Source organism: Cryptomeria japonica, chromosome 11 (assembly GCF_030272615.1).
Source record: "Cryptomeria japonica chromosome 11, Sugi_1.0, whole genome shotgun sequence".
NCBI classification, from domain to species: Eukaryota; Viridiplantae; Streptophyta; class Pinopsida; order Cupressales; family Cupressaceae; genus Cryptomeria; species Cryptomeria japonica.
Window position 1 is genome coordinate 450,173,599 of NC_081415.1, and position 72,089 is coordinate 450,245,687.

A 72,089-nucleotide genomic window follows, 5' to 3' on the forward strand; every position below is an offset into this window, starting at 1 on the left:
GCGTATGTCACGGTGGCTCCTCTAATAGGTAGGCGAAGTATGCGGTACACATCCTCAAGTGTAACCGTCATCTCTCCTACTAGGAGGTGGAATGTACATGCGTCAGGATCCCATCGCCCCATAAGTGTCATCAACATCGCAGGATGGAATCGAATGGCCGGCATGAGGATCGCATACCATAAACCCACAATCGACAATGTATCCCTCTCTGCCTGAGTCAGTCGAGGAATCTGATCTCGCAGACTGCGAAGAATTTGCCCCGCAGTGTGCTCTCTCATGTATGGGAGACCCTGCGATACAAAAACATCAGTATAATCAGTACTCAATCATCAAAATCATCTATGCGAAAAACAAAAACTGTCAAACATCGAAAGCTAACCCTGAAACCCCTTGCCAAGCCCTGATTGGGACCATGGCGCCTTGAGAGGACCATGGTACCCTTTAGGGACCATGGCGCCCTGAGAGGACCATGGTGCCCTGATAGGACCATGGTGCCCCACAGGGACCATGGCACCCTGATAGGACCATGGCGCCCTGGGTGGGACCCAGGGTCAGAGTCTAGGGCCTGCATTCGATCACAGAAACTCAAAGTCAACAGAAATGCAGAAAGTCAAAGTCAAAGTTTAGTCAACTCACCTCATCCAGTGGCTCGTCACTGATCACGGCCTGTCGCATGATATCCATCCTCGTGGGACGCTCCGGTCATCGTGAAGGCATGATGATGGCTATGTGGGCTCCACTGCAATGAACACTCAGAAATCAACAAAGTGACAAATGCAAGTGTCACTTTCGAGGTATATATTTTCATTCTTTTACCTTTACTTTCAAAACCCTAATTTTCCTCTATCACTCATTTTATCATAACTTGGGTTTGGGAGATGCGATTTTCGAACCGTTTGTTGTGTCGGAATCATATTTTCATCCCCTTACTCCCTGGATGTTCCAAAATGAGCTCTTATGAAGCCTCTTCAGTGAACATCTCTCATACAATTTGTCGTAAGTCAACATGCTATCCTGTTTCACCTCCCTAATAAGCAAGCCGAAACAGGGGGGGCATATAGCTACTTGCAAATTTCATCACTTTCCTTAGTAAGCATTAGGTGATTTTGTGATCTAACGTGTGTTTTGTAGGGTGCGGTTCCTAACTGTGTACTGCAGATACCACTGGGGGCTTCGTTCGACAGACTTATGGATATATCCTTTTTCAAATAATGTTTACTTTCCTGTACTTTAGCTTGCATATGCACGTATTACTCATATGACAGCTAAAGTGGGGGCTAAATGTAGCATCATAAATTGTACACACTTGCTATGATGGTACAATTTCACACCTAGTTAAGCACCCACCTTGGCGCATCTTGCACTTTGCATCGCATTTTCCCTTTAGCACTTAATTAATCAAATTAATTAGGTCTAAGCTCCTATTTCATCATCTTCCACATCATAAAGTTGGGCCCTTTTCATTAAAGTGTGCCCCTTTCATTTTATTCCTCCAATACATCATTTAATCAAAAACCCTAATTAGGTCCTATTTTGAACTTGGGGGCTTGATTTCGAGGGTCAAAACATCTCGAAATCACCTGTAACTTCGGGATTCTCTCTAAAATCATCATATCCAACGATCCTGAAAATTTGGTGAAAAGTTGTCGGGACCATGGTGCCCGGAGTGCACACGGTCCCGGACATTTTTCCCGAAATTTTAGGAGCACAATCCAATCATAAAATAAAGATTAACCCAAGAAATTGGCAGGAGATTCAATCTCTAGGTCGGCCAAAAGTTGAAATTAAGACCTAGGGTTTCATATATAAGAGCTCTCTTTCTTCATTTGAAAGGATCCAAATTTTGGCTTAAGGGACCTTCTATGCAGCGAAAGAGCAAATCTTTGAAGACTTCAACAACATTCAACATCCATCCATCAAGTATTCATCAATTTCATTCATCCATTTAGGGCTTTGAAGACATTGAAGAGCAATAAGGGATCACTGACTGAAGATTGGCTTGTACCCCTCCCTTGGGGTTGGGTATGATTTCATGTTGTTTTCAAGTCTTTGCATAAGATTCATTACATCATTTGTATTCATGCTTTAGATCACTTTGCATCTTGATTTGGAGCATTTACATTATCATTTACAAGCAATTAGGGTTTACTTTCTAGGTTGCTCTAGTTTGCTTACTTGCATTTTAGGATCTTGCACACACACAAGGTCTGCACACACACTACTTTTACAATACAACTTGGCTATTCATGGAGGTGGAAATCACTAAAGCGGGGGTTTGACTAAGGCAAAACCCTATATAGCCGCCCAACATACCTTTTCAGATATAAGTGCACATTTTGGGATTTAGACGACGCCGCAAATTGCAGATCCGGTAGGAGCAGACAGAAACCGAGCTTCGCACCAAATTTCTGGGCAAAAGACCAGGATAGGGGCGTGGGGCACCCTGGTCCTGCCAGGACAAGGGCGCTGGGCGTCCTGGTCCCTGGGACAGTGGCGCTGGGCGCCCTGGCCCCTCTATCAGACAGCAGGTTCAGCATTTTCCAACAGTTCTTCAGGTTGCAAAACAGCAGTTTCAGGAGCAGAATCAGGATAGTGGCGCCCGCACCCCCGTCCCGAACATTTTCACTCAGATTTTAGCTCCGGGTATGCATCTGCATTCTTGTCTTGTCCTTGTGTTTACAGCTTTCCATTGTTCAATCTCAATTCTGCAATCTTGTTATTAGTTCATACTTGCACCTTGGGTTAGGAATTGAACTTGCATCATTTTATCTTTCAATTACAACAAAGGAATAGAAACCCTAATAGGTAGCCCATGGCTCTCTCTTCCACAAAAAGAAGTAGCCAATTGTGTGATACCTCTAGGCTCTTTCGTATTCCACGATGTGTGTCAAAAGGTAGGATTATGGCGTGTTAGCCTAGTCTCGCTTTTTCCCCTACACAGTAAGTTTGCAAAATGCTTCTTAATTTCGAATGATCAACCCTTATAATAGTTAAAACAGGAGATTAAATACCTCTCCAAGTTGGTTAACCTCCTGTATGGATAGGTACATGTCCAAGGGCACTTAATTTTGACATTTTGATGCCTAAATGACAACTTTTGGTGCCTAGAAAATGCAAGATTGACCTCCAAAACTAACCCTCACCTAAAAATACTTCTCATACCTTAAACCCAAGCATAAAACATGTCTAAAACCTTTTCAAAACAAAAACGACAAAAAAAACTCATTTTTCCATCATTTTGCCAGGCAACACCAAACTGGCAACTTTGAGCAAAAAGATGAAAACAAGAAACCAAAACCCCATAATGAGTTCAAAACTCATCAAAACAACCTAGAACAACTTCAAAAACATCCTAAACCACATTCCAACTTAAAACAACAAAAATCAAACGAGATGAAAATGAAGCTGAGAATGAAGCTAGGTGCTCCTGCACCAATTTCTCTCGTTATTCATATCCAAGTTTGTATGCATCTACATTATAGTCTAATTTTAACAAGAATTTTAGCCTCTCTTTGATAATAGCATTTTAATCATTTAGGGGCACCTTAACATAGCATTTTAATCATGAATCATGTTAGCATAGCTAATTAGTTTCATTATCATATCATCATCTTTATCATAGCATAATATCATATCTTAGTTAGCTCATAATAATCCATATAGGTCTAGAATGCATTGCAAATAGCTCATTATCATTCACTATCACTCATTCTTGGAGTTTTCATTCCAAAAGTCAGTTGCTCAATGATCTGAGAGCAACCATTGACTTGAGGAAGCTTGTGAGATAGAGAACAATGAGACACATATTGGGGAATTAACTTGTTTAAACTAGTTTAAGCTTAGTTAGTCTTTATACTCAAAAGTTTCATTGGTATGTTAGTTTCTAGTTTCAATTTTGATATACTGATTACACTAAGTCTCGCATACATTTTTGGTGTTAACACCAATGACCAAGACAACACTAATGATCAAGATAACACCAACAATGAAAACACTCCCAAACCTAGAATGTGCAATATCAGCTATCTACATCAGAAGGAGACCTATTTGATGAACCTATCAACAACATTCATCTCAACAAGTTTTACACCTGAGTTGTCCAATGCACAAAAAAGCAAAAAAAGAGAAAAATACAAACAAACAAAAAAAGTGCAATAAAAGAAAGTAGGGAAAACCTAGTAACGGGCGATATTTGTGATAGATCGTCTTTTCTATCTATCAATACATGTATCATACCCTTTGCATCCATTTCATCTAGGCCATTGCCCAGCAAAGCTCTTTAACATAGTTCATTCTTGGACACACTTAGCGTAGTCACTGTCCTTCATTGTTTACAACAGTTTATCTATATAAAATCTCACCATGGCTTGGTAATCAGTGTATATATCCATATCGACAATGTGTCCAAGGCTGGGGGCAAGAATCCTGACCTTACTAGGGGCAATTCACCTTTTTCGGTTTTAAAAACAAGCAACAACATCATGAACGCATACATATCTTGCAAACAAAGATCATGAAGCTCAATGATGAACATCATAACATTCAAATCCAAACACGAGACAACACGAAATAATTAAAAAACAATTTTCAAAATAATCAACCTCAACTTCCGGATCGGTACAGAATGAAACACGATGGATGATCTATTATGAATCATGGTTTGATTACTTTAGCATAAGATTTGACTGTTTGTATCTTGATTTTTTTATTATCAGATCTCCGAAGTGACTCAAGGTTGCTTTGAACTAGAGAAGCAAGGAAGGAGTCTAATATTTTCTTTGTTTGCTATCTGTGAGTCGATTATTAGTAAAATGCAATTTTGTCCCAAGACATGATTGGAAACATATCATTGAAGACATTTCGTATTTGTATATACTCAATGGTTAACTCTTGTTTGTTTTACGTAAACGGCACTCATGTCGTATTGGTTCAAGTATACATCGACGCTTGTGTCATTTTGCAATATCAAAATCCATTAAAGTTGTACTCAGATCATCATGGTTCAATTATGCCATTAATGCTTGTACTAACTTCCAACATTTCCAAAGCTCGGTGATGATAAAAAGAGCACAAACAATTGACCAATGGAATGACAACTTTACATGCTTACGCTTGAATGGTTAATATAGATGCATATCATTATCTTGGCATTTAGTTGCATATCATTTTAATCATTACACCAATTGCATATCATTATCATTAATTGCAAAAACACTGCATTTCATTACATACCATATAGATTGCATTTATCCTTCACAAAGCACTTATCCATTATCATTTTAGCCACATATGCATTCATTCACATAAATACACTTCCATCATCACATTAGTACACAAGTATCATGTATCCATAACATTAAGGGCATTTGCATCATAACATCATCATGCATCCATACATCACATCAAAGAATATAAGCATTCATTCATAGGAAAATACATCACATTGTGCATCATCATAAATACATCATAAACTCATCATATAAGGAAATATCACCTTCAAAATATATAGATCACATCATCATAAAATCACTTATCAAATAAAAAGCACACACCACACTAAACACCATCTGCATCCATAACCATAAAAATCCTATAGACATGCACATAAAACATCTAAAATCATCATCAGTATATACGTCAGATCATGCATCATCAAACATATATCAAAAAGACCATGTACGATCATCATCAAATCAGTCATAACATCATATGCATTCATGAACAAGATTCATCACATATAGACATTTGTAAGCATGTGAATAAAACTCATGACATCCATAAACATCATCATATAAAAGAACACATCATCATAAGCATCACATGTGGAACCAAGGAAAATCATTGTCTCATCTCATATAAATCTCAAATCAAGGTCAAGTATAAAAATGATATCATGTCTGTATATGAGATACATCAAAAAAATGATCTATAATGGTACAATCAGGCATGACTGCCTCCAGATGCATAAGGCCTCATATCATCTGTATCACCACAAGATGTCCCTACCCCAGAATCTCTGTCAGGTGGGTCTCGTTGTAATGGCCATGTCACACCCCTACTGTTGATCCTGGTGTGACTATGTCCTGATCTCGTAGAAGCCACAGCCACAAATCTTGGTGCTCTCTGCTCTCTAAGGACCAAATCCTCATATAATCGTCTGTAGTACTCAGCCGCTTTGGTCGAGTACTGGATATCTCTCAAAGTATCTCTAAGAGGGGCTCCTACTTCTGATCTATCTAAGTTATTGGTCAAGGCCTATGCTCGACCCTACCACTCAAGTGCAGTATCTCTCTCTGTCTGTAGCTGGGCGATATGTCTTTGTTGTGCTGCAATTTGGCTCTATTGTTGTGCCACCTATGCATGTAACTGTTGAACAAAGACCTGTAATGCCCTGATCTGTGCATCCTGGTGCTACATAGGCATCCGAATCTAACTAAGAGCTTGGGACAAGGTACTTGCTACCTCTATCCATGTAACTGGTGGAGGGAGGACCTTTGATCTCCTCCTCTGAACTACTCTCCCTTTCTCCTAGCTAACCCTCATAGTTGCACCACCACCACCAACACCATTGCCCTCCTTATCATCATCATCATCATCTATGTGTCTCTACCCTTCACGGCCCTATAGTCTATCCTCCTCCTCATCATCAAAGGCTGGCACTGGCTCAATTGGATCGGACAATCATGGCACTACGTGGGATATCTAGAAGTGTGAATACTCCATTGTCATACCAGCATCAATAACCTTAGTGGCATAATCCCAAGTCTGTACACCCAGGCTCAAATAATCTATAACCGTTACGTCAAAAGAGATGGTAGGACCTCACTCTGCAACATCCTACTGGTGACGAGCATATAAGAAGACTCCCTATGGCATACCATGTTGTCGGCCATACTGTCGGTATACCCGGTTGTGTAAGAACCTCTCAATGATGAAGGGCATCTGACCAATCAAATACCATGACGTAAAAGTATATGGCATCTCTCATGCATCCTCGAGCCAGGCCTCACAATCCAAATACGGCCTCCAGATGACTGTATCCAAATCATCTAATACTCTACACCAATACTCTAGTTTGCCCAACTTACGCTAGACAACAACACTTATGTATGAAAAAATATAAGGGTGGTTGATTGGTCTATCTCTATCTTCTAGTGGTCGTGTAACCAATATGTGCTCCCAAGCACATACCTGTAACAATGTAACCCCTGCTGATAAGCTCATGTACTCTAGGTACACCACCTGATGGAGCTCTCTGTACAGATGAACTAACATGCGTGACCCCTCAAAAAATCTCCTACCCTCCAGCACTAATCCCCATCCCACTGCCAGTCCCTTTGACCTACGGTCGGGGCATAAGACTCCTCCAATAAAACCTAGAATAACAGAAGGCAGTGATGCATAGCTATTTGCTATCTCCTGCCACGAGATCTCGTATCCACTAATCCACTCATCCTGGAATACTCATCACAAAGCCTCAGTACCACCCTCCTCAGTATGTTCATATGGAAGGTCACCAACAATAGTGATCCACAAGTTCCTATACACATCCTCTGGTGTCACTGTCATCTCCCCTGTTGTCAGATGGAATGTGTTGGTGTCGCTATGCCACCTCTCTGCCAAAGTTGTCAGTAGCTCTCGGTTAATCGTATACTGGGACATGTCCAATAGAGATGATAATCCATATCTCTTGATAATATCTCTATCTTTCTGTGACAGCTACGGGATCAATCTCCATGTCTTTGGGAATCACTCCCAAGATTGAAGGACACCTAATCTCACCTGCATTTTGAAACCATATCAAGTTAAATAAATCATTGATCAAATTGCATTGATCAAATTACATTTATCAAATCAAATCTATCAATCAAGATCATCTCCATCACAAAATAAAAACAATACCGTATCAAAATCAACAAGCACCATATCAAGATCCCATAGACTCATATCCAAAATCCACCGTCAGTCATCAATCAAATCAAACTTATCAAAACACATTAATTTGATCAATCAAGAACATATCAATCACAACAAGAATTTAATATCAGAATCCAACTATCAATCCTCAAGATCAGTATCATATTGAGAATCAATTAAGATTAAAGAGCACATGGGTAAGTGCACCAAGATGGTGAACAAAAAGGGGGGTATAAGTGGCCACTTTTTAAAAAAAAACAGGTAAACCTTAACTTCAAAGAGATATTTGAAGGTCATGCACTCAAAAATAGGAGTTGAGAAAAGAATAACAATTGTAGTACTCTAAATCTAGTTTCTAAACTATTAAAATTTACTATGCTAATGTTGTCCAAAAATAGAAAATTTATATGGTCAAAAAACTGAGAAGACGTGTGAGATTATGGTGGTAATTTTAGAGATACCCACTTGATCATTTGTAAACCTGATGACAATGAAGTCAAGAAATCATGTTAGAAGATGAGAAAACGTGTAAAGGGACGAAAATGGGGAGAAAATGGGCTTGCAAGCCTTGGGGTCGTTTTCCAACCCTCTTACCAAGCCAAAACCCACACGGGTTTTGAAAAACAAAAAGTACTATTCACAGTTCTACATAACCTGTACGGGTTATGTAGAACTAAAATCATTATTCATAGTTCTACATAACCCGTACGGGTTATGTATAACTAAAACCATTATTCACAGTTCTACATAACCCGTATGGGTTATGTAGAATTAAAACCATTATTTTGTGTTTCACAAAACCTGTACGGGTTATGAAGACATAATAATGTATGCTTGTAAACTTAGCATTTACGACGCATATGTATAGACATGCATATATGATATGTGTTTATGTATGTATATATGCATATCTATAGTTATATATACATTTATTTATATAGATATATGTATATATGTTTGTATACGTACGGGTTATGTAGAACTAAAATCATTATTCATAGTTCTACATAACACGTACGGATTATGTATAACTAAAACCATTATTCACATTTCTACATAACCCGTATGGGTTATGTAGAACTAAAACCATTATTTTGTGTTTCACAAAACCTGTACGAGTTATGAAGACATAATAATGTATGCTTGTAAACTTAGCATTTACTACGCATATGTATAGACATACATATATGATATGTGTTTATGTATGTATGTATGCATATATATATATATATATATATATATGTTTGTATACATGCATGTCTCTCTTCTTTTCCTCTCTCTCAGCTTCCTTCCCCCATCACCGTCTCTATCTATTATGAGCCCTAATTATCCTCCTTGAGTTCTATCTCGTCTCTCTCCCCCTCACACTTCTCTCTCTGCCAATTCTCTCACCATTTTCTCCTTCTCGTTCTCTCTCTACTTCATGTCTCTCACCCTCTCCTCCTCCTACTCTCTCTCTCTCTCTCTCTCTCATTATTATATCCTATTCTCACCCTCTCCCCCTTCTCTCTCTTTCTCTCCCCCTCCCTCTCCCTTTCCCTCTCGTTATCTTATCATATTCTCTCTCTCTCCCTCCCCCTCTCTTGACCCTACTCTCTCTCTCTCTCTCTCTCTCTCTCTCTCTCTCTCATTATTATATCCTATTCTCACCCTCTCCCCCTTCTCTCTCTTTCTCTCCCCCTCCCTCTCCCTTTCCCTCTCGTTATCTTATCATATTCTCTCTCTCTCCCTCCCCCTCTCTTGACCCTACTCTCTCTCTCTCTCTCTCTCTCTCTCTCTCTCTCTCTCTCTCTCATTATTATATCCTATTCTCACCCTCTCCCCCTTCTCTCTCTTTCTCTCCCCCTCCCTCTCCCTTTCCCTCTCGTTATCTTATCATATTCTCTCTCTCTCCCTCCCCCTCTCTTGACCCTACTCTCTCTCTCTCTCTCTCTCTCTCTCTCTCTCTCTCTCTCTCTCTCTCTCCATTCCCTTCTCTCTCCCTCCCCCTCTCCTTATCCTATTATATCCCTCTCTTCCTACCCCTACTCTCTCTCTCTCTCTCTCTTCCTCTCCCTCTCTTAATCCTATTCTCACTCTCTCTCCCTTCTCTTTCTTTCCCTCTCTCTCTCTCTCTCCCTCTATCTCTCTCCCCACTTCCTATTTGGTTCCTAGTTCTGCATAACCCATACGGGTTTCTAAAAAATATAATGTTCCTCAAAACCCGTATGGGTTTTGAGGAACTTTTTATTTTTTTAATTGTTTTTGGCTAGGCATGTTTATGAAGTTCCAAAACACGCACAGGTTATGAAAAATTTTGATTTTTTTTGCATGTGCCCACTTTTCTGTCCACCATCTTGGTGCACTTACCCACATATCAATCCAATCCAATCCGATCAATCTCTAGAACAATCATATCAGGAATCATATCAAAGAACCAAATTGTGACCCATATCAGACCCATATCAAGCAATCAAGAACCCTATCGTGACCCATATCAAGCAATCAAGATCAAAGACCCATATCATGACCCATATCAAACCCATATCAATCAATCAAGATCAAAGACCCATATCATACCCCATAACAAGAAATTCAATCAATCAGACCCATATCAACATCAATGGCATCTACACAAATCATATCCAAGTTCATCAAATCAAAAATCACCTCAGCAAAGCATAAATTTTTCATCTTACAGCTCTATGCATTGAAACACACCTCAAAAGCGCTACACTGCCCCATAACCACTAATCTTTCAATCAAATGTGCTAAACACCACGGTCGACGCGCTAAACCCGAACTATGTGCTAAAATTTTAATTCAAAGTGCTAAACTAAAACCCTAGTTTTCTACGCGCTAAATATCATTTCGTATGTGCTAAAAGTTCACACCTACACACTAGAACATGAAAATCCGCACTCAAAACATGAAAAACGTGACAAAAAATTAACAAAAGTGTGTACAAAAATGTGTGGATTTCAATCACTTACCAGTGGTCCATATGTGGTAGGTTGTTGGTACCGCCTGACGTGCTCGAATCGATGATTGTGGTATAGAATCGGCATCTTCTTGTCAGAGCTCAAAATCACCAATCGCAAGAAGACAAGTGTACAAATGAATCTTCTTTTTCACTTTTTACCTTTTCAAGGGGGTAAAAGGGAGGGTAAATAAGTGGGAATGTATTTTCCCTTTTTTTTTAATGTTTATTCACCTAACCAATACCAAAAAAATTTTGGGAGATGAATCAATTTGTGAATATCCCACAATTTCACATCGTCAACATAATCAAAATTTTGAAAAAATTAAAAATTGTCGAAAAATTCTCAAACATCGAAAAATCCCTGATTCATCTCTCGAGGCGACATCATTACATCAAATTAGCATCCGGGGTAAAATTAATTTTTTATATATATAAATCAAGTGATTTTTCTTTGAACTAACATGTGCACACACATCACTTCAAAGCGGCAAAATGTAGACGTATAAATCTGACCATCTAATTAAATAAATTTAATCCATTTAAATCAATTCCTTTATTAATTAAATCATATTTAATTAATTCCCCCCATATTCCTCTATTTGATTAAATAAATTATTCAATTTATTTAATTTAATTCATCTAACCACGTTCTAGCCTTTAATTAAATAAATCACCTTTATTTAATTAAATCTCCCTTTTTCCCTTTAATTTAGTTTACCTTTAATTAAAAAGACCTCTCCAATTAAAATAAATCAAATTTATTTAAATATCTTTCCAATGCAAGTTGCAACCAATAATTGAAATAAATCAATTTTATTTTAATTAAATCCAAAAATATCCTCCCACTTGCATTCTCCTAACAAAATCCACTTGCATGCCTAAACCCCTTCTAGATTCTTCTAATCACTTCCTATTAGCCTAATCCCCCCCTTAAGCATTTGCACATTCCTTAAGAAAACGGTCAGTTCTCAAAAACCCTCAAAGTCTTCATAAACCATTAAAGGTTGTATCTCCAACAAGTTAACCTCCAAAGTCTTCAATAACCATTATTGGTTAACTCAACCCCAACCCTTGGTTAGAGACTTTCTCTCTAACTTAACCCTTATCTAACCCATAGGTCTCTTCAAGCATTCATTGCTTTGACCATGGTTGTCTCTTTAACCCTTGTACAAGAGTTTATCCTTTGGGTAAAAGCATTATCCAATAACTCAACCCTAACCTTACCCCTTAGGGTAACCACCATGTCTTCTTGGGCATTTAATACCTCTTCTCTCTCCTCTCAAGCCTCCTCATGGTGACACTTGCCAACATGGGATTGGGTTGAAAGTCTCACATGGATTGAAGATCATTCAATCCTAACCCTTGTTAAGATTACTCAATCTTAACCATCCAATTGCCCATTTCTTCTATAAATAGTCCTCATTTCTCTCATTATTCAGATCCAAGTTTTCATGCATTTACATTATAGTCTAATTTTAAAAAGCATTTTAGCCTCTCTTTGATGATAACATTTTAATCATTTAGGAGCACTTTAACATAGTATTTTAATCATGAATCATGTTAGCATATCTAATTAGTTCCATTATCATATCATCATCTTTATCATAGCATAATATCATATCTTAGTTAACTCATAATAATCCATATAGGTCTAGAATGCATTGCAAATAGATCATTATCATTCACTATCACTTATTCTTGGAGTTTTCATTCCAAAAGTTAGTTGCTCAATGATCTAGGAACAACCATTGACTTGAAGAATCTTGTGAGGTAGAGAACAATGAGACACATCTTGGGGAATTAACTTGTTTAAAATAGTTTAAGCCTAGTTAGTCTTTATACTCAAAAGTTTTGTTGGTATTGTGAGTTTCTAGTTTCAATTTTGATATATTGATTATACTAATTCTCGCATACATTTTCATTTCATACGAATTTGAGAAACATGCCATGAAATTCACCCAACCACTATGGTGGTGCCCATCTCAAACATAGGTTCGAGTATTGCTTAATTAAACTTGAAAAGAATTCTTTCCAACCCATTGGCTTATGTATAATTTAAGCAGTGCTTGATAAAAGTTATTAATCTTCTACAAGTCCAAGTCACTCGAACATAAGGCTTTCATGCCAATGTTGTATCATGGCTAGTATTAATCATTTTAAAATAACTTTGAGTTGCACGTATATGTATATATATTTATATACATATATACAATATGTATATGTGTGTATCTCTCAATGTCTTGAGTACGTACATATACTTACATGTATATATATGTATGCATATACTATATATTTAAACATATATATACATATGCATGAATTGAGTTTTTCTGTTTATAAAAATAAATAATTAACACTAGGGAGTTTCACTACTATACGAGCATAAAGAGTAAGGACTAGGATCTCAAAAAGGTTTGGTCACAAGAAAAGAATACCAACTCCAATACTAGGACGATAAAACCCTAATCATCTATACTGACCAAAATAGGATTACCTAGCACGTATTGGTTAACAGTAACAAGATTAATGCGACTCAACTTACAGATAGGATTACAGATGGCATTGAGTCCTTTCGTTATCTCCCGACCTGATGATACTTCCCCTCCCTTCTCAGAGGACGACAATATCCTGCACACACACTTGGACAAATTCACGTAGTTAGTCTGAAATCCTGACATATCTCTATCATTGCATTTATTGATAACAAAAGAAAACATCTCATATTTCATCATGATTAATACTAAATCATCAACATATGTTTTGTAAAACATCATTCCACAATATTGAACAACAAATATTGATGCATAAAATAACATCCAAATATCTAGAGCACAAGTGGGATGTCACACATCAATCAAGTATCATTTTCTAAGAGAGAAAGTTGTTGATCAAGAAGTCAAATTGGAGTATGTTGCTACAAAGGATCAAATTGTAGACATATTTATGAAACCCCTTCCTAAAGAGACATTTGAGTTTCTCATGGAGAAGCTAGGAATGGTAGCCCCTTCTTCCCATCTCTAAGTGTATAGATGAAGCATCAATCTAGGGGGAGTTTGTCAAAGTCCTATTTTATATCCTTGGAAGTAAGAATTTAAGACTGTCCTTTATCATTTATGTCGAAGGGGGAGAGAGATACAAAAAGGGGGATATATATTGAAATAAAGAGATACCTAGAAAGGGGAGAGATATTTCCTTGAGGATGGATACAGGAGATGCGTCAAAGGGGGAGAACAGTACCGAGGAATAAATTAAGCCAAATTTTTCATGTTGTTGTTTAGAATATATTTCTTTAAGTTGTGTTGTCATCAATAGCAAAGGGGGAGATTGTTAGCAATTGTTGTTGCCATTGATGTCAAGTCTACAAGGCAAGGAAGTTGTTGGCAAACATCATTATGATGTTCATAATAAGGGGAGAATGCTTGCAAAACCATTTCAATGTTGCAAAAGTTGCCATGCAGAGTTGTAAATATTGTCATGATATATTCCTATTGTTGCAAAGGATTGTTCCTATATCACATGCAGGATAATGGTATATAGGTATTGGACATGTCATCACAAAAAAATTGTCTTGGTTGGATTATTTGGAGATGATAATTTTGGCCTTGGAATCAATTTTTTTATCTGTCTGGTCTAACTCGGATTTTCATATTGCCATATTTCTAAAAAAGTCTCAATTTTAGATGTGAACACTTTCCTTTTATCTACTCAATGACTTGGTATCACCCATAGTTGGTCTTTTAAGTTACCAATTAATCCTTCATGGTCATTTTGTTCACTGAGCCCCTCTACCTAACAGTTATCAGCCCAACCAGAAGAACAAAGACTTTAATATTTCCTATGATAGGACTTAATGTTTTTATCAAACCAGATAAACAATTGAGATTGGATTTGGGAGGTCAAATGGATTTTATGTGTTCGTAAGACTTGTGTGGAGACCATCTCCTTTAGTTGCAAAATCATGGAATGAAGACATGTCAACTCAATGTCAGTGATCGGATGGCTCCTACACGTCTACAACATTCTTTTGGGACCATCTCTTGTTATGAAACTGCACAATCATGCCATATATCTATGGTAGGCCCAGATGGGAAGTATATTTGGTTTGTTTACAATCTTGCATCATGTGTGTCCATTCTACCACAAATAAGAGAAATTGATAGTTGACATTCAAACTTGTCAAACAACTAAATTCTTAATTTGAATTTGAATTTCTTGGAGCCAACTATGAAGCAGTAGGTCTATCTTCTACAGCCCGACATTGAAGATTGGTTGTTATGGTTCAAACGTATCTAAGTTTACTTTTGAAGTAAATCTAAATGCAAATCCATGTATATATAGAAGATCACTTTCTCTAGCAAATAGGATGAGTGTTGTAAATGTAGCATCAGAAATTGTAACTCCTTACAATTTTACACTACTTTTTGTGCCCTTTTCTTAATGAGTTTCCTCATAGCTCTCTTCCAAGTCTATTTCTAGCTTTTGTACTGCAAAACTAAAATCATGTGTTTATATGGGTAATCTGGACCTCTATCCTGGGGGATTGAATGCACTTGATTCATGTTTGATCTACCTTGTTTTGGGTGGACAAAGGCATTTATATGCCCTTGTCCTAGACAAGGACATTTGGGCATCCTTGTCCCTCAAATTTGAGACCAATTTTGAATGTCAATGTTTGATTCCCGCTAATTGGTTCCCGATCCCGATACTTCAATATGATTGTTAAAGGTCAATCTAATTTACAAAATGTCATGAGAACCCTATATAAGAGCATTTTTCTTCATTCATTTTCATCCACAATCCTCCATCCTCAAGCATTCCAATCACAAGCGTATTATAGCATATCAAAAAGACATCATTTCATTCCACCATATTTTTCAAGTATTCTTCATATCCAAGCATTATAGAGCAATAGGTTACAACAATCCTCATGCATGTTTTTAGGATTGATTTGTTTGTGTCTTGTCATGTCTTGTTGACACTTGTGATCACATTCAAAGAGCATTGCATCATCAACCATCACTAACAATAGAAAACTTGAGGTATAACATGCAAACTTTCCTTTCAATTTATCAATTTCATTCAAAAGTTAATTCCAACTCAGGGTTTGACCTAGGCAAACCCCTATCAAACAACACATTTTCTCTTCTTTGTATGTGTAGATGACAAAATCTGGGGACAACAAAGATAGATTCGAGAAAAGCAGACAAAGATGCACAAAACTAGCTTTTGCAAAGTGCATGTATAGTCATTACAAATATTTAGTATGGGCTCTCCCAATGATAGAGCCTCATTCAATCATTAGTATCATAACCAAAATCAAATGCTCTAATCAATAGTATCATAACCAAAATCAAAGGCTCCAATCACCAATACTTGTCCCTTATCATCCTTCAAACCACACCTCCCCCACCAAACCAAGATTGTCATTTGCTATCTACTTAGGACCACACTATTTGTCCCTTATCATCCTTGGAAACCACCCCTCCCCACCAAACCCAGATTGCCTTTTTCTATGGACTCAAAATATTTGCTTTGTTTACTAGAAGTTTTTTATATAATTAAAGGGTTTTTTTTTAATTCAAAATTGTTATTTACTAAAAAAATTAATATAATAAAGGGTTATTTTATTTAATTCAAAATAGTTCTATTTTGTGCACGTATGTAACTTTTAATTTTTACTAACAATTAATTATACCATCTGTTGGTGTAAATAATTATTCATGTTGGATATCATTACACTATACTTAAGTTTACTTAGGTACATGCATTTCATAGTAGTTTGGGTATGAGACACTTGGGTGTTTGTGCCACATTGGGATGGTGTGTGTAGGAGAATTTCCACCTTTTATGGTGTTGATCTTGTTACTACTCTATCATATCCACTTATTGTGGAGTGATAATTCCACCTTCGGTGGGTGATCCACCTCATGTGGAATATTTTATTATTTCTCCTACCTACCACACCTATTTCATACCTACCCTTGTTTCTTATTGAGTCACATGTCATGTTTGTGTGCTCACATATCCCTAGCCTTGCCTATATAAGAAAACTCATCTACATTGTTTGTACGGACAACAGACAAATATTGAACATCTTGTAATGATCCAGTTGATCATATTTTGCATCTTGATAGAATACAGTTTATTCCTATCATCTATTTTGTTCTCTCTTATTTGTGTTTTCCATTGCCTCTAGATCTTGGCAAAATCTCACATCATCATTCATTATAAAATATAAAATAAAATAAATTGTTGCTACTAATGTTTTTGCCTTGCACTAAACGCCTATTAGTTCTACTCAGGAAGCACGCCAACAGATATATAAATGAATTTCCCTATGGTTTGTAGTTTTTAGATTAAAAAACTAGTATATTAGACAATTTTTTTCATTTTCTGATTCGTCCATCATATTTTTGTTGGTGGTATTTGTAACTGGGAATTTAGGAAAAGGCATCAAAGCATACAAATAGGCAACCACAAACCTAAAAGATAATGAAAATAACTCCTAATACACACAATAAAGGTATGAAGACAAGATACTCAAAAATAAATGCAAACCATAAGACATCAAAGCATCTCCTCCATGTCTCTTCATTGGCTTTCTTTCTCCTCCAAATTAGGCTTGTGTGGATCTCACCTACAAGTGCAAAAGCATGAAGCAAGATTGATTTTGACAGCACGAGGATACTTGAAAATATGGTTTTATATCCAATGATGAGAGAGACCAATTTATAGACAAATTGAAGAAATCATGAAATTAGCATGGAAGACTCAAAAGAGGTAATTTGATTTGAAATTGGAAAATTGAATTGAAAAGAGAAGGCTTATGACACCTTCTATGTCATGACTATGACAAATTTTCCATGCAAGGTGTGAGGACAAGTTGCTATGTCAAGAGTTATGACAAGTTTCTATTTTAACACTTATGACAAATTGAGAGAATCATGCTTCCAACTTATGACAAAGGAAGCACAAAAATAGGAGCAACTAGAAGAAGATAATTAGGTGGAAATTGAATTTAGCAAATTAGAAAATGAGGTGGAAATTGAATTTAGCAAATTAGAAAATGAGGTGGAAATTAGGAATTAGATGACATTAATTAATAATTCTCATTTATTAATTAATTCATAAAAGACTAATTAGCCAATTAAATGAAGTATTAATTGTGACACAAGACATAGGGTAAATGAATAATTTCATTTATCCTAAGAAAAATATTAGTAAAGGATTAATAATTAAAGAATTATTAAACCCTAAGAGAGAGACATAAATCAAGATGATGTCGTGAAATAATTAACATGATTAGGATTTAATGATTGAATTGATTGATTGATATAATGATTGACAAATTAACTAAAATTTATTGAAATCAATGCTCAAGATTGATCTTAATGATTGAAATGACAAGGACAATTGATGAAGATAAATGATTGATGGAAAATCGATTGATGATTGATAAATGAAAATTGATTGATAATGGTTGGTGACATGACATTGAGAATTGATTGAAATTGATTAGGATTAAAAATGATGATTATATGAAATTGATAGCTAACCATGATCATGAAATGACAATTGACATTGACATCAATAAGACCCAAATTGAAACGATTAAATAGGATCGAATAGGAAGAGAAAGTAGAAGAATGACATGATGTTGACAAATGATAAAGACCAAATGTGCAACATAGAGGAAGTGTTAGTAAAATACAAAAAACCTTAAAATAAGGTCGCGCGGACATGTTAAAGTATGACATCACAAGCGTTGACCTTTTTTAGACGCTTACAGTATTTATATTTTTCGATTAAAAATTATAGAAAAAAGCCTTGCAATGAATGAAAAATGAGCAAGAAAAAATTTAATAATTTTTCTAATGTTTTGTTGTGGTTATGTGATTGTTCACGTGTGTATGTGTGACTGATGTTAAGAATTTTCTATTTGTGCATTTGTTTTAACCATTTTGTTACCCTTTTTCGTCCGCCGTTTTGGAGCAATTATCTTTTTTCTCCCTGTCCCGACACCCGACAACAAGGTTTCTGCGAATAAAGGCTAAGTATGGGCTTAGGTGTATAAGAAGCCTATAATAGTAAAGTAAAAAAACTAAATTAGACATATTTTTTTCAGTTGATTTATAATTATATAAGAATAAAAATAATGTATTTTAATAATGATTTATTTATTTAAAATTATTATTTTTATTATTATAAGAATTTATTTAAGAAATATATATGTTTTATTTTAAAAATTAATTTATTTATTCACATAATTTATTATATTATATTCATCTCATCTATAAGTAATTAATTTTGAATTTAAAAAATGTATAGACATGTAAAATAGTAGTTAGAAAAATTATAAAATATGAAGTAATAAAAAATTTATCACTACTTTATATCTTGATATATTTAATTTTTTAATTTTTTAATTAGATTAGGCAAATATATTTAAAATTGAAAAATTTCTACCCCTACTCTATATATCTTTATATTTTATTTTATTTTGTAAATTAAAAAAATCACTATTAAAATATATTTTTTATTTTTTTTAATGATTTTTTTTAGTTATTTTAATGTCGATGGGCCCTTGGTCTACTGGTGAAGTTGAATGGCTCCAAATGAACCCACCAGGGATCAAGTCTTGTTGAGTGCAAGGCTCCAACATCATAAGGGAAGAGGTCGGGATCGTGCCCCCGACGAATTTGGCGGAATGCTCGTGCCCCCGTATCGGGCTGGACCTCCATCAAAAAAAAAAAAATTATTTTAATGTTAAATTTTTATACAAGTTTTATTGTTAATATATTTTTTACTTCAAAAATTATTTTATTTTGCTCACATAATTTATTATATTATACTTATCTCATCTATAAATAATTAATTTTGAATTATATAATACATATAGATATATAAAATAGTGGTTAGACACTTTGTAATTAAATTTTTTTTTATAAAGTGTCTAACCACTATTTTATATATCTATATGTATTTTATAATTCAAAATTAATTAGTTATAGATGAGATAAGTATGATAAATTATGTTTGAAAAATTATAAAATAAATATTTTAATGAAATCAGCCCAACTCAAATTTTATATTCTACTATTACAGTTCTTATATGCTTAGGCCCACACTTAGCCTATATTCAAAACTCGTTGTGCAAAAATGGGAAAAAACATAATCACCCCAAACGGTGGCTAGGAAAATGTAACAAACAAATGCACAAAGGAAAAGGGAAGGGTGTTAGTGAGACGACCACCTAAGTCGGTGCTTAGAGTCTATCAATTAAGCCTAGCCCTTTTGGGATAGTTAGCCCCCTCCAAATTGCTTTTCACCATTAAAGAAGAAACCATGGAGGATGTCGAACATGAAGAAGATGATGAAAAGCATCAATGGAAGTATGTGTATTCTATTGAATTGATTTCTCAGCAAAAGAAGGTGCATGAAAGTTACTACAAGTCTTTGCAATCCATGTCCCCTTCTTTGTAGCCAATAACAACTTACACAAAGAGCTTCTTCAACTCCTTCGCTTCAGAGACCTCCAAGTGTTCCATGTCACCTACAAGCAACAGCTCATTTAGCCAATCTTCATTGCCACCACTTCGGTATCATTGGTAGGTACTATAATGATAGTGTTCTTGGTCAGTTGTTTCTTCATTCCCATTAGTAATCATAGGGTGGTTGTTTATTACAAGAGGATAAATGGTCACTATTATGATTTTTTTGGGTGAGGCCACCCATCCCCATCATGATAAACCAAGGGCTGAACTTTAAAACAATATGTGGTCACTCCTATTCCCTCTAGATTTCCTTACCCTATAGAATAATACGTTGCAGGTCATTGTCCTCTACTTCGTGGCTCTCCTCTTCTTGTTCCACTTCACCCTCTATTTTTTAGCATAGGTCTAAACCCCCATCTCTATCTCTATCTCTATCACTGTCTCTATCATAGCGACACAATTTTTAGATCTCCAATCTAATCTATGAGGGGGACAATTTTCCTTCGTACAAGGACAAGCTTTCATTGCAGAACATGACTCCCTTTGCAACCTTACTTTCATCCTCGTCATTGTTGGTACAACCTTGGGACACATCACCATTAACACCGCCTCTTTCTCCATTGAGAGATCCTCTAGTGGCCTAATCTCTTATGCTTCACAACAACCTTTCAATTCTCAAAAATTTCTCCTACAAAATCATTTTGTCACCCCCTTCCAAGAGAATTTATCCCTAAATAAAATAATATTTTTGTTTGCGGTGCCCTATACTTTTCCTCCCCTTTTTCAATGTAACAATGTTTTTCTATCACTGTAAATTAGAAGGGAGTAAATGCATGCAGAGAGAATGTGATTTGAAACAAGAATTCCATAACCTTTGAATCTATTTGCATTTATTTAATGTGCAAAGAAAAAACAATCTTTTTGCTTGCCCTGCCCTGCACTTTTCCTCCCCTTTTCAATGTAACAATGCCTTTTTGTTGCTCTAAATTGGAAAGGGTCAAACACACATAGGGAGATTATGATTTGAAACTAGAATTACATAGCCTTTGAATTTGTTTGCAATTTTTAAATTTGCAAAGAACTATCTGAAAAGCTGACAAAATGTTTCATGTTCATGCTCGAGTAGTGGAACTACATCTTCCGATTTCAACTATGTAAAATTCCTTCTGTAAGTTTAATTTTATATGGCAAGATGATCACTTCAACTTTTCATGTGAACTATCAATTTTCTTCAAAGGACCATTTTGTATTTTGCTTATCATCTACACATAGAGATAACACTGCATTGATCCACCATTATTATTATTTTATCTGACAACAAACAAACTTATAATTATCCAAATATTGATAAGTAATTAATTTCAAATTCAGATAAAACATATGTAGTGTTCTCTATAGGATCATTTTGTTTTTTAATTATAGTTAGGGTTTTAAAATTTATACTAGTTTATCGCATTTAGATTGGTTTCTACTTTTTGTTTTGCAAGTATTTTTATAGGATGAGACAAAGGTCTAGAGTTAAAAATATGAGAGAATCTAGTCAAAGGGATTGAGATTTTTTTGAAGGGACTCATATTTTTCGAAATATGTACACTACTGCATCTAGGTATCTCTTTAGTTCCACTCTTTCATCAAACAAATATTTGAAGGATATAATGGTTTTGTTAAAATTTTGAAGGATCTTGCTATTTTCCAAATAGCTTGCAATTTCCCATATCTACTTTTAGTACAACTTATCTACTTTTAGTAGAGCTACATAAGTTGTATTGCTTATTCTCCTTTAGACTAAACAGTTTCCCATATCTACTTTTAGTAGAGCTACATAAGTTGTATTGCTTATTCTCCTTTAGACTAAACAGTTTCCCATATCTACTTTAAGTAGAGCTACATAAGTTGTATTGCCTATTCTCCTTTAGACTAAACATTGCATATCTTTGAGATAGTGATTATTGACAATTATTTAGCATGATTTTGCAAAATCTTATAGCTTTCTTATAATCCTAAGGATCTATTATATTGTCAAAAAAAAACAAATAAAAGTCCTCTAACCATTCATCTCAATTGCAATTTCCTCACTACAAATCAATATTTTTTGTTAATCTCTACTATTTTCTGCTATTTTTTTGCAATTGGCAGGAACTCCAGCTGTATCACAGCTCGTTTATTTTATTTTACTTGTAAAGAATTTTAAAAATATATATATTATTTAGGCTATTTATTTATTATATATTTTATTTATAAGAGTTAATTTAAAATTTTGGTATCTTTATATTATTAAAAATTGACTTTAAAGTTTCATTATTACACTCATCATCTTGCAGGGACTCCAGCTGTATCACAGCTCTTGTTTATTTTACTTTACTTGTAAAGAATTTTAAAAAAATAAAAATTATTTAGGCTATTTTATTAGTTGTTTTAAAATTTTGTTATCTTTATATTATTAAAAATCGACTTTTAAGTTTCATTATTACACTCATCGCTTGCAGCCGCTGTAAGTTACACCTCTTGCCATAATTTTTGGACTCATGCCATGATTAATCTAGGTTATCTTATGCTCTGACAAAAGTTCTTGTTAATAACTTTTTTTTTAATTTAGTTATTATTTATTTTATTTTACTTCTAAAGAATTTTTAATTTAAATATATATCATTTAGTCTATTTTATTTATAAGAGTTGTTTTAAAATTTTGGTATCTTTATATTATTAAAAAATGACTTTAAGTTTCATTATTACACTCATCGCCTTGCAGGCGCTGTTAGTTACACCTCTTGCCATAATTTTTGGACTTGTGCCATGATTTTAATCTAGGTTATTTTATGCTCTCGTGTATGCAATGCATTTGATTTGCTTAGTTTAGGCTTTGGAATTGTGTAGTTAATGTTGAATTTATAATCTAAGATTTCTTCGAATTGCTAATTTTATTATAAAGGTGTTTGATTCCTTCCTCGAACCTTTTCCCACAATCGCTGATTTTATCTGGTTTAGTAAAAGAGTTGATTCTGGGCTCACTGGGTGTAACACCTATGTTTTATCTTTCCCATCTTTTATGGGAAGATTTTTCAATTATTTCATTAGTTCAGCGTTTCTAACTATGCATTTCTTATAAAAGAAAATTGTCTTCTAGAGCTTCTGTTATATGTTGATTAGTTTGATCGCCAATCCAATTTCTTGCAAAAATTCAATCAAAAGCCTTTAATTTCACGTCTGAAAGATCAACGTAGCAATTTTTTAGCAGACGTTGCATTGCAAATGGCTGTCCTGCCCTTGCTCTGCTCCAATGAGATTTTCAGCTTAGCTGTCTCTCCCTCACGACCACACAAACTTCAGAGGCTAGAATGCTAATTTTTAATCCAGAACTTGGGTGCTGTCATCTCTCAGAAGTCCCGAAAATTGCCTGCAATTTCCTTGGATGTGAGAATTGGTTTGACTGTATTAAATACAATGATGTGGATAAATTGTTAAGTGAGGGAGTTGCTTTTGGTGAAAGACCAATTTAATCTCGAGCTCAGATCATTCCTCTACTCTGGTGTAAACCAATAAAGCAGACTAGCATAGGGATGATAGAATATGGATATATTGCGTAGGTAAGAATTGTCCTTCATTTCTGAAACCACTTCTCTATATTCTCATCCAAACTACCCTGGCGCGTTCATCCTGCCTCATTTGGGTGATCAATCAAAAATGCATGCCGTCTTATGGGCAGAGGATATCGATTGTAGCACCAAGAATCTCCTCTTCAAGACAATGGCATAATTACAGTTGTTGCATGGTTCATCTTTACTGACATATCTGCAAGCTTAAGCTGGTGCAAAGACATTAAACGAGTAATAAATGGTAGGAACCTATAGAGATCACAAAATGTTCGTTTGGGTACAGGAGTTGATCTTTCTTTTTTCATTGAAACCACGAGGTGCCCTTTACACAAAATGGCATCCAATTGCCAAGTTACAACAACAAAAACAAATAGATCTCAAAAGATTAAAAAGCTTCATTAAATCAAATCAATTTTTTAAAAGATCAAACAAAAACGTAGCGAAAATGGAACATAAGGGGAGGAAATTTGCTCCAAGAAAGAATATTTCTTGTGTCCAAATATAGAATATGCCAATGTCTCATTGAGCTAATCAATCCAAAAACCAATGCAAGGTCTTGAAAGTCAATTACTAATACAAGGGAGCATCTACGCAACCCTTTTTCGGAGCATCTACTGCAAGGAACGTTCACAAATATTTCCTTACCGTACTCTGTCACACACAGCCCGCTGCATGTTCCCTACATAATTCTTTTGAAATGCAATACTCATTTTTCATTCCAACACAATTCTCTAACAGATTCTATGACACAGTTTTCAAAAGAATCCACAACCAAAAGGAATACTCCATGCATTTTCAAGACCATCAAAAATCCACAGAAAAACAATTCAGACAGTGAGGGGTAACTGACTCAGACGCCACAGAGAAGTGTCCACCCTTTAACCAACGCATTCACAAAAAGTGATGCTCATCAGAGTGGCAGAGATTTCCTCCAAGAGACTCAACTGGTTTTTGAGAGAGTTGTCATACGTTTTGTTCTGAATGCTTAACATCAAAAAAGAATTAATTTGTATAGCTAGAATATCGTCCGTTTTGTTTTGAATTTTTAACATCAAAAAAGAATTAATTGGTATAGCTAGAATATCCTCCTAAATCCACAAATCCTCTACAACTATTATCATTCAGAGAACTTGACAGAAACCAGAAATGCATATGATCTTTTGTCGGACCAACACGAATTTTTACCATCCAGCAGTATATATTGCCTGCGACTCTAAAGTTTATCTAAACATGTACCAGGACTGAGTGAAAAATTCACCACCAAGAAATCTAGTAGACTTAGGAAAGACACCACATTTACCAAGATTGACTGAATTTCGCCTACCAACCTTGATTGTTTTTCATAACAGTCTAATTAAGATGGAGAACAAAAAAAGAACAATGGCAAAGCCCTTGACTGCTTAAAATGTTTAGCACATGAATTCCATGTATATATGAATCTAACATCAAGACAAAACAACTGCTATTGCAAAGCATCCTAGCCAATAACTCCAGATAACCAGAACTAAACCATAGATCTGGCATGCTATCTTTTCCTGCCTACTTAATATGAAAATTAAGTTGCATAAACAACTCTGTTCGACTTTCAGTCCAGCAGAATATTATTTCTCACAGAATTTGCTAGCTACATCATCTTCAATATAGCTCGCCTTCCTTGTGTGTGTGAATAACACAGTCTGAGGTAGGATATGACACACAAGTTAATAAATAACCAGATTCCATTTGTCCATCATCAAGGAATGATTGATCAGACTGATCTACGGATCCCTTTTCAATTTTTCCTGCACATGTAGAACATGCACCAGCACGACAAGAGTATGGAAGTTCCAGACCAGCTGCTTCAGCAGAGTCCAAAATGTAGACATCATCAGGTGCATCAAACTCTGCTTCATTACCATCAGGCATGATCAGCTTCACCTTGTACCTTGCAGCGAACGGACTCAGGCCTGTCTTCAAACCAAAGGCCTTAGGAATAGCTGTGGATGTTTTCAAACCAGCAAAATTCTTCTGGGGTAAGTCAATCCTTGTTCTGGGAGCAGCTCCAGCACAAGTCACATTAAAAAGGGCTGCCTTAGAAAGAGTTAAGGATGCCATGTCTCACCAGCTGAAAAGTGACAATATCATAACACAAGTTTAATATCAATGTAAAACACACTCAACTGGAGGAGACATTAGAAATCAGTTGTTACAGATAGCTGTATTTCTTGTTGCTTCACTCTCATTGTTTGATATTTGACAAATAATGTGAAAATGACAAACATAGCACATCATAGATTTGAAAAACTACAGATCAATCAAGCAAATAGAAAATCCAACCAGATCAAATCCCAAATGAACTTACAAAGCTCAGAAAGCAGGTGGACACAGCCCAGAACATCATGGATTGGTAAAACTACAGATCAATCAAGCAAATATAAAATTCAAACTGACCAAATCCAGATGAATTTACAAGGTTCAGAAAGTAGATGAACACTGCACAGCCCACCATGGATTTGAAAAACTACAGATCAATCAAGCAAATAGAAAATCAACCAAACCAAATCCCAAATGAACTTAACAAAGATCAGAAAGCATGTGAACTATATGAAACGAACATATTTTGTAATTCAAATGCCTTCTCTTACATACAGGTTATCAGTCAACAACTGAAACAGTACAGTACTTGGAAAATATCAATTCTGAAAAGAAGCAAGAGTCAGGGCAACCACCACTTCCAAGGCAGGAAAGGCATTGCAATAATGCCATAATGCAAAGTAGAAGAACATATAATTAGCAACAACAAATAACATTGAGAATGTTCAAAGCAGATGCAACTCCAGTCATATGATTTTGTGTCATTTACTATTTCAATGTTTTCTCACAAAGACAGACCTTGACAAGCATGACCAAACACATCATAAATCTGAAACGATGTATATTAAATAATTCTTATCTACAGGACAAAAATATGAGCGAGCTCAATTCTTATCCAGCATATGTATACCCTAACAGTTTAAATTGTCCTGACTAGAAAAAATATTGAACTAAAGTATTCTTTAAGATGGATGCACCATCAAAGGAAATCACTACCTTTTCTCCTGCACGTAAACATTCAAGCCTGACAAAATCTGCTCTCAAGGAACTACAGAGGCAAATTGGCCAGTCACATATATTGAATAAGTCAGAAATTTGATTGTAATGGAAAAAGAAACAATGTTAGTTTAACAAACAATGTACTAATACAATAATTACTTAAAATAAGCTTATTGTATATTTCTTAAAAGAATTATATATATATTTATTTGACTTCTTTTGATTACTCTGCATATTGTGTGGCTATTTTGCTTATTTAGCTATAATTTTATTTGTTCTTTTAATTTTTAATTTTTATACAGAATAACCAACCATATCAAATCCAGGTCAAAAAATACAACCATACTGGCCTATCTGAACTCCTTACCGATACTGTACTTAGGTTTACAACCAATATTTCAACATTGAATTGCCAGAAACTAGATCAACACATCTTCATGTATGACCCAAAGAAGCACAGTAAAGACAGTAGAACACTTCCTCCTCTTTAGAGGCTTGCAACATTTAACAACCACGGTTGATATTGATTTCACTCAACTATATTAGCTATTTCATACATCAATATGTATTTCCTAAGTTACCGATTCGGGTACGGGTACGGGTACAGGTACGGATTCGCGGATTCGGCAAAAAAAAAAATTCTTGGGTACGGGTACAGGTATGTCCGTACATATATATATATATATGTGTGTGTGTTATGTTTTGATGCATTCCATGCATTATAAGGGGCGAAATTAGGATTTAGATGTTAAAAAATATTTTAAAAGGGTGTTTTTTTTATTGTTTTTTGTGTTTTTATGACCCGTGGGCCCTGTTTTGGGGAACCCACAGGCCTTGGTTCTCCCGGGTCCACCCTGGTTCTCCCTGGGTTCCACCTGGGCAGGACCCAGGTGGAACCCAGGGAGAACCCGGAGAGAACCAAGACCGAGGCAAGAACCAGGACCCGGACCCAGCCCATTTTGCCAAGAACAGGTATTTTAGTGTATTTCTATCTATATTAATAACAATTATAAGTTGAAATTAAACATCTAAATACATCGCAAAAGAAAAAATGTATCTTTGAGCAACAGAATACAGGTAAGATGCAACATCTTAAAAAGAAACAGAAGATAATTTAGCTTCTACACAAATCCTTACCATCTCATAAATCGAATCCACGAAGACTAAGGCAAGCTGTGGATTCACAAGCAAACATAGAAGACAAAAGACAGAAGGAGAAAGACTGTGTTTGGAAGCATTAAACAAATTTGGTGAAGGTTCTCAGTGGACCTTGGAGGCTCTTCTTCTCTCAAGGGATGAAGGCCGCTTTCAGCACATTGTTGAACTCTGTTTGTTCCTTTTAGGATTTTCATCAAAAGCTAGAAAATGGTGCCTTTCAGGGCCTTTATGAAATTGTAATGAGTTGATTTTTTTTGTTCTTAAATCTAAGTTGCTGATTTGTCAGCACATAGGTCCAGATCCAGGGCCAATTTGAATCTCGACCAGGTACTAATGCAATCCAATTGCAGGCCCCTCCAAGGTCCTGTCAAACAGGCCAGGACATGGCTGAGACAAACCTGGGCAAAAGTCAAGCAAATCAACACAATCCCACGGATCAAAAATTGATTTTTTTTCTTTTTTTGACTTTATGTTTTTGACTCAAAAACAAAAAAGGTGAGCCCTAACAATAAAAGTGTAATCTAAGATTCTAAACCATTTAAAACATCAAAACAAACTCATTTTACCTCATTTAGAATGCAAAAGTCAAAACCATTCATTCTTGCTGAAATTTCATCTTGCTTGTCATTCCGCAAATATAGCTTTAGATTAATCATTAATGTTCCAAAGCAGTTGGATTGTTATTCCTAAGCATGTGCAAGAGCCCATTTGTTGTCAAGGAAATTGTAGAGGAAAATTTTTGGGAACAAAGGTAAATAATTTTGGTTTTTCTTCATTTTATGTTTTACAAACAAACTCTCTCATTTTGTTTTCATTCTTCTATGTTTAAAATATTAAACATAGTTGGAAAAAATATATGTGGATTTTCATTTTTTGAATTGTGTTGTTTCCAAAACTTGTTGCCATAGGAATTTCAAAGGAAGCCAAATCTAGCTTCATCTGTCAACCCTGCTTCAAAACAGACCCAAATTCACCACTACGAAAAAATGTTTGCCGGTCCTGGTTCGGATTCGGACTCGGTTCGAGATTCGAGTCGAGTTCACAGGTTTGTTCAACAAATATTTGGGGGTGGGTTCAGGTTCACTTTGGGTTTGTATGTACAAAAACATATAAAAATAAAAAATAAAAAAATATATACATATATGCAGCAGCAAATAAGTTCATAATACACCACTATCAACTATGCTAATAGTAAAGTATTAGTAACATAGCAAAATACATCACCATATATATTAATGTTTTAGCCCAAATAACACAGCAAAATGCCAAAATACACCACCATATCAATGTTTCAGTTCAAAAATAATAATGTCAACATTAACAATCAGCCATCACTGATCAAATATCATCAAAAGTCATCAAACATATCATCATCCTCATGCTGTGGCAAATTCACAAATGCACAAACGAGATATGTTGCACCTTTTTGGCCTTTTTAGTTGTCTATTTTAGGATTGGAGGGTTGAGATGACCAAAATAGACCAAAAAAGAACTTTAAAAAAATCAAAAAAATGTCTTAAATCCGTCAAATTCTTCCTGGGTTCTGCCGCTGAGGTCAAAATTCGCTGCAAATTCTTCCAAATTCTCCCCGGGTCCTTCACAGCGAACCCACAGGCAAACTGCAGGACCCTGGCCGTATTTGGGCCAGACTGCATCTGGACCAGTATTTGAGCCGGACTGGATTAGGACCCTGTGTTGCCAGGTAAGAATCTGGCAACTCGGATGATATAGCAGGTTCTAGCTGATAAGAGATATGTTTGGGTTCTTTGTGGGTGTGATATGAGGTATACAAATCTAAACAGCTGAATAAAAATTCATTTCTGAGGCATTCTACGAATGAGCATCAAAGCTTCCCATGCAAGAATGGTGCACACCCATGACCACATCTCAAGTGACAATATATTAGAGAGCAAGAGCAAGTAGATCAAGTAATAGCCCATAGAATAGACCACAAAGCATCTCAAGAAATCAAGCCCCCTCCTTCCCCATCTATTGCTTAAGTTGTGATAAGAGAACCACACATTGCAAGAATGGTGCACCTATGACCACATCTCAAGTGACAATATATTAGAGAAGAGCAAGTAGATCAAGTAATAGCCCATAGAATAGACCACAAAGCATCTCAAGAAATCAAGCCCCCTCCTTCCCCATCTATTGCTTAAGTTGTGATAAGAGAACCACACATTGTTTGCCACACCTCAAGAAGAGCCCACTTCACATAAGAAAGAAACAATTGGAGATGTCATTTAAAAATGATTCCCAAGAGATTATTGATCAACACATTGCAAGATAAATCTTTACAAATAATTTATTTCAATACTATTCACTCACCATATTGGCAAGCAATGGTGAGGCAAATTAATGAGGCTTCAAACAGGTACAAGGGCTTAGAATGTGAGAAAATACATAGAGCAACTTACCGGCAAATTACACGTAACTCGTAGAAGATTAATTGAAACCTATTATGGATTCATGGAAAGAGATATGGGTGTCCGTTTCTTAGATATGGAAGAATGCTAAAAATCGGTCCTTGGTCAATTTGATTGCAATGTCCCCTCAACAAACAATATTTTTTTAAACTACTGATTGTGAAGGACAGATAAAAGATCCAAAATTTATTATTGATATCCCCATAGGGACCATTGAGCAAGTGGGGCCTAATAACATTGTCCAAATAATAATGGATGACACAAAAAATTGTGTAATGGCTAAAATTTGGTTGAATCACATTATTCATTAGCATTTTCAACATGTCATGTTGTCTAGTTTCTCAACTTTATGCTACAAAATATTGGAAACAAAATGGTTTGGATCAAACAGATGTATGTCAAGGCCAAAAAGATCCAAATGTTCATCACCAACTACCACATGTCTCGGGGCTCATTAAAACCACTCTTGAAATTGGAGCTGCTATAAGTAAGTGAAACAATATATAATAAAATCATTTCACTTCAATTTAAAATAATTGAAAATAAGTTAAACTTAAGTATGTTATTTCTTTGTTTTAATTTTTATTTTCAAATAGGTTTTACATCCTGATTCACTTCCAACACAATTGTCTTGAGACAACTAATGAAAGTTTGAGAGGCACTTTCTAGCATGGTCATCAACCAACTTTGATTTGTACGGAGCCAATCAAACACTAACAAGGAAGCAAATATTAGGCAAATATTAAAGCAAATTTTGAGTATGGTCCGTTTTAAATTTTACTCAATCTGATCGTGTAGAATATCTTCTTAGTTTCACTAAGCCTATTTTGAGTATGATCCATTATATTGACATGGATATACTATGTTTGAGAGAATTTTATGATAGCATTGACTCGATTGAAAAAATAAACACCGTTATAAATAAGAAAGAACAAGATCTTAAAAAAACCAGCAAAAGATACGAGCAAGTTTTTTGTTAGACCCTCATTAATCTTGATTTGGAGGATGCAGTCACGAAATAAGTTTGTTGATTTTGTACACTCCAATAGTTAACATTTCCACTCTTTGTGACAAGTTTAAGAAGGATGCTCGTAATTGGCGGTAAGTCCATGGCCAAGAATTCCAACACCTACAACCTTTTGCAACTTAAGTTTTATTGCAAATTTTTAACTTATAGTTTTTATCTAAAAGGCAAACATTTTCAAGTTTCATTTATAATTTTACAAGTCTTAAAACCCTCTAACTTTTCCTCAATAGGTTATCAATTCGTAGTCACTTGATTGGAGCACATACTGCATCCACTCATTGGATGCACAAATAATTGTAATAAAAAATGGTGAGAATGTAAGGTACATGCATTCCAATTTGCACTATCTTTCGCAATGACAAAATATCAATGTTACCCCGAGTTTCCGGGACGGGGACGGCAAGGGACGACGGGACGCGTTTCCGGGATGGCAAATTTTTTTGCCAAATTTGGGGACGGCAGGGGACGGCAAAGGGGACGGCTATATAAAATATAGGAAAAATTTAAAATATATAGGAAAATTTCAAAATTCTAAATGTTTATATGAAAACATGGATAAAGCATGCATACATACATTATATTCATATGAAAACATTTTAGAATGTAAATTCTGAACAGACAAAATTGTTAATACTCAATAGACAATATGCAATTATGCATTCATAAATCAGAATTTCAATTCATTCACATTGTCAATATGCATATCATAATAGATATTAAAGAAATAACATACAAAATGTCAAAACAAAGAGGTTAAATTTTCCCTACTTCTATCGATGCAGTTTCCCCCCATATTTTTCAACAGGGGTTTGGGCAGCGCCCCTTCGCGATACAGGGCGGGGTCGAGGGGCAGCGCCTCGCGAGGCCAAAAAAAACTTATTCTTTAATAAAGGCGTTATGTGTTATTTTTCTATTGACTCGCCGAGTTTGGCGAGTTTTGGGCAATTTTCTAATCTCTGTGTCAAAATGCCCAAAGGCTACACTGCTGCCATATAGTTTCATTGTCAAAATTATGAATTAAATTAATAAATTTAAAATTTAATTAATGTTATCTTTTAATTTTTTTATTTTTAATAACAATTTGAATTAATAAGGGGCCTATATTAGAAAATTACAAAAAAAAATTGAAAATACAACTTTTTTTATTTTTTTAATATTTTTTAATGGCCTTAGATATGGGGGACTTCTAGCCGTCCCCGGGATGGATTGGGGACGTCCCAGCCGTCCCCGAGACGTACGGATGTCCCCCAGAGCTAGGGCAGGCGTCCCCCCATTTCGGGGACATCCCCTCAAAATACAGGGCAATTTGGGGACGGGGGGAAACGTCCCCTGGCCGTCCCCAAGTCCCCGAAACGTCCCCGGGACGGGGACGGGGGTTTTCAGGTCGGGGACGCATCCCCGGGTAACTCTGCAAAATATGCTTCCACTTCCCAGCATTCTTCATTTGTAGCAGAGTCAAATAGCCAACAACATACATTTAGCAGAGTGCTATTCGCACTCATTGCGTTTCTTCTAATCTACCAATATCATCTAATGTCAATGATGATGATGATGTTATTTTTTAGGATCCATATGACATCGAGTGCTAATTTTATTATTTTAGTGTTAAGCAATCAATATCTATCATGACATTCGAGCTTGACAAATTGACATTGAAGTAGTATTTTTTTTATGGTGGTTCTGTTTATCATATGATGTTATCTGATAGTCTAAACTTAATTTCTGTTCTTAAGTTGGCATTATGTATAAATTTGTGGTTTTTATATGATTTTTCATATGGACAAACCAAACCTCCCCCCAACTCTCCACCTCCAAAAAAGAAAAAAAAAAGTTTCCATATCTACATACCGACCCCCACACCCAAACCAGAAACATAGTCTTCGATTAGTGGGATTTTTCATATTCTTTGGAAAGCTGATTCTTTCATTTCCCAAATATACGCACTTCAGTACTTTTTGGATTGAGAGATGGCCACGATAGATTCCCTCACTTAAGATTTTATTTTATATACGAGCACATCTATTTTTGCTTAGCCTGCATTGCACTTGTGAAATAATTCAATTCTAAAATATTAAATCTATGTTTAGCTGATATATGTAGCTTAAAACATGGTTCCCAAGAAACTTGGGTTCAGAATAGATCAGTCTGGAATCTTCTGCGACTTTTTATTTAAAACTAAAATAACCATACCCATTCTAAGGCACTCCCATGCAGTAATCCAAGAAGGCATCCCAGCCCCCATATCCTTAATCCCCTGTGCCCTGATGACTGCTAAAATCTTAATAATATTTAAACGGTGAAAAACTTCCAAACTCGTTTAATGGGAATTGCAAGGTGCTGGACTTTACTATCAGGAACATCAGGCACCTTACTGCAGTATATACCATGGCCGATCGTATTATTCAAAGAACGCATAACAACCGGTCAACATCTACTGTTCCAGAAAAACCCATTAAATAGGTTTCATATTCTGTGTTATTTAATTCCATTTCTTTTCACTACCATGTCTACAACTGCACAATCACTGCCAGTACTGGTACTTTGAAAAGAAACCCATAAAAACTAGACTCCATTCTCATAAATTAACAAGGAAACTTCACTTTCACATGCATGTATAACAGAAATAACATTAATATTTTGAACGGAGAGACGCCATGGAAAAGCCTCAGTAACAAGGAAACTTCATCATACCAACATACTACAGATTACAAACTCATTAGAAGCTTGATCCAATCCGCTCTCTGTACAGACAATATAGAATATAAAATAACCAATCTGAGATATTAAAAAAAGAAAAAGAAAACGAATACCCCACAACATCAAAGAAAAAATAATCTGCTAAACTAAAACCCATAAAAGCTCAATCGCCCTAGGTTGCATAAAAAAGAACCCTCAAATCCTCCACACGCACGCAGATAAAATGGGTGCCAATTTACATAAACAGCAACGCATGATACATCTATGGAACACAAATTCAAGGGCTAAAAACCATATTAAATCATTCAGTTAAGGAAATAAAGGCGAACATAAGGTTTCAACAAATGGAATACGCATTACCTGGTATAGTTATAGGAATTATACGAAAGAAGAGTGCGATCTAAGAGCCTGCTAGGTACCAAGGGCCGAATCTGTCACCACCCAGATGGCCTAAACGTACACCTAATACATATAATGTTCTGAGCTTAGACAAAACTGTGGGCTGTCCCGTGTGTTTTTCTTTTAAATAGGCACGCAGTCCCACTAGCTTTCAACAAGCATTTTATATTTCTTTCACGTTTGGTGCATTGAAAGATGCCTTTTTCTTGTCCCTTATTAGAGGGGATTCGTAGAACAGGTAAGGCCAGGAGACCATATTCTACTTTTTGTTGTTTATCAACACTATTGCAAGCAAGGACTTGAATCCTAACCTTGATTTTTGGAAACAATCCCTCCAATTCGGCATCTCTATTTTTAATGTTTTTGGACCAACATGCCACTTTTCATGAATTTAAAAGCTAGTGGCTTAACCTCCCATAAAGAGTCAAAAGTTCTTTCATGTGTTCTAGGAGTCAAATGTCTTGTGTATGATTCTAAGTGGTACTAATTTGACTCAATATGATGCATGTATAAATGGTTTGATGTGTTTAAAGGGTCAAATGTCTTGGGTATGATTTAAAGTGGTATTAATTTGATATCATATGATGTAAAGATGTAATTGGTTTAATTATATATTAATTAGTTTGTCATTATCAAAAAAAAAAAATTAGTTACACTTTTAATGAATTATTAATTTTTCTAATAAGCATAAAAAATGTGTAGTTCAATTTTAAATGTTGCAAGTTTGATCTTATTTATTATAGATCTTAATTCTAATGTATTGATCAAAACTAGTAAAGTAAATAGTTCTAAAATTTGTTTGTCATAATCTCTAATGTTTGATGGGCTTGTGTTGTTTACAAACACATTAGTGGAATCTATTGAATCATTAGGGTCAAGTTTGTTGAATAAAGAGTGAACGAAATAATAAAAATATTAACAATTAAGTGTGTCAATCCTATTAAGCATGTGGCTAAAACATAAAGATTAACGAAATAATGGAGAAACAAAGATAAGCATGCAAATCATATGAACAATAGATATGTATGGATAACCTTTTCAAAACTCCATTAGAAAATAGATTCAATCTTGTATTAATCTCTGAAAAATAAAGTACTTAGATAATACATGCAAAAAGATATTTACTGCAAAAATAATACAACCCCTTAATGCAAAAATAATACAATCCATGAAGGGATTGTATTATCATCTAGTAGTGTAAAAGTACATGCAAAAAGAACCTTTCAAACCTCCATCTATGCATCTATTATATTAAATATCTAAAACAAAAATCCACCGAGTGGTATTAGTCAAAACTATGAGCCATAGCAATAATCTACTACTCTCGTAGGCATGGTCAAGTAACTCAAAATCGTAGGTAAGTCTTCGTACATCTCTTAGACATTGTGTATGCACATAAATTGTCTAATTTTTCAAATCTAGATACTCCATGAGAATATTTAATACTTTTACAAAGCATCCAAATTGGGAGATTTTTTACAACTTTTAATTTTTGAAATTTTCATTGTAACCTTCATATCAAATGTCGTCTTACATAATATCTCAAGTATCCCAAAGAATAAATAATAAATAAATAATTTTTGCACCTTCACGTGGACATCCCATTTTGCATACTCTATGACTTTTGGAAATCATACCTTATTTAGTGTCTACGTAATTCAATACAAAAAATAAATGTGAGAATTTGGATGGTGAATGACACATCTAGTCTTAACATTCTCCCACTTGACATTTTCATTGCAAATACATAATAGAAAACTAAAATGAATAAATCAGGGGCTAGAATAGGCGAGGCTTGTAGCTTCTCTATATTGATAGAACTTGTATGTGTTTGCTAGTTTAGTGAGAGAATGTACATTATCCAAAGTGACAACCTTGTGTATCATGAATTTGTCACTCTCAATCATCTAATAGACAATGATATTAAACAACAATATGATTCATTCGAGTATGGTACACCATGTTCTTTGTCAAACAAACAACACTTTGACTATGTAAGTTCATTAGTGTATGTTTTGATCCTCTGTACCAAAGTTTATAGGGAGACCTTTTATTTCCATTGAGGTATTATGATGTGTGCATTGGATATTTATGCTTTAATTTAATGTGTTTATCACTTTATGTGATGTTTTGGTTTTTCATTAATGTGTGTTATTGATGTAGGAGCATCGGAGTAGTTCATACCAGTTGAGCAGTTAACTATGAAATTGCTTAGAGATTGTGGCATTTCTTCATGTTTGAGAGTTTAACGTTGTGGATTTGGATTTATCACTTTGAGTTCGTGGTATTTATCATGTTCGAGATTCATAGCATTTGGATTTGATTCTGGTAAGATAGCGATTCCAGTATTGGCCCGGTTGATGTGTTCTTACCGGTTAGTCTTGCAGTGTGTTGAGCGAAGTTGAATCGGGTTGCGGTTGATTTCTGTGACTTGCGGATCATTGAGTTGTGTTTCTTGTGCCTTGTCTGATGTTCCCAAAGAATAGCATGTTATTTTATGCTTTTTGTGATGGTCTTAGTGATTTGAGCTGACATGTTACCGTTAGCACGTTTCATTATGAACCGGTTGGTCTTTGGGCCGACTTGATCAGGTTGTTATTATTTGTGGATGGTATAAATAGAAGTTTTGTGAATCATTTGAGAAGACAGAAGACAAAAGTTCAAGACCGAGCGAAGATGTAGAACCAGTGAGATTTTGGTGCGGTAGGATTGAATCCGGAAGGGCTAAGGTTCAGATTAGGGTTGAACCGGCAAACTGTTACCAAAGGCCGATTTGATGTGTAGATGATCTGCGGATCTTATATTTGTGTTGTAAGCATTTTTTGTATCATGGACTGCGATCCAACATGTGGCATATGTAATTCTTCAAATTATATAAGATTTGTTCATACTATTTACCAGTTATGTATTTTGTGTTGTTACCAGATGCTCTTTCTGCTTTATCTGTGTTCTTGTTACCAGTTAAAAGTATATCTTGCATGGTGTTTGTGTTAGGCTGCAAGGATGGGATGTCCTTCATTGGATCTCCCTACCTTGACTGCATCAAATGGTATCAGAGTTGGTTTGTGAGCCTGTTGATCGAGGAATGTTGAACACAATATGCCACTGAGAGGGGGGGCGGTGAATCGGTGGTTTCCAAAACTCTTACTCTTTTAATCCTAAGAGTGAGTATCGGTTAGCAATGCAAACACTAAGTGAACCTACTGGTAAGAGAAGGAAAGATATCATAAAGAAAGCACACACAAATGCACATCACATGACACTGGTATATACGAGGAAAACCTAAGATGGAAAAAAACCTCAGTGAGAAGTGTTGTTGGAGTCTACTGCTCCAATCCAACCTCGCAATGAAAACCTCGATTACAACTTTTAGGGCACCAACCCAAGGAGTACCACTCCTTTAGGGCAGCAACCCAAGGAGCACCAATCCTTGCATCGAGCTCCAACTTAGTGATCTATCGTGAACATAATCAGTTACAAAAGTGATAATCTGATTACAAGTGAATCTTGTAACCACTACATATACTTTACTCTGTCGGTTTCTCACCTCTTTTTCCTTACCGGTTGGCTCCTACTCTTCCTTCTATCTCTCTCTATCTCTCTGATCTCCTTCACCTGTTGTTGTTAATACACCGGTTTTACCTCTGCCTATTGGATGAGCAGCCAGACCATCTACCTATTGTCAGTTACTCTGCTCACCGGTATAACCTTTCTCTACACTCTACCTGTCGGATCCTTTCTCCCATACACACATACAGTTGCTTCACTCTACTGTTTCCTTCTTGTTGGCTTGAACACCACTGATTCCCACATCTGCAAATCACTTTGCAGTTTACCGATTACACCGATCTTGTCGGTTAAGTTACTGCTAAAACCCCTCACCGCTTTCACCTTCCTTGATGGCTCTTTACTTTAGATTCTTTGTTCCTTGACTCTTCACAGTCTTATCTCTTCTCTACTTTTCTCAGGGTCACTCTTCTCCTCCAACCAGCATCATACAACTTCAATCTTTGATCGGCATAAAAATCAGAGCTTTCCCGCCAAAATGTGAGTTTGAACTTTAGTGTGCTAGTGTTTGCTCACCGACCAATTTGGCGTACCAGATCCAATCAAATCTCTTCTTTGATATTGTGGACCTGCAACAAGTCATCCATCACTACCAATCTTGTGGCTTCCAATGCATATTGCTATGTTTAGCAAATACGACAGATTGATCACTGACCCGCTTCGATCCCTCACATTGAATGATCTCACAGTTATCTTTTCCAGGTTGATAAGTCAATCAAATCTCCTGCTTTGATCAACTCACCAGGGGGCATCCTTTGATTTGCCTTGAGTCGTACACTTCTGCAATTCCCTATGAATGTCGTAGTCAACATATAAATATCGACCAACACCAACAACCTCACTGACATGACACTTCACCATCCTCTACATGCTTGCCACTTCAACTCCACGTGGCATCTCTGTCGGTATCCACCTCAGCTTAGACTTTTGTGTCGGTTCAGAAAGGATCACCGACCAAACACTTAACCGGTGCACACCTACCAGTCATCTAACCCTACCGATACACCTCACCTTACCAATTAACCATCTTGCCATGCAGTCTCCTGCACAACCGGTACATCACATTTACCAGTCATCACCTTGTTGACCAACAATAGATATCCATAGTGAGTCATCATGTACCTTACCACCTGATTATGAGCACTCCATTATGCCTCTTGACTCTTTGTTGCATACTGGTAACCACCTGTTTACCGGTTGACATGTTCCTGCCTTCATACTGGTAATATTCATGATGTATTTATGCCATCAACCCCCAGCAGCTATGCATATATGGTAGGACCCTTTCACCATCTGCATCCCAATCACTCCATGTGTGCAACAACAGAGCCTTTGTTGAACACAAGATGCCATTGAGGAGGGGGGGGGGTGGTGGGGGGGGGGGAGTGGAATTAGTGATTTCCAAATGTAACCCCTTTCTACCCTATGTGTGTATATTGGTTAACTGATCTAACATAAAGCAGATATACCGGTTAGATGGGAGTATAACACAAATGCATCCAAACATAAAAGGGACATCTCATAACACTAGATGTACAAGGAAAACCCAAGATGGGAAAAACCTCGGTGAGAACTGCTGCTGGCGACTACTGGTCCAATCCAACCTCACAATGAAAACCTCAGTTACAATTTTTAGGGCACCAACCCAAGGAGTACCAACCCTTGATTTCAGGGAACCACCCAAGGAGCACCAACCCCTGCACCGAGCTCCAACTCAGTGATCTATAATGAATATAATCAATTACAAAAGTAATAGTTGTGATGCTAAAAATGTAGTATATAAGAAAGCATACACATATAATGAGACAATAAAAACAAAATGGAAAGCTTAATTGAAAACTAGATTAAAAATACAAACCATAAGCCTTCCTTGAAATATCCCATTTTCCTCTATTCTTGAGGACCTTGAAGGTGTTGGATTGATTGGCTCTCAACGGAGCAATGACCTCCAAAGTGGCAACTCAAGAGTTGAGTAGCTACTTGATCATGATTGATTATGCAAATGATATAAAATGTAATGCTATGATTAATCCAAAATGCTAATTACTAGATGATTGAAATGAAAATTGCCTATAGTAATGATTCTAAAGCTATGAATGCAAGGAATCCTTATTGCTCCAAAATGGGGGATATTTATAGGAATTCCAAGGCCAAAGCTAAGGTGGCAGGAATCGACAGTCCAGATCTGATCTAAAGATATCAAGGGCCAAGATTGAAGAAGTTGGAGAAGAGGTTGGAGGAAGGGGCACTTGTCATCTTTGTGGTGACAAGTGTCCAGGGGAGGAGACGTGGCAAAAGTGCCATGTGTCTCAAGGGGAAAATATCCACACCATAGGAGGTTAGGATAAGGAGGTTAGAATGTGCAAGATAGGATAGGGTTAGTTAAACCTAGGGTTAGGTGGTTAGAAGCTAAGAGCCATGTGCTCATTTGAATTTAGAAATTCAAATAATTGGAAAATGATAATTAATCTCAACAAACTTGAGTTTGTTAATCTTAATTAGGGATTAGAAGAATTGATTTATATGGGGGGACATTAATTAATTTAGAATTAATTAATCAAAGGGGGATATGAAATGAACTATATAAATAAATCATGTAGATTTATTTACTACTAGATGAATAGAGAAATTAATCAAATTGCTTGTGAATTCAATTAATTGGGAAGGGGAATTAATCAAATAACTGTGTAATTAATTAACTATCTTCAGATCATTTTTAGGTGTATACAATAACCTTGTTACAAAAGATCTTTGTAACTCTTATCCAAATCTCTCCCCCGGTTCCCTGCTCTCCAATTCTTTGTCGGTTCTATACTCACCTTATTTGTTGCAACATTATCTCCTGATGCAACTTAATCTCTGTTGCACCTTAACCAATTCAACCTCTTCTTCGTCTCTATGGGTTTTGCTCTATGCACACTACCAGTTCTCAGTTTGTTGGTTAATTCAGTTGCAGGCTTAACTTTGCACTGATCTTTGGATTGTCAGATCTCCTCAGCTACTTGCACTACATTGCACTGCAACTCCTTCTCTTCCCTTTTTGCAGGTTCTAGCACTACTAGTTTTCACCACTGCAACTCACTTTGCAGTTTACCGGTTTCTCTGTCCTTGCCGGTTTTGCCTCTGCCAAAACCTCTCACTGGTTGCACCTTCAACACTCAGTCTCTATGATCTTCAATGAAGTCTCTGACTGGTTGGCTCACTGTTGTTTGTTCACTCTCTATCCTTTTTCATTTGGTCTGCAACTTCATCAATCATCTTCAGTCATGAGTCGACATACTTATATTTGAGTTTTCTTGCCATGACTGATATTTAAACTTCTGGCTCGCTAGGGTTTCTTCATCAACCCCGAGGTCGATCAAATCCAATTAGATCTTTGTCCATATATCGACCACCTGCAACAGATCAATCAAACTTTGTGAATCCTCCTACGTTCAGAACACATTTTCCCTATTTGGAAAACACGACACCTTCTTCAATCTACACATGTCAAACACCTATGAAGCAATCACACAGATAGATTCACCTACCCTGATCAACACCTGGAACTCTGCCTCAATCATGAAGTCATCAAATTAGATCTTTGTCCTCTAATCGGCCTCGAGCTGCACTCTTCTTCTCTCAACCCATGAAAGATGCTATCGACATTAATGTTGACTAGTCATCACCTACCTCACCGACAACACTTCACCGACATGTGCATGCATGCCACTTCAACTCCACGTGGCCCCTTTGTCGACATCCACCTTTGCTAGGTCTTTTGTGTTGGTCCAGACCAGATCACCGACCAACCACACAATCGGGTTCATCTACCGGTTCACAAACCTTGTTGGTTATACCCCAATCGGTTTGTCTTCACCCTTTCACTTTGCCTCTCTTCTGGTGGAACACCTAGATCGGTCAGCACGCTTGCCAAACTACCTCATGCACATCTTCAATAGATGGGAGCCTTTCACTTCTGCACATTGTCAGCATTACCGATGGACATCCTTACCAATAGCCACCTTGATGACACTATGTTATCAATCTTCAACAAACTCCATCTGTCTGCAACTACTCAACCTTGCCTTCATCATCATTTGACTGGTTCTCCTATCAACCGGTTTGTCAAAGTTACAAACATATCCTTCCTTCTTTGTACCGACAACTCAACAAGTCTACCCGGTTGATCTGATGCATATCTCTGATCTCATGCACCTAAGGCAACTTAGTGTTTCACAGATAGATCCAGTGTGAGTCTTCAATCACCTATCTTTAATTCTTTTATCTTATTTCAAAGAGATATGTTGCATTCCAAGCATATTGGGAGATAAGCTTAGTATTACCACTTATCAATGGGAGAGGATCCTTGTCATCTCATTCTGCTTTTGGCATTGCACTTACATGCCTTAGCTGACATTGATCATATACATCTTCAATCAAATACACATGATCTGATTGGACACACTCACTATCAGACTTCTCTTAATCTGGTGGGAGTCCTGCAGATTGACATCCAACAACATACCGGTGGCTTGCACATACTTCACCTCTAGTGTTGATGTGATTTTTGTAACATTTTGTCTCTTCATCACAATAAACATCCCAACATCTTTCTCTCTTACAAACATCTTGCTCTCTTACAAATGTCATCATTTTGCCTCTTCATCAATTTCGATGCCATGTTTACATACCAGATTCATACATTACCTATTTTCATCATTATGCCTTCTTCAACTATCAACATGTCACTTCACCAGTGATCACTTCATGCATACCAGTTGACGTCAATGACTACATATCAACTATTCTCCCATACCATTTGTCCTGCTATACCGATACCAATCTATACCAATTGACATCAATGATAACACGATGCCAACAATCTCCCCCTTTGGCATTGATGTCAACACATGTAGTATCTGGCATACTACAAATTCTCCTTCTTCCCATTTGTGTGTTCCATGGATTCTCACACATGTAGTATGTGGCATACTATATAATCTCTCTCCCCCTTTGACAACAATGGCAAAGGGCATTGGGAGGGTTTTATCTTCTCCTTTTTCTCTACCAGATGCTTCTCCTCCTTTGACCATCATACATTTCATCCTCTCAATTCACAACACTTGAGATAGAGGGATCAACCACCAACTGACACCAATTGCTCAGCAACCAAGTGTATATGCAAACTAGAAACACATGCATATACAAGTCTGAAACCAATTGAAGGCACATGTGTCAATGAATACAACATACATGTCAGTCAGACTGCATCCTCTCCCCTTGATATGCAGAAGTCATTCTAACCCCAAATTGTCGATACCAAGTGTTGAAGCTAACACTGATACCAAGTGGATCTTTTCTAATACCAAATGCATGTTCTACTGTGTAGGTAACTTTCCCTCTTTGCAAGCAACATTCTCGGTGGTCCAGTTGTGATTTCAGTTGGATAGACATTGAAATATCTCACAATCCCGGACACTTCCAAAGACACAATCACACTAGTTCATCCATAGACCTTGCACTCCCCCTGTGTCTAGCAAGTCTAATACAAGTCATAAATTGTGGCTGTCAATTCCCCCTGAGTCATACATCTCAGGTCTTCATTTTTCTGTTAGGTTCTAAACCGGAGCCAAATTGCCCCTTATTCTAGTTGAGTTGTGCATATGTGATCAATTTGATGATCTATCAGCTTCACAATTTCCACCACAACATATGACATGATCCTAGGTGTACACAATGCCATACAATATCACTATCATGCCATATATCAAACCAGTTAGCCCAAAACAATGCATGTATACATGATCAACTACCAAGCCAAAATATATCATTCAGGACATTTCCAGTACCACCTGAGACATAATCACCTCAATCCATTCTACCAAAGTTATTGCAATGATCTTAGACCTCATTGTCTTACATAACCTACACTACCAGTTAGTATTCATACCGATACCATACTACTCATACCAGTTTCCTGTACCGGTCCATAATTTCTACCGGAGCACCTTCCTCTAACTCCTATCTTCTTGTGTCAATTAGCAAGCATGGGGGTGAATGATCTGATCAATATGTTACTCCTCATGTGGTCTTGCATCTCCTTTAAGCCTTAGGAGATATCTCCTATGCATTGAATGCACAATGTCGGTCGATGGTCCTACTCTCTTCTTTCTTCCTTTATACCTGCATGGTCTCATTCTTCTTCCTAATTTTAATCTTGGGAGCAGGTCTTACCTTGTTTTGTTGACTGGTCCTTGCTCTACCGGATTCTGCACTACTACCGAAAGCATTGTTGAAGAAGCGAATAGTGTTCATGCCAACCGCATGATTTGAGGACCTTCTGTCAAACTGGTTTGACCATCTTCTTTTGGTCATGTTGTTGTAACCAGCTACCAAAACTAGTGGACCTCTTGATCCTGCAAGGGCATTTCTCCTTTTGTTCCATGCAACCCTTTGTCTCTCATGTGTTCTATACCCATTTCCATGTTGAGCATAGCTGCTATACCTACTATCACGTGACTGAAATTTGTTGTTCCTGCATTCATGACTTCTAAGCCCAAATCCATTGCAATTATAACACACATAATTTTCATTTCTTGAGGCAGCAAATGGATTCTTCTTATTATGCATAGGAGAAGATCTATGCATGTTTCTACAACTTGATATACTATGGCCATAAGCATTACTTCTTAGACAGACTACATTCTTATTTCTAGACCTTTTTATGCATTCATCTACCCTATGGCCATAATCTTTACAAGTGAAGCAGTAACCGGTAAAGAATGGCATATGACTTACAAATTTATTCTGCCATGCGTGTGGAGATCTTATCAGTTTAGTATCTCCATGTCTTCTTCTCTAGGGATGGATCTTAGGATGTTCACTTTCTGCAGTACTTCCATCTGATCCCTTTTTTTCCCACGCTTGCTTTGTCTTGTGGGAGGTAGCATTTCCTTGTCTTCTACCGGTAGGAGGTCTTCTATGTTGTCTTATTATGTTCTTGCTTTCAGTGAAGTTGACTTCTCCCATCTTTCCTATTCCTTTGAGATCTGCATTGTTCCTCCTTCTTGCAACACCGGTCTTCATTCTTAGTTTCATGTCTTCACCGGTTGTGGTTAGATCAGCCTTCTTCCAAGGATAATTCCGGACAGTGAAGCTATGTCCCTTGTTATATCCATTTGAGGAAGCAAACAAAATATCTTTGTGGGGGACACACTTGCTAATGAATTATTCACCTGCACCACTTCCTAATCCTCTGGTATCCTTGTAGTGTTTTTGTTTCTTTAGCATTTTATCCAAGACATCACTGCTGCCATCAAACCAGATTCTTACCTTGAGCTCATACTGACATTTCTTAAGGTCATTTCAGAGACTCTCCATATCTCCTACTAGCTGCTGATATTTTTTATCCTTGACCTCTAGCTCAGATGCTAGATCATTACACTAGCACTCCTTGGTGTCTCCTTGTTGATTCTTTAACTTTGAGAAACATTTCTCAGATTCTTCAAGGCATTTGATTAATTGCTTATGTTCCACAACCATAGCATTCTTGAATAACTTGTATTCATTTCTCACTCTACTAATTTCTTCAAGTGCACTTACAAGTTCTCCTTCAAGATCAACTTCTGCTTCATCTTCTTCTTCACCTTCACTATCTCTGTCAAACACATCTTGTCGGTAGGAATGATATACATGATCAATCACAGATGTGTGCCTCTCATCATCTGACTCTTGAGCCATGAAGAGGTGGGTTCCTTCTTCATCATCATTGTTTTTGCTACTAGTTGATTTACCTTAGTTGATTTACATTCATCTGCAGACTCATGTGTTACATTTTATTTCTTGCTTCCACAAACTGGTTCTGTAGTGTTAGGCTCATTACCATAGAGCTTCTTCAATCTATCCCACAAACTCTTTGTCGATTTGCATCTATCCACCTGTGAGGATATATCATCTGTGAGCCCACAAAATATAGCCTTCATTGCTACATCATTGCACCAATATCTTCTTCTGCTTATGAATCGATAGGAGGATAGACAGGGCATCCATTAACAACTGACATCCAAACATCAAACCCTAAAGAGGATAGGTAGACTTCCATTCTACAACTCCAAATAGAGTAATTCAAACCATCAAATATAAGAGTAGGGATTGAAATTAAACAAACCATTGTGTTCAAATACCAAAATCTACCCAAGCTAGAGAAAGCATATCAACAGGGAACCTATGCTCTTATACCGATTGTTGAACACAAGATTCCACTAAGAGAGGGGGCGGTGCATTAGTGATTTCCAAACTTAACCCCTTTCTACCCTATGTGTGTATACTAGTTAACTGACCTAACATAAAGCAGACATACTGGTTAGATGGGAGTATAAGACAAATTCGTCAACACATAAAAGGGACATCTCATAACACCAGATGTATGAGGAAAATCCAAGATGGGAAAAACCTCGGTGAGAAGTGTTACTGGAGACTACTGCTCCAATCCAACCTCACAATGAAAACCTTGGTTACAATATTTAGGGCACCAACCCAAGGAGTACCACTCCTGCTTTAGGGCACCAACCCAAGGAGTACCAACCCCTAATTTTAGGGCACCACCCAAGGAGCACCGAGCTCCAACTCAGTGATCTACAATGAATATAATCAATTACAAAAGTAATAGCCTTGTTACAAAAGAACTTTGTAACTCTTATCCAAATCTCTCCCCTGGTTCCCCTCTCTCCAATTCTATGTCGGTTGTTTACTCACCTTCTTTGGTGCAACATTATCTTCTGATGCAACTTACTCTCTACCACACCCTAACCAATTCATCCTCTTCTTCGTCTTTGTTGGTTCTGCTCTATGCACACTACCAATTCTCAGTTTGTCAATTACTTCAGTTGCAGGCTTAACTCTACACTGATCTTTGGCTTGCCGGGTCTCCTCAGCTGCTTGCACTGCACTGCAACTCCTTCTCTGCCCTTTTTGCAGGTTCTAGCACTACCAGTTTTCACCACTGCAACTCACTTTGCAATTTACCGGTTTCTCTATCCTTGTCAGTTTTGCCTCTGCCAAAAACTCTCATCGATTGCACCTTCAACACTTAGTCTCTATGATCTTCAATGAAGTCTCTTACTGGTTGGCTCACTATTTTTCGTTCACTCTCTATCCTTTTTCATCCGGCCTGTAGCTTCATCAATCATCTTTAGTCATGAGTCGACATACTTATATTTGATTTTTCCTGCCATGACCAACATTTAAACTTCTGGCTCACAAGGGTTTCTTCATCAACCCCTAGGTCAATCAAATCCAATCAGATCTTCATCCAGAGATTGACCACCTACAATGGATCAATCAAACTTTGTGAATCCTTCTACGTTCAGAACATGTTTGCCCTATTTGGCAAACACGACACCTTCTTCGATCTGCACATGTCAAACACCTATGAAGCGATCACACAAATAGCTTCACCTACCCTAATTAGCACCTGGACACTCGACCTTGATCATGAAGTCATCAAATCAGATCTTTATCCTCTAATCAGCCTTAAGCCACATTCTTTTGCTCTCGACTTATGAAACACGCTATCAACATTAATGTCAACCAGTCACCACCTACCTCATCGACAACACTTCACCGACCTGTGTATGCATGCTACTTCAACTTGATGTGGCCCCTTTGTCGGAATCCACCTTTGCTAGGTCTTTTGTGTCGGTCCAGACTAGATCACCGACCAACCACACAACTGGGTTCATCTACCAGTTCACAAACCCTGTTGGTTATACCCCAATCAGCCTGTCTTCACCCTTGCACTGTGCCTCTCTTCCGGTGGAACACCTAGATCGGTCAGCACGCTTGCCAGCCTACCTCATGCACATCTTCAATATATGGGAGCCTTTCACTTTTGCACCTTGTCAGCATTATCGGTGGGCATCCTTATCGGTAGCCACCTTGATGACATCATGTCATCAATCTTCAACAAACTCCATCTATCTGCAACTACTCAAACTTGCCGTCATCATCATTTGACTGGTTCTCCTATCAACTGGTTTGTCAAACTGACAAGCATATCCTTCCTTCTCTGTACCAACAACTCATCAAGTCTACCCACTTGATCCAGTGCATATCTCTGATCTCATGCACCTAAGGCAACTTAGTGTTTCACCGGTAGATCCGGTGTGAGTCTTCAATCACCTGTCTTTAATTCTTTTGTCTTATTTCAAAGAGATATGTTGTATTCCAAGCATATTGGGAGATAAGCTCAACATTACCACTTACTGGTGGGAGAGGATCCTTGTCATCTCATTATGCTTCTGGCATTGCATTTACATGCCTTAGGTGACATTGATCATATACATCTTCAATTAGATACACATGATCCGATTGGGCACACTCACTATCAAACTTCTCTTAATCCAATGGGAGTCCTGCAGATTGACATCCAACAACATACCGATGGCCTGCACATACTTCACCTCTAGTATTGATGTGATTTTTGAAACATTTTGTCTCTTCGTCATAATCAACATCCCAACATCTTTCTCTCTTACAAACATCTTGCTCTCTTACAAATGTTATCATTTTGCCTCTTCATCAATTCTGATGCCATGTTTTCATACTAGATTTATACATTACCTGTTTGCATCACTATGCCTTCTTCAACCATCAATATGTCACTTCATCGGTGGTCATTTCATGCATACCAGTTGGTGTCAATGACTTCATATCAACTATTCTCCCATACCATTTGTCCTACTATACCGATACCAAGCTATATGGGTTGACATCAATGAAAACACAATTCCAACAACCTTACCTTCATTTGACAGGTTCTCCTCTCATCCAGTTTGTCAAGGTGACAAAGACGTCATCTCAACTCCTCCTTCTCTATCTCGGGAGAAGATCATGTCTTCACATGTTGATCCAATGTACATCCCTAATCTCAAACTCTAGAGGCTTCCTGATCTTCCACTTTGGTCATCCAGTCTATGCATTGAATCACCTGCCTTTGCTTATGTTGACTATCTTATCCCAGAGTGTTATGAAGTATGCCATGCATGTTGTGGGATAAGCAAGGCATTACCACTTACTGGTGGGAAGAACAAACAACTATACTTCATTGCTACACACTGGTGAAGGAGGATCTGTGTCCCATGTAGATAATGATGTGATATCACTAAGGAGAGGATACATCTCCAACTTGACATACGTCCTAGTACCTTTTCCATATGTCACTTTGCTTATTGAAGCAGTGCACTTTCTGTCAGCCTTCTCTTCATCTGTTGGGAGTCCTGCTAGATGGTATCACACTAGCATACTAGTTGCATTGCTGACTCTTCATTAGTGCATATTGCTTCAAGCTTTACCCTTTACACACTTGTCAGTTGTTGTCACTCACCGGTCACTTCTCTATGGTGCTTGTTCAGCATCAACATACATACTCACTAACTGATTTCTTCTTCCCAATACTGACATGTAAACCTACTACTCCAACATGCTTACCTGTTGGCTTCACTGTCCACACTTCCAGTTGATAACACTAACAACATATCAACTATTCTTCCCATACCAAATGTCCTGATATATTAGTAACATGCTATATCGGTTGACATCAATGACAACACAATGCCAACAATCTCCCCCTTTGGCATTGATGTCAACACATGTAGTATCTGATATACCACATATTTTTTCTCCCCTTTTGACAACAATGGAAAAGGGTCTTGACAGTCGGTATACTGCTAGCTCTCTTTTCCCCATCTACTTGATTGATATTAAGAATCAAACGTGATTGTACTATAAGTGCTACAAATTGAAACCAACCGTTGATGCAGACATTGATGTCAATTTGATATCAATGAAATATTCTTCCTCTGTGGGGGTTGCTTTGACACCAATCTGGTTGACATATTCTCCCACTATGCAGGTAACTCGCATCTTTGTTCACATCTCTCTATATATCGGTCCATGATACAGCAACAATGACCCTTTATTTCCTCCCGTGTCAAGTGTATCAGATACCAATCATAAGATATGACTGTGAACTCCCCCTGAATCACAACCCTCTGGTCTTCATTTTCTGTCAAGTCCTAAACCAGTACCCCAAACTGCACTTTGTACCGGTGGAAGTGAGCATCTATAATAATTTATGGTCTTTCACTTCCATGACATCCATCCCATCTTTATGACACGATCCTACCTGACTACAATGCCAAGTCATATTGACTTCATATCAACTCTCACACCGTTTGACATCATGATGTCTCATACACATTGGATTGGCTACTGGTCCAACATACTGTCATTTAGAATTGCTTCTAACATCATTAGAGACATAAATTCATCTGTCCAGGCCACCGAAGCCACTACAACACAACCAGAACACATTGACTCACATATTCTCCTATACTGATTAATATCCATATTGGTAACACACTTCACACATCGATTTACTCTACTGTTTCACTATCTTCATCGGGATGCCTTCTCCATTAGCCTTTGTCTTCTTGTGTCATTTTTCACTTATTCCAATTATAATTTTAACTAAACATTGACACAAGTATGAGTATGTAGTCAAGGCAACAACCACACAGACACCTATCTCACCCTTTTTCTTCCGTACCGGCAGCAACCTATCTTCTCCTTTGTCCTCATCAAGGATGGGGGTGAATGATTTGATCAATATTTAGCTCCCCCTTAGTCTTGCATCTCCTTTAAGTTTTAGGAGATATCGCTTGTGCATTGAAGGCACAATGTCTGTCCATGCTCTTATGTTCCTACTTCTTTCTCCATACCTTCTTAATCTATTTCCTTTCCTCATTTGCAACCTTTGGAGTAATGTTGACCTTCTTTTGCTCATTAGACCTTGCTTTACCAAATTCTGTAGCATGACCAGAAGCATTGATGTAGTAGCACACGTCATTCATACCAATCAAATGAATTGGGGACCTTCTAATATACCGGTTTCCTCTTCCTTTTCTGATTATGCCATTGTAGCCAGCTACCTGTTTCAACTGACTTCTTGATTTTGTAGGTGTGGTTCTCCTTTGGGCATAGTTGTTATGTCAGTTGCCATGTGCATGAATCATCTTCTTCCTGCTCTCATTACTTCTATGGCCAAATCCATTGTAGTTATAACATATATAATTCATATTTCTTGAAACAACAAATGGACTTTGGTTAGCATAACCAGAGGTGAGCTTATGCATGTTTCTAAATTCTAATGTTCTATGCCCAAATGCATTACATCTTTTACAAACTGAATTGCTATTCCTAGGAAAAACACCTTTTCTAATCCTAGACATCATTTTGCATTCCTCTGCCCTATGGCCATATCCTTTACAAGCAAAACAATAGTTCCGAAGAATGGAGACTTATTACTTACAAATTCATTATGCCAAACATGAGGTGATCTGACCGGTTTGGCTTCTTCACCTCTACTTCTGTGGGGTGCAACATCTCTTTAACTTCCACTGGTGGGGGATCTCTTAGGCTACCTTCTTGTATTCTTGTTTTTGGTGAACCTATCTTCTCACATCTTTCTTTTTCCTTTAAGATCTTCATTATTTCTAGTTGTTGCACCAGTCTTCATTTTTAGCCTCATCTCCTCACAAGATGAGAAGGTCAACCTTCTTTCTTCATCAACTACTTAGTGGAGGTAATGAAGACAAAGTGAGGACATGAGGCTAAAAATGAAGACCGATGCAACAACTAAAAATAATGAAGATCTTAAAGGAAAAAGAAAGATGAGAGAAGATAGGTTCACCAAAAACAAGAATACAAGAAGGTAGCCTAAGAGATCCCCCACCAGTGGAAGACAAAGAGATGCTACACCCTGGAGAAGTAGAGGTGAAGAAGCCAAACCAGTCAAATCACCTCATGTTTGGCAGAATGAATTTGTAAGTAATAAGTCTCCATTCTCTGGTTATTGTTTTGCTTGTAAAAGATATGGCCATAGGGTAGATGAATGCAAAATGATGTCTAGGATTAGAAAAGGTGTTTTTCCTAGGAATAGCAATTCAGTTTGTAAAAGATATAATATATTTGGGCATATGACATTAGAATGTAGAAACATGCATAAGCTCACCCCCGATTATGCTAACCAAAGTCCATTTGTTGTTTCAAGAAATATGAATTATATATTTTATAACTGCAATGGATCTGGCCATAGAAGTAATAAGAGCAGGAAGAAGATGGTTCATGCACATGGAAACCGACATAACAGCTATGCCCACAAGAGAACCGCACCTACAAAATCAAGAGGTCAATTGAAACCGATAGCTGGCTACAATGGCATAATCAGAAAAGGAAGAGGAAACCGATATATTAGAAGGTCCCCCAATCATTTTATTGGCATGAATGATGTATGCTACTACATCAATGCTTCCGGTCATGCTGCATAATTTGGTAAAGCAAGGTCTAATGAGCAGAAGAAGGTCAACATTACTCCAAGGGTTGCAAATGAGGAAAGGAAATAGATTAAGAAGGTATGGAGAAAGAAGTAGGAACATAAGAGAATGGAAAAACATTGTGCCTTCAATGCACAAGTGATATCTCTTAAAGCTTAAAGGAGATGCAAGAGTAAGGGGGAGCGAAATATTGATCAAATCATTCACCCCCATGCTTGATGAGGACAAAGGAGAAGATAGGTTGCTGCCGATACGAAAGAAAAAGGGTGAGATTGGTGTATACTTGTGTCAATGTTTAATTCAAATTATAATTGGAATAAGTGAAAAATGACACAAGAAGACAAAGGATAATGGAAAAGGCATCCCGATGAAGATAGTGAACTGGTAGAGTAAACTGGTATGTGAAGTGTGTTACTGGTATGGATATTAACCGGTATAACAGAATATGTGAGTCAATGTGTTCCGGTTGTGTTGCAGTGGCTCCAGTGGCCTGGAAAGATGAATTTATGTCTCTAATGATGTTAGAAGCAGTTCTAAATGACAGTATGTTGGACCAGTAGCCGATCCCATGTGTATGAGACATCATGATGTCAACCGGTGTGAGAGTTGATATGAAGTCAATATGACTTGGCATTGTGCTCAGGTAAGATCATGTCACAAAGATGGGATGGATGTCATGGAAGTGAAAGACCATCAACAATAATAGATGCTCACTTCCACCGGTACAAAGTGCAGTTTGGGGTACCGGTTTAGGACTTGACAGAAAATGAAGACCAAAGGGTTGTGATTCAGGGGGAGTTCACAGTCATATCTTATGATTGGTATCTGATACACTTGACACGAGAGGAAATCAAGGGTCATTGTTGTTGTACCATGGACTGGTATATAGAGAGATGTGAACAAAGATGCGAGTTACCTGCACAGCGAAAGAATATGTCAACCAGATTGTTTGCAACCCCCACAGAGGAATAATATTTCATTGATATCAAATTGATATCAATGTCTGCATCAACGGTTGGTTTCAATTGGTAGCACTTATAGTACAATCACATTTTATTCTTAAGATCAATCGAGTAGATGGGGAAAAGAGAGCTAGTAGTATACCGGTTGTCAAGAGCCTTTGCCATTGTGTCAAAGGAGGAGAAAAAATATGTAGTATATCAGATACTACATGTGTTGACATCAATGCCAAAGGGGGAGATTTTTGGTATTGTGTTGTCATTGATGTCAACCGATATAGCATGTTACCGATATATCAGGACATTTGGTATGGGAAGAATAGTTGATATGCTATTAGTGTTATCAACCGGAAGTGTGGACAATAAAGCCAACCGATAAGCATGTTGGAGTAGCAGGTTTACATATCAGTATTGGGAAGAAGGAATCGGTTAGTGAGTATGTATGTTGATGCTGAACAAGCACCATAGAGAGGTGAACGGTGAGTGACAACAACCGACAAGTGTGTAAAGGGTAAATCTTGATGCAACATGCACTAATGTAGAGTCAACAATGCAACCAGTATACTAGTGTGATGCCATTTAGTAGGGTTCCCACCAGGTGAAGAGAAGGCTGACAGAAAGTGTACTACTTCAATAAGAAAAGTGACATATGGAAAAGGTATTGGGACATATGTCAAGTTGGAGATGTATCCTCTCCTTAGTGATATCACATCATTTCCGACATGCGACACATATCCTCCTCCACCGGTGTGTAGCAATGAAGTATAGTTGTCTATTCTTACCACCAGTAAGTGGTAATGCCTTGCTTATCCCACAACATACATGGCATACTTCATGACACTCCGGGATAAGATTGTCAACATAAGCAAAGGGAGGTGATTGGATGCATAGACTGGATGACCAAAGTGGAAGATCAAGAAGCCTCTAGAGTTTGATATTAGGGATGTACATTGGATCAGCATGTAAAGACATGATCTGCTCCCAGGATAGAGAAGGAAGAGTTGAGATGATGTGTTTGTCACCTTGACAAACCAGATGAGAGGAGAACCTGTCAAATGAAGATAAGGTTGTTGGAATTGTGTTGTCATTGATGTCAACTAATATAGCTTGGTATAGATATAGCGAGACAAATTGTATGGGAGAATAGTTGATATAAAGTGATTGATGTCAACTGGTATGCATGAAATGACCACTGATGAAGTGACATATTGATGGTTGAAGAAGGCATAGTGATGCAAATAGGTAATGTATGAATCCGGTATGAAAACATGGCATCAGAATTGATGAAGAGGCAAAATGATAACATCTGTAAGAGAGCAAGATGTTGGGATGTTGATTGTGATGAAAAGACAAAATGTTAGAAAAATCACATCAATACTAGAGGTGAAGTATGTGCAGGGCACCGATATGCTGTTGGATGTTAATCTACAGGACTCCCACTGGATTAAGAGAAGTCTGATAGTGAGTGTGCCCAATCGGATCATGTGTATCTGATTAAAGATGTATATGATCAATGTCAACTAAGGCATGTAAGTGCAACACCAGAAGAAGAATGAGATGACAAGGGTCCTCTCCCACCGGTAAGTGGTAATGTTGAGCTTATCTCCCAATATGCTTGGAATGTAGCATATCTCTCTGAAATAAGACAAAAGAATTAAAGACATGTGATTGAAGACTCACACCAGATCTACCGGTGAAACACTAAATTACCTTAGGTGCATGAGATCAGAGATATGCACCGGATCAAGTGGGTAGACTTGATGAGTTGTCGATACAGAGAAGGAAGGATATGTTTGTCACTTTGACAAACCAGTTGATAGGAGAACCAATCAAATGATGATGAAGGTAAGTTTGAGTAGTTGTAGACAGATGGAGTTTGTTGAAGATTGATGGCATGGTGTCATCAAGGTGGCTAGTGGTAAGGATGTCCACTGATAATGCTGACAAGGTGCAAAAGTGAAAGGCTCCCATATATTGAAGATGTGCATGAGGTAGGTTTGCAAGCGTGCTGACCAATCTAGGTGTTCCACTGGAAGAGAGGCAAAGTGCAAGGGTGAAGACAGACTGATTGGGGTATAACCAACAGGGTTTGTGAATCGGTAGATGAACCTAGTTGTGTGGTTGGTCGGTGATCTAGTCTGGACTGACACAAAAGACCTAGCAAAGGTGGATGCTGACAAAGGGGCCACATGGAGTTGAAGTAGCATGCATACAGAGGTCGGTGAAGTGTTGTCGGTGAGGTAGGTGGTGACTGGTTGACATTAATGTTGATAGTGTGTTTCACGGGTCGAGAGCAGAAGAGTGCGATTCAAGGCTGATTAGAGGACAAAGATCTGATTTGATGACTTCATGATCGAGGCTGAGTGTCCAGGTGCTAATCAAGGTAGGTGAAGCTATCTGTGTGATCGCTTCATAGGTGTTTGACATGTGCAGATCGAAGAAGGTGTCATGTTTGCCAAATAGGGCAAACGTGTTCTGACCACAGAAGGATTCACAAGTTCTAATTGATCCGTTGTAGGTGGTCAATCTCTGGACAAAGATCTGATTGGATTTGATCGACCTAGGTGTCGATGAAGAAACCCTAGCGAGCTAGATGTTTAAATTTTGATCATGGTAGGAAAACTCAAATATAAATATGTCGACTCATGACTGAAGATGATTGATAAAGCTACAAGCTAGATGAAAAAGAATAGAGAGTGAACGAGCAACAATGAGCCAACCAGTCAGAGACTTCATTGAAGATCATAGAGGCCGAGTGTTGAAGGTGCAACCGGTGAGAGGTTTTGGCAGAGGCAAAACTGATAAGGATAGAGAAACCTATAAACTGTAGAGTGAGTTGCAGTGGTGAAAACTAATAGTGCTAGAACCTGCAAAAAAGGCAGAGAAGGAGTTGCAGTGCAGTGCGAGCAGCTAAGGAGACTCGGCAAGCCAAAAATTAGTGCAGAGTTATGCTTGCAACTAAAGTAACCGACAAACTGAGAAGTGGTAGTGTGCATAGAGAAGAATCGACAGAGACGAAGAAGAGGCTGAATCTGTTAGGGTGTGACAGAGAGTAAGTTGCATGAGGAGATAATGTTGCAGCAAAGAAGGTTAGTAGAGAACTGACATAGAATTGGAGAGAGGGGAACCAGGGGAGAGATTTAGATAAGAGTTACAAAATTTTTTTGTAAAAAGGCTATTACTTTTGTAATTGATTATATTCATTGTAGATCACTTAGTTGGAGCTCGGTGAAGGGGTTGGTGCTCCTTCGGTGGTACCCTAAAATCAGGGGTTGGTACTCCTTGGGTTGGTGCCCTAAAGCAAGAGTGGTACTCCTTGGGTTGGTGCCCTAAATATTGTAACCAAGGTTTTCATAGTGAGGCTGGATTGGATCAGTAGTCTCCAACAACACTTCTCACCAAGGTTTTTCCCATCTTGGGTTTTCCTCATACATATAGTGTTATGAGATGTCCCTTTTATGTGTAGACAAATTTGTGTTATACTCCCATCTAACCGGTATGTCTGCTTTATGTTAGATCAGTTAACCAGTATACACACATAGGGTAGAAAAGGGTTAAGTTTGGAAATCATGGATTCACCCCCCCCGCCCTCTCAGTGGAATCTTGTGTTCAACAATCGATATCAAAGCATAGGTTTCCTGTTGATATGATTTCTTTAGCTTGGGTAGATTTTGGTATTTGAACACAATGGTTTGTTTAGTTTCAATCCCTACTCTTGTATTTGATGGTTTGAATTACTCTATTTGGAGTTGTAGAATGGAAGTCTACCTATCCTCTTTAGGGTTTGATGTTTGGAAGTTAGTTGTTAATGGATGCCCTATTCAAGTCTATCCTCCCACCGATTCAGAAACAGAAAGAAGATATTCGTTCAATGATGTAGAAATGAAGGCTATATTTTGTGGGCTCACAGATGATATCTCCTCACAGGTGGACAAATGTAAATCAACAAAGAGTTTGTGGGATAGATTGAAGAAGCTCTATGGTAATGAGCCTAACATTGTAGAACCAATTTGTGGAAGCAAGAAATAAAATGTAACGCATGAGTCTACAGATGAAGGTAGACCAGCTAGTAGCAACAACAATGATGATGAAGAAGGAACCCACCTCTTCATGGCTCAAGAGTCAGATGGTGAGAGGCACACATCTGTGAGTGATCATGCAGATCATTCCTACCGGCAAGATGTGTTTGGTAGCGATAGTGAAGGTGAAGAAGAAGAAGAAGCAGAAGTTTATCTTGAAGGAGATATTGTAAGTGCACTAGAAGAAATTAGTAGAGTGAGAAATGAATACAAGTTATTCAAGAATGTTGCGGTTGTGGAACATACCCAATTAATCAAATACCTTGAAGAATCTGAGAAATGTTTCTCAGAGTTGAAGACTCAACAAGGAGACACCAAGTACTATTAGTGTAATGATCTAGCATCTGAGCTAGAGGTCAAGGAAAAAGAATATCAGCAGCTAGTAGGAGATATGAAGAGTCTCCGAAATGACCTTGAGAAATGTCAGGATGAGCTCAAGGTAAGAATCTGGTTTGATGGTAGTAGTGATGTCTTAGATAAAATACTAAAGAAGCAAAAACACTCCAAGGATACTAGAGGATTAGGAAGTCGTGTAGGTGAATAATTCACTAGCAAGTGTGTCCTCCACAAAGATATTTTATTTTTTTCCTCAAATGGAGATAACAAGGGACAAACCTTCACTGTTTGGAATTCTCCTCGGAAGAAGGTTGATCTAACCACAACTGGTGAAGACATGAAACTAAGAATGAAGACCGATGTTGCAAGAAGGAGGAACGATGCAGATCTCAAAGGAATAGAAAAGATGGGAGAAGTCAGCTTCACTGGAAGAAAGAACAAAAGAAGAAAACATAGAAGACCTCCTACCGGTAGAAGACAAGGAAATGCTACCTCCCACAAGACAAAGCAAGCGTGGGAAAAAAAGGGATCAGATGGAAGTACTGCAGAAAGTGAACATCCTAAGATCCATCCCTAGAGAAGAAGACATGGAGATACTAAACTAATAAGATCTCCACACGCATGGCAGAATAAATTTGTAAGTCATATGCCATTCTTTACCGGTTACTGCTTCTCTTGTAAAGATTATGGCCATAGGGTAGATGAATGCATAAAAAGGTCTAGAAATAAGAATGTAGTCTGTCTAAGAAGTAATGCTTATGGCCATAGTATATCAAGTTGTAGAAACATGCATAGGAGCAGATCTATGCATTTTTCTACAACTTGATATACAACTTGAAGACATGAAACTAAGAATGAAGACCGATGTTGCAAGAAGGAGGAACGATGCAGATCTCAAAGGAATAGAAAAGATGGGAGAAGTCAGCTTCACTGGAAGAAAGAACAAAAGAAGAAAACATAGAAGACCTCCTACCGGTAGAAGACAAGGAAATGCTACCACCAACAAGACAAAGCAAGTGTGAGAAAAGAAGGGATTAGATGGAAGAACTGCAGAAAGTGAACATCCTAGGATCCATCCCTAGAGAAGTAGACATGGAGATACTAAACTGGTAAGATCTCCACATGCATGTCAAAATAAATTTGTAAGTCATATGCCATTCTTTACCGGTTACTGCTTCTCTTGCAAAGATTATGGTCATAGGGAAGATGAATGCATAAAAAGGTCTAGAAATAAGAATGTAGTATGTCCAAGAAGTAATGCTTATGGCCATAGTATGTCAAGTTGTAGAAACATGCATAGATCTGCTCCTATGCATAATAAGAATAATCCATTTGCTACCTCAAGAAATGAAAATTATGTATGTTATAATTGCAATGGATTTGGGCATAGAAGTCATGAATGCGGGAACAAGAAAGTCCAGTCACATGACATTAGGTATAGCAGCTACGCTCAACATGGAAATGGGTATAGGACACATGAGAGACAAAGGGCTGCATGGAACAAAAGGAGAAATGCCCTTGCAGAATCAAGAGGTCCACCGGTTTTGGTAGCCGGTTACAACAACATGACCATAAGAAGATGGTCAAACCAGTTTGACAGAAGGTCCTCAAATCATGCAGTTGGCATGAACACTATTCGCTTCTTCAGCAATGCTTCTGGTAGTAGTGCAGAATCCGGTAGAGCAAGGACCAGTCAACAAAAGAAGGTAAGACCTGCTCCCAAGACTAAAATTGGGAAGAATAATGAGACCATGTTGGTATAAAGGAAGAAAGAAGAGAGTAGGAACATGGACTGACATTGTGCATTCAATGCACAAGAGATATCTCCTAAGGCTTAGAGGAGATGCAAGACCACATGGGGGGTAACATATTGATCAGATCATTCACCCCCATGCTTGTTAATTGATACAAGAAGACAGGAGTTAGAGGAAGGTGCTCCAGTAGAATTTATGGACTAGTACAAGAATCCGGTATGAGTAGTATGGTACTGGTATGAATACGAACTGGTAGTGCAGATTATGTAAGACAATGAGGTCCAGGATCATTACAATAACACTGGTAGAATGGATTGAGGTGATTATGTCTCAGGTGGTATTGGAAATTTCCTGAATGATATATGTTGGCCTGGTAGTTGATCATGTATACATGCATCTTTTTAGGCTAACTGGTTTGATATATGGCATGATAGTGTATTGTATGGCATTGTGTACACCAAGGATCATGTCATATGCTATGGTGAAAATTGTGAAGCTGATAGATCATCAAATTGATCGCATATGCACAGCTCAACTAGTATAAGGGGTAATTTGGCTTTGGTTTAGAACCTAACAAACAAATGAAGACCTGAGATGTATGACTTAGGGGGAATTAACAGCCACGATTTCTGACTTTTATAAGACTTGCTAGACATAGGGGGAGTGCAAGGTCTATGGATGAACTAGTGTGATTATGTCTTTGGAAGTGTCCGGGATTGTGAGATATTTCAATGTCTATCCAACTGAAATCACAACTGGACCACCGAGAATATTGCTTGCAAAGACGGAAAGTTACCTACACAGGAGAACATGCATTTGGTATCGAAAAAGATCCACTTGGTATCATCAATTTGGGGTTAGAATGACTTCTGCATATCAAGGGGAGAGGATGCAGTCTGACCGACATGTATGTTGTATTCACTGGCACATGTGCCTTCAATTGGTTTGAGACTTGTATATGCATGTGTTTATGATTTGCATATACACTTGGTTGCTGAGCAACTGGTGTCAGTTGGTGGTTGATCCCTCCATCTCAAGTGTTGTGAATTGAGATGATGAAATATATGATGGTCAAAGGAGGAGAAGCATCTAGTAGAGAAAAAGGAGAAGATAAAACCCTCCCAATGCCCTTTGCCATTCTTGTCAAAGGGGGAGAGAGATTCTATAGTATGCCGCATACTACATGTGTGATAATCCATGGAACACACAAAGGGGAAGAAGGAGAATCTGTAGTATGCCAGATACTACATGTGTTGACATCAATGCCAAAGGGGGAGATTGTTGGCATTGTGTTGTCATTGATGTCAATCCGTATAGCTTGGTATTAGTATAGCAGGAGAAATGGTATGGGAGAATAGTTGATATGCAACCATTGACGTCAACTGATATGCATAAAGTGACCATTGGTGAAGTGACATGTTGATAGTTGAAGAAGGCATAGTGATGCAAACAAGTAATGAATGAATCTAGTATGAAAACATGGCATCAAAATTGATGAAGAGGCAAAATGATGAAATTTGTAAGAGAGAAAGATGTTGGGATGTTGATTGTGATGAAGAGACAAAATGTTACAAAAATCACATCAACACTAGAGGTGAAGTATGTGCAAGCCACCGATATGTTGTTGGATGTCAATCTGTAGGACTCCCACCAGATTAAGAGAAGTCTGATAGTGAGTGTGCCCAATCAAAGTATGTGTATTTGATTGAAGATGTATATGATCAATGCCAGCTAAGGAATGTAAGTGCAATGCCAGAAGAAGAATGAGATGACAAGGATCCTCTCCCACCAGTAAGTGGTAATACTAAGCTTATCTCCCAATATGATTGGAATGCAACATATCTCTCTGAAATAAGACAAAAGAATTAAAGACAGGTGATTGAAGACTCACACCAGATCTATCAGTGAAACACTAAGTTGCCTTAGGTGCATGAGATCATAGATATGCACCGGATCAGCCAGGTAGACTTGATGAGTTGCTGGTAGAGAGAAGGAAGGATATGTTTGTCACTTTGACAAACTAGTTGATAGGAGAACCAGTCAAATGATGATGAAGGCAAGGTTGAGCCAGTTGTAGTTAGGTCAACCTTCTTTCTTAGTGCACTTTGGAATGTGAAGGTCTGAACCTTGTTATCTCCATTGGAGGAGATAAATTGAATGTCCTTGTGGGAGACATCCATGCTTGTGGAGCATTCACTGACAACATATCCTAATCCTCTAGTATCCTTGGAGTATTTTTGTTTACTCAACATTTTGTCCAAGGCCTTAGTGCTTCCATAATACCAAATCCTTACCTTGAGCTCCTCTTGACACTTCTCAAGGTCTTTCCTAACGTTCTTCATTTCACCTTTTAGGTCCCGACGTTCTTTGTCCTTTGTCTCCACTTCTAGCTGCATGTCCTCACATCTTCTCTCCTTAGCATCAAAGACTGATTTCAATTCACTAGTAAATCCTTTTGCCTCTTCTAGTCGAGATGTCAATATGCAAATATTATTATTTTATTCTTCAAGGCATGTCCTCAACCAGCTGCATTCTTCACGAACTAAATCTTTGTACCTCTTAAATTCATTTTTAACATTCTACAGCTCTTCTAGTGCACTTACTAGTTCACATTCAAGATCAACTTCGTCTTCATCTTCATTATTGCTGCTAAACACATCTTGCCGGTAGGAATGTTCTGCATGATCACTCTCTTATGTGTGCCTCTCATTCTCTAACTCTTGATCCATGAAGAGGTGAGTCTCCTCTTCATCATTTCTGTTGCTTCTCACTGATCTATCTTCATTTGCAGACTCGTGTTTCATTTCTTTTCTCGTTTCCACAAATTGGTTTTGCAGTGCAAGGTTCATTGCCATAAAGTTTCTTGAATCTATCCCATAGGATTTTTGTTGATCTGCATCTGTCCACCTGTGAGGAAACATCACTTAATAGCCCACTGAGTATAGCATTCATTGCTACATCATTGCACCAGTATCTTCTTTATGCATCTGAATCGGTGGGAGGACTAACTTTACTAGGGCAGCCATTTACTATTGACATCCATACATCAAATCCAAGGGAGGACATGTAGACTTCCATCCTATGACACCAAATAAAAAAGTTTGAACCATCAAACATTGGAGTAGGAGGTGACACTAAATAGACCATTGTGTTCAAATACCAGAATCTACTCAAGCTGGATAAATCTTATCAACCAGGAACCTACGCTTTGATACTAATTGTTGAACACAATATGCCACTGAGAGGCGGGGGGGGTGGTGAATGAGTGGTTTCCAAAACTCTTACCCTTTTAATCCTACAAGTGAGTACCAGTTAGCAATGCAAACACTAAGTCAACCTACCAGTAAGAGAAGGAAAGATATCATAAAGCAAGAACACACAAATGCACATCACATGACACTGGTATATACGAGGAAAACCCAAGATGGGAAAAAACCTCAATGAGAAGTGTTGCTGGAGTCTATTGCTCCAATCCAGCCTCACAATGAAAACCTCAGTTACAACTTTTAGGGTACCAACCGAAGGAGTACCACTGCTCCTTTAGGGCACCAACCCCTAATTTAGGGCACAAACCTAAGGAGCACCAACCCCTACACCAAGCTCCAACTCAGTGATCTATCATGAACATAATCAATTACAAAAGTGATAATTTGATTACAAGTAAATCTTGTAACCACTGCATATACTTTACTATGTTGGTTTCTCACCTCTTCTGCCTTACCGGTTGACTCCTACTCTTCCTTCTCTCTCTCTCTCTCTCTCTCTCTCTCTCTCTCTCTCTCTCTCTCTCTCTCTCTCTCTCTCTCTCTCTCTCTCTCTCTCTCTCTCTCTCTCTCTCTCTCTCTCTCTCTATATATATATATATATATATATATCTGCTCCCCTTCACCTACTGTTGTTAATACACCGGTTTTATCTTTGCCCGTTGGAAGAGCGACCAGACCATCTACCTGCCACCGGTTACTTTGCTCATCGGTTTAACCTTTCTCTACACTCTACCTATCAGATCCTTTCTCCCAAACACACATACAACTGCTTCACTCTGCACTGCCTTCTTGTTGGCTGGAACACCACTGGTTCCCACCTCTGCAACTCACTTTGTAGTTTACCGGTTACACTGATCTTGTCGGTTAAGTCACTGCTAGGACCTCTCACCAGTTTCACCTTCCTTGTTGGCTCTTTACTTCAGATGTTTTGTTCCTTGACTCTTCTCAGTCTTATATCTTCTCTACTTTTCTCAGGGTCACTCTTCTCCTCCAACCAACATCATACAACTTCAATCTTTGATAAGCACAAAAATCAAAGCTTTCCCACCAAAATGTGAGTTTGAAATTTGGCGTGATAGGGTTTTCTCACCAACCAATTTGGCGTACCAAATCCAATCAAATCTCTTCTATGATATTGTGGACCTGCAACAAGTCATCCATCACTGCCAATCTTGTGGCTTCCAATGCATATTTGCTATGTTTAGCAAATATGGTAGACTAATCACCGACCCGCTTCAATCCCTCACATTGAATGATCTCGTGGTTATCTTTTCCAAGTTGATATGTCAATCAGATCTCCTACCTTGATCAACTCACTAGGGGGCATCCTTTGATTTGCCTTGAGTCGCACACTTTTGCGATTCCCCATGAATGTTGTAGTCAACATTAAATGTCGACCAACACCAAAAACCTCACCAACACGACACTTCATCGTCCAGTACATGCTTGCCACTTTAACTCCACATGGCATCTCTATCGGTATCCACCTCAGCTTAGAATTTTATGTCGGTTCAGACAGGATCATCGATCAAACATTTAACCAGTGCAAACCTACCAGACATCTAACCCTACCAATACACCTCACCTTACCGGTTAACCATCTTGCCATACAGGTTCCTGCACAACCGGTGCATCACATTTACCGGTCATCACCTTGCTGACCAATAGTAGATATCTATGGTGGGTCGTCATGTACCTTACCACTTGATTATGAGTACTCCACTATGCCTCTTGACTCTTTCCTACATATTGGTAACCACCTTGTTTTCCTGTTGACATGTTCATGCCTTCATATCGGTAATATGCATGATGTCTTCGTGCCATCTGATGAGTTGAGACTTTGTCATATTTTTATCCTCGGAATTCTTGAGTTTTTGTTATCTTTTCATTTGCATAGTAGTAGTGATGTATTAGAAGTCGACTATATGTATTCCATATGTTAAGCTTGAACTTATTAAATCATGTTTTATCTTTGCTAGTCTATTCCTGCAGCCATGCCATTTATTCCTGTTTCCATGCAGATTATTTAGGGCAATATCATATGTGAATTAATAGATGTGTTAATTAAATAAAATGTGTATGTATGTCCTTTTATGTTATCTTTGTTGTAGTGCAGGTAATAAATGATGTTGCGATGGATATTCTCCTATCGCGCCTGATGAAGGGAAGGATATGTAAGAGATAACTGAAGATCAAACTATAGAGGACTTGAGCAAGCGCAAGGTATGGCATAAGCGGAATAGTCAAGTGACACTACCAATGTCTAATGTCAGTGGGCATTGAATTTGCAAATACCGCCACGACATGCAAAGACTGTGGTTCGATTTAGATCCACGTTTCTTGCAACATAGCTCCAATTATCTTCTTTATCGATCAATCATCCGCCTCTTCTTCTGGGCATGATTTGTGTGGTCTATTGTAGTTGATTTATTTTTAATAAAGAGCTCTTCTTCTTCTCAATGTTAGATAGAAGGGAGAAGGATAGAGCAAAGGATTATTTATAGTCATTCTTGAGTTTCTTTTTCATATTAAAACTATGTAATCACTTTCAGAAAGCAATGAATAAAGTTATGTTATTCTGATCTGTTAAGAGTTGTTTTTCGGGAAGCCTGGTATCACTCATCCAAGGGGGCCCACTTGGTGAGTGATCCCAGGTGTTCGTTAAAATGAGTTTTATTTCCTTAGATGCAGTAGAAGTTCTTGTGTTGACTGTTCCTGCAGCCACTGATCCCGGGTGTTCGTTAAAACGAGTTTTCTTTCCTTAGATGCAGTAGAAGTTCTTGTGTTGACTATTCCTACAGCCATTGGAAACAGATCTACTGATTGTTCTTGCAGCCAACCCAAAACAGAGTAATTTCTGTTTATCTATACTGAATTTATTCAGCATTGCTTTTATGAATTTATGCAGAAGTCTTTATGTAGCCTTTCCATAGTCTTCATTCATGTTTACCTTTTTCTGCATAATATTAGTTACTGCAGTAATGTAGAATAGCTGTTACAAGAACTTAGTGCATATATAGTGTAGACCCATTTCAAGTACTACATCCCTGGGTTGACAATCAAATGAACACTAGCTATGGAAATAGTGACTTTACCAAATGAATGTCCAAACTTTGGATTGAGACTTCAATTAGAGTTATTATTCTTATTGTTGGGGTGAAAAATTTTGGCACCGTTGCCGGGGATGGTGTCAAACTAAGAACCTATTATGGTTATTATCTTTTCACTTTTCAGTTAATTATTTTTTTGGCATACTTGACTGTTCGAAAAAATTTCATGAATCTACATGCATAGACGAAGAAGAGATGTTCTAGGTAGATTTCTGCCTAGTCATCCTAATCATACAGAAAATAATTCCTTAGATACAAATCCTTTTGCTAAACTTTATCAAACCCCAGAGAATTTGAATGACCCTGAATCTGAATTCCCAGAAGGTAGTCTTCATTTCCTCTTTGGACCTCAAGAAGAATAATTTCATATAGTAATGACCCCCACAAGTCCAATGCAAGGAAATCCACCTCCCGGTGGAAATAATCCACAACCACAACCAGACCCAACATTTGAGTTTCCCATATCTGATCAGCATGATAATGCCAATCTCAAGAACATCCCAGCTTCTTCCCTCCCTAAATTCTATGGATTGGTGACAGAGGATCCAAACACATTTATGTTTGAGTTTGATGTTCTCTGTAGGAGTTTTGACTATACTACAAATTCGCATAGACTCAAAAAATTTCCTACCACCTTGAAGGAGTCATCCTTGAGATGGTTTATGAGCTTGGGTAGTAGCACAATCAATACTTGGAATGAGATGAAATGGTTGTTTCTTGCAAAATATAAAGATTATTGTAGAGGTACTGATAGTCATGGGGATGATATCTTTAGAATGAGACAGAAAGAAGATGAGAGTCTTGAAGATTATTTGGAGAGGTTCCTATTTAGTGTCAAAAAGTCCAAACATAGTACTCTCAATGAAGATTCCCTCAAGTTGATATTTTTGAGGGGAATCAGTGATGAATGCACTGATTCTTTAGATCTTATGGGAGGAGGTGACATTACACAGTCCACTTGGGCTGAAATAGGACAAAATTGTAAGAAGTATTCTAGATCTGCTTCTAAGAAGAATAGGAGTTTCAAGCTAGGAGCACCATCATCAATGTCTAGTACTGGAGTTTCTAGATTGGAACTTTACCATTTATTGAAGGACTTTAAGGAGGACATTATAAATAATATGGCTACCCAGTTGGATACACTTGCAGCTAAGAAGAAGCATGCATAATCTGATGCATTTCTTGCAAAATTTTGCCCTCATTGTAGACAACGAAAGAAGGATTGCCGATGCAAAATGGTTGCAAATGTGGAAGTTCCTGAATTTAAGCCAATACAAGGTGAGGATGAGAAAGTCTTCTACGTTGCTCAAAGAAGGCCAAATTTCCAAAGACAAGGTATGCCTCTAGATCCACTTTCTTTTTCTAGTTATAGTGGAAATTCTTATGTCCCAAATAATCAATGGCAACCACCTTATGCTCAAAATCTTGGTAATTATCAAAACTAGTATGGTTCTCAAGCCCAAGGGCAGCATTTTGGTAATCAAATGCCACAGTGGCAGTAGCCACAAGGGAATTGGTATCCACCTCAAAGCCAAGGAAGTTAGTTTTAAGGGAATTGGCAACCTACTTATCAATGGAGGGGGAGTCAGCCATGGAATACCCAATCTCCTGGTTATCAACAACCTATTCAGCAACGACAACCTCCTGCAATAATGCCTCATCCTGTAGCCACTGTAGTTCCACCTAAGGCAACGCAGTTGCCTACTCAACCACTGCCAAATCCTAATATTAAGCCTCAACAACAACAACAAGCTTATTCAACAGATCTTAATCAATACCCAGCCTATTATGTATCTCTAACTAACATTCACCTCTGATCTACGACAACTCTGCTTAATCCATCTCCTCCAGTTATCACTGAGGTACAAGAAGAACAAGAAATATCCGATCCAACAGATGCGATACCTCAGAAGCAGATATTACCCCCATTTCCCCAGAGATTGTATGAAAAAGAAGTTCCCACAGAACAAGAGCAAGGCTTTGATATTATAGATCAACTGAAGCATATTTGTGTTAAAATTCCATTGTTGCAAGCAATAAAAGATGTTCCCATATATGGTAAGGCACTGAGAGAAGCATGTCTAAAAAAACCTGGCAGAAAGAAGAAGGATCCACAAACAATGCATGTTATGGGTCAACTGGCATATATTATATTAGGCAATGTTGCAATTCCAAAATATTCTGATCTAGGTAGTCCTGTTGTAAGTATAGTCATCAATGGCAACCATATAAGAAATGTTTTAATTGATTTAGGGGCAGCCATTAATGTGATGACAAGAGAAGTAATGAACAAGCTTGAAATCAATAGTTTAAGGCCTACACCCACAGTTCTACAGCTTGTTGATAGCTCTACAGTAAGACCTGATGGTATCATTGAGGATGTAGTGGTTATTTTGGATTCATGGGAATACCCTGTAGACTTTATGATTCTATCTCCAAAAGAAAAATTGGGAGGATATCTGGTGATTTTGGGAAGACCTTGGCTTGCCACAACTGATGCATACATTGGATGTAGATTAGGGGATATGACTATTTTAGATGGGAATTCTACAAAAACATTAGCCTTGTATTCTCCTGCACAACCCCAGCTTGATCAACAAGTGGTTTGGCCTATTTTGGGAGAAGAGTCTAAGGGAGTTGGCTCTATTAATCATTTTATGATGATTAATCGAGGGCCATTCATGCAATTACATGATGAAGACTCAATTCTTTATAAAATTCTGATAAATGAATTGATACAAGAACAACAATTGCAGGAGTTGGTTCTAAATATTGCAGATTTGGACTTTCTTGCAGCCACTGATATATTGCATACTTGGTTGCTGCAGGAAGTAGCTTCTTCTAATGTTTCTGATATGAACCAGATTGATCTTACTATCAATATAGAAGTTGATTTGAATAAATGTTTGAATATCAATAGAGATCTTTCAGATACTCAAAAAGAGGCCCTTGTGGACTTGTTGAAATATCATAAAAATACTTTTGCATGGGATTACAAGGATATGCATGGGATAGATCCCGCAATTTGCACCCACCATATTTATATAAAAGAAGAGTATTGCCCACTCAGACAACCTCAAAGAAGAATCAATCCTGCCTTAAAAGAGATAGTTAAAGAAGAATTGTAGAAGTTGTTAAAGGCCGAGTTTATCTATCCTATCTCTGATAGCCAATGGGTATCACCTTTGGTCATAGTCCCTAAGAAAGGAGGAAAATGGAGGGTATGTGTTGGTTACAAAGCCCTGAATTTGGCAACAAGAAAAGATCAATTTCCATTACCATTTGTGGATCAGGTATTGGATTCCTTGGCTGGTAAAAGATACGTTTCATTCCTTGATGGATTCAGTGGTTACAATCAGATTCAGATAGCCCCAGAGGATCAAGAGAAGACAACATTTACTTGTACTTGGGGCACATATGCATATTTTGTTCTTCCTTTTGGGTTGTGTAATGCACCAATCACTTTTCAAAGAGCAGTGATTAGTATCTTTTCTGATATTTCTCAAGACATCATGGAAATCTATATGGATGACTTTACAAGTTATGGGTCTAAATTTGAACAAGCATTAGGGAACCTAAAAAAAGTTTTGCAGTGATGTGAAGACTATAGTTTATCATTAAATAGTGAGAAATGCTTCATCATGATGCAGGAAGGAATATTCATTGGTCATCATATCTCTGTAAAAGGAATACAAGTGGATCCAACAAAGATTAAAGTCATTCAGAATATCAATGCCAATGTGAAGCAAAAAGATATAAGAAGTTTCCTTGGTCATGTTGGATACTACATAAGATTTATCAAAGATTTCAACAAAATTGCAAGTCCATTATATTCATTGCTTACTAAGGATATAGAATTTAAATGGACCTCTACATGCAATGAAGCTTTCTTAAAGCTTAAGCATGCCTTGACTCAAGCACCAGTTCTTAAAGGTCCAAATTGGTCTTTACCATTTCAAATTCATACAGATGCATCTGATTATGCAATAGGGGTAGTGTTAGGAAAGAAGATTGACAAATTGGAAAATGCAATATATTATATTAGCAAGAACTTACAAGGACTTGAGTTAAATTACACAGTCACTGAAAAGGAAATGTTAGCTATTATATATGCACTCAACAAATTCCAACACTATATCACAAGATATCCCATATTTGTGCATACAGATCATACTGCAATTAGGTATCTCATGAATAAGCCTTCAATAACTGGTAGATTGGCTCGCTAGTTATTGTTGATGCAGGAATTTGATATCATAATTGTTGATAAACCAGGGAAGTCTAATGTGGTTGCAGACTATCTTTCAAGACTTCAGTTACAAGAAGATTCTAAAGTGATAGATGATGCTTTTCCAGATGAACATTTATTTCTTATCCAAGCTCATACTCCCTGGTATGCTGATATTGCCAATTATTTAGCTGCTGCTAAAATGCCAATTAATTTCTCTCCTTAGGAAAGAAGATTGTTAGTTGAAAAAAGTTTTAACTTCTCATGGATTGCTGATTTTTTGTTTTATACTGGACCTGACCAAGTCATGAGAAGATGTGTGAGAGAAGATGAAACATATGATATCCTGTATGCATGTCATGATGAGCCATGTGGAGGACATTTTGCTGCCAAAAGAACATCACTGAAAGTACTAAATACATGATACTATTGGCCCACATTACACAAGGATGCAACACAGTATACAAGGAAATATTACAGATGCCAGCATATGGGAAGACCTACAAAATCTAATGAAATGCCATTATATCCACAAATATCTGTAGCACCATTTGATAAATGGGGTTTAGATTTTGCTGGCCCAATTGATCCACCTTCTAATGGCAAATCCTACATTTTGGTATGTATAGACTATGCAATAAAATGGGTGGAAGCTCATGCCATGACACATGCAAGAGATAATAAGGTGGCTAAGTTTCTTTATGAAGAGATATTTACAAGATATGGAGTACCAAGGGAGATTGTCTCAGACCAGGGACCTCAATTTACTTCAACATTGATAGCAGCTTTGGTCAATGAATATGATATAAGGCACAAAAAATCTACTCCATATCATCCACAAGCTAATGGACAAGTAGAAGTTACAAATAGGGAGCTTGAGGCTATTCTTACCAAAACAATATCTGTTCATAAAAAAGACTGGTCTCATAGGCTTTCAGAAGCAATTTGGGCATACAGAACAACTTGGAAAACACCAATTGGTTTTACACCTTTTGAGATGGTTTATGGAAAACAACAATGATGCCTATTGAATTTGAGCATAAAACTCTGAGGACAACTTTGCAATTAAATATGACATTATCTGAAGCACAGAAAGAATGTATTCAGAAATTGAATGCTCTAGATGAATGGAGGAAAATAGTTGTCTATCAGATAGAACTAATTCAAAATCAGAGAGCAAAGTGGCATGATAAGTATATCAAAGATAAGAAGTTCAAAGCAGGTGACTGGGCACTACTATATGATTCCAGATATAACGATGCTATGGGGAAACTGCAAACCAGGTGGTTAGGTCCATATGAGATAAAAGAAGTTTTCAATAATGGAGTTGTTCGTTTGACCACAATTGATCCTGTTTGGTTTAAGCTTTTGGTGAATGGTCACCAACTGCGTTTGTATCATAAACCGGCCACTAAAGAAGAGTTCCTGCAGCAATTTGACCAAAAGGATGAAACAAAGGTTCCTACAACAACTGACAAGGTTCCTACAACAACTGACAAAGATCCTGCAACAACTGATCAACTTCCTACTGTAATTAAGAAAAGTAATAAAGGTAAAGTTCCTGCAGCCACTGCAGTGAACATGCTTGCCGCTTCATAATTCTCCTCACATCATTTCACAATAAATATTTCCATATCTTATGGGAATATTCTTCTTCGTAAATAAAA

General features: G+C 37.4%; 1 protein-coding gene across 1 annotated transcript; it reads right to left on the minus strand.

The window, feature by feature from the left end:
* Positions 1-25,338: 25,338 nt before the first annotated feature.
* Positions 25,339-34,942, minus strand: LOC131041388 (ferredoxin-3, chloroplastic). Its single transcript, XM_057974441.1, has 2 exons — positions 34,710-34,942; positions 25,339-26,070 (listed from the first exon to the last, which is right to left on the minus strand). The coding sequence occupies exon 2, from the start codon at positions 26,058-26,060 to the stop codon at positions 25,602-25,604; it is 459 nt and encodes a 152-aa protein (XP_057830424.1). The 5' UTR covers positions 26,061-26,070; positions 34,710-34,942; the 3' UTR covers positions 25,339-25,601.
* Between the last annotated feature and the right edge of the window lie 37,147 nt (positions 34,943-72,089).

Coding starts and splice junctions, on each gene's coding strand:
- LOC131041388 (XM_057974441.1), bottom strand. CDS start 26,060: ATGGCATCCTTAACTCTTTCTAAGGCAGCCCTTTTTAATGTGACTTGT.